The sequence below is a fragment of the Spermophilus citellus genome (genome assembly GCF_964194105.1).
Source record: "Spermophilus citellus genome assembly, chromosome: 15".
Taxonomy (NCBI): domain Eukaryota; kingdom Metazoa; phylum Chordata; class Mammalia; order Rodentia; family Sciuridae; genus Spermophilus; species Spermophilus citellus.
The window spans coordinates 1,921,661-1,993,749 of NC_138195.1; positions in this window are offsets into that span (position 1 = coordinate 1,921,661).

Genomic DNA, 72,089 nt, shown 5'->3' on the forward strand with positions numbered 1-72,089 from the left:
ATGGTTTGAACTTCCATCCATGTTTGATTGTTTATCCTTTTTTTTAAAAAAAATATTTAGTTTGTTTCTCTGTGATTATCTTTCCCCTTGCCCTCTGTCTTTACTGAGGCACTTCCCACTGATGGTTTTGGTTATTGTTTTTCATTTCTTCCTCGTGTAGTGTTTTGCTCAAAATGCTTTGCAATGCAGGTTTTCTGGCTGCAAATTCTTTTAACTTTTGTTTATCATGACAGATCTTTATTTCGTTGTCATACCTGAAGCTTAATTTTGCTGGATACAGAATTCTTGGTTGGCATCCATTTTCTTTCAGTGTTTGAAATACATTGTTCCATGACCTTCTTGCTTTCAGTGTCTGTGATGAAAAGTCCGTTGTTAACCGTATTGGTTTACCCCTAAATGTAATCTGTCTCCTTTCTCTTGTAGCTTTTAATATTTTCTCTTTGTTCTGTATATTGGATATCTTCATAACAATGTGTCTTGGCATTGGTCTACTGTGATTTTGTGTGCTCGGTGTCCTGTATGCATCTTCAATTTGTATATCTGTTTCCTTTTTTATTTCTGGAAAGTTTTCTGTAATTATTTCATTCAGCAGGTTTCTCATTCCCTTGGTTTGAATCTCTGTACCTTCTTCTATCCCGATGACTCGTAAGTTTGGTTTCCTCATGTTATCCCATATCTCTTGGATGTTTTTCTCGTGATTTTTTACCAGCCTTTCTGAGTTGGCTAGACTCTTTTCAAGATGGTATATTTTGTCTTCATTATCTGACGTTCTGGTTTCTACTTGTTCCACTCTGTTAGTGATACTCTCAATTGAGTTTTTAATCTGGTTTATCGTTTCCTTCATTTCTAGAATTATTGTTTGATTATTCTTTATAATCTCTATCTCCTGATAAAGATGCTTAACTTCTTCTTTTAGGTGTTTATGTAACTCATTCTCAATGTGTTCTTTCGCTACTTGAATTTGCTGTCTTGTATCCTCTTTGATGTTCCATTCCATCTGTCTAAGGTGTTCCTTGAGGTCTTTATATGACCATTTTTCTGATGACTCTAGGTCCTCCTGAATATTTAGGCTGTCCTGCATTGTTTGTACTCCTTTTCTTCCTTGTTTCTTGAAGCTGCTCATGTTGCTTCTTGTTCTGATTGACTGCTGAGTTACTGTTTATTCCTATAAATTTATTTAATGCAGATCCCGGCAGGACCCCTCTTCATGGAATTTTGCTAGAAGTTCCTCAGTGTGAAGACTGCCGCTGTTCCAAAGGGTCTTTTTGATCTCGTTAATGTGGAGACATTAGAGTCACTGCTTCCTCATCGGCGGCCATGTTCCCTCCATCATCACAGGACAACTCTTGATCAGTGAAAATGCCATTGGTCTGGTGATTAATGTGCCTTTAATCCGTCTCTCAGGGGTCCATCTGTGCCATCTTCTATAGAGGTCCTCATGGATTCTACTAGAATTGTCCTCTAGTTTCCTTTCAGGTTATCAGTACAATAATTAGGTTTTTCCATGTAGCCAGTTCCTTACTTTTCTTTCTCAATATGACTTTCCCAGATATACTACTTGCATATACTTTTTCATGATTCATGATGTAATTGTGTGTCAAACTCTAGGGATTTCTTTCCTTCCTTCCTTTTTTCCTTCCTTCCTTTCTTTCTACCTCCCTTCCTTCTTTCCTTCCTTCCTTCCTTCCTTTATTTCTTCCTTCCTTTTTTCCTTCCTTCTTTATCTTCTGGGAAAGAATATTTATACCAAACAGATACAATTTATTAGTTAATATATGCTGGGATAGGTAAGCCTCAGACTGTCACAATTTTGGCTTTCCCTGTTCAACCCTATTTAGAAGAACAAGCTTATACTTTATTTTATGGGTTCTTATGTATCAAAACCAATTAGGTAGATATGGCTAGTGAACAAACACAAAATTAAAATACTCTAAATGTACTGATAAGAAAAGCAGTAGGACAGCAATATCCTAGTTTCTATTACATATACCTACATTTGAAAACATATATCTCTACCTCTATTTACTACCTCCTTGGTCTAGCTTTCAGTTCCACAGTTTTCTACCAGTATCCACATGGGTGGCCTATTTGACCTCATAGATTGTTCCAGAATTACATATCCACCTATTTGTACTTCACAAGACTTTATAATATAGGAGCAGATTGGTGGTGAAAATTACATAAAATTTGGAGTGTGTTACAGGAGTTATCACTGATGCCAGGAATATTTTAGCTCTTAAATATTCTGGTCTCTTTATTGTATATTCTGGCCTTATGGGTAGGTGGGAGAAGAGCAGAGCATAAAATCAGTACTGTTGGTTGTTTGTCATATGCGAGTCAAGCATTTATTTGCATGAGCAAGTCCTTCCCACTTTCTGTTTCACAGGGCACAGTAACTACTAGCTATGCTTTCAGCAGACTTCAGATCTGAGTGACCAAGAAGAACAGGGCTCCCTACAGATCTGAACATCTGTGGTAGACATTTAGACTAGCTGGGAGATGGATATCCATTGTTTAAAACTACTGAGAGCTTTCTCTTCCTGTGGCCTAAGATGTTTGCCAGAAGCAAAAATATGGCCAAGGGAAGAAAGTAGCCTCCTCCTCTGCAGCAATGAAGAAGCAGGAGGCGAAGGAGGTGGTAAATCCCTGGTGGCTAATATGACTAAGAATTTTAGCCTTAGTTGGGACATCCAGTCAAAAGGATCCTCACCCACTCACTTTGCCAAATGGCCCTCCTTGTCCTGGAGCAGCATCAAAGGGCTCTCTTCTCCAGGTGACTGACAGTGCCTTCTGGGATTCACTAGTTCTCCCAGGCCTTGGATCACCAAGCAGCTGTGCAGCTGCTGGCTCACAGCTGCAGACCAAAGGCAAAGCAGAAGCAGCAGCAGCTATGGGCCTGGGCTGAGAAAATCATCCCTGGCAAAGGGGATGCCCCTTCTAAGAGTCTTCAAGTCCTTCCAGCAGGGCCATTACTGCTACCACCTGGGTAAAGAACAAGAAGACTCTGCCAGTGGCAACTTGACATGGCATACATCCCACTGAGCTTTTGTATCCCCACTCCCCTATGAGGCAAATGGGATCCCTTACTGCATAAGCAAAGAGGAAGCCAGGCTGGGACTTGTGGTCTGCAGAGACTTACACCACAGACAGCTGTCTTCACACGTGGAAAGAGAAAGGAGCTCGCTTTGGTGGAAGCCATCAGAACCAACTACAATGAGAGGTGATAATGTGATCACAGAATTATCATTAATGGTTTCTCACATATTAAATAAATATAAAGTCTAAGGAAAAAGAACATCAAAGTTAATTTTCTCTAGAAATATTTTGTTACTTTTTCTTCATTGTTTCAAAATAATTGGTATTTACAAGATGTTCCAATAAAATACTCTTGGAATTTTTGAGCATAATGTAACAATGTAGGCAGAATCCTCATTATTTTACTTTGTATGATTTTCAAAATGAAACTTAGAACACATTGTTAGCTAATTTCCTGATGGTAGCCATCAATAAAAATTAGCATTAGGTCTCTATAAGCTGATCCTACTGATTTGGGGAATCAGTGTAAAGGGATTTGGGGAATTTTTAATATAAATTGATGGTGCCTCTTCTGTGCATCTCGTTAGAGTCATAAAGTGAGTTGAAACTTAAATCAAGGGTAAATAACACATTAAATCAGAATATGCAAAGTTTACTAATGCAGAAAGTTTAACAGTTACTTAAAAGAATACACTATTTGGTATCTTAAAGAATAGCATTTTGTCACAATTTTAATTGTCAAAAATAAAAATAGAAGGCTTTTATTTGCCTATAGATAAAATATATTATTTTCAAGCTTGAACTGTATGCTGTACACTACTTTTAATATACACATGCATTGTATGAAGAATGACAGGTCTCTCTGGATAGATAATATCTCTGACAAAGACTGGATGAATGAATCACATTTTTTTGAAGTATAAAAATATATTGCTTCAGCTAATTACAGTCCCCTTGTAGTTGTTACCTGCTATGTGACTTGTTCCAAGGACTGTAGACAGAGAAGATTTTGCACACTCAGACTTGGCTGGTATGTATCCTTCACTCTCTATTATAAGTTATCTGAATTCTTCTTATAGGGGAATACCACTGAATATGCAGCCAAATAGTGCAGAATTACAATATACGTGAGAAATAAACTCATTGCTTTAATCCACAAAAAGTTTAGGGCTATTCTTTTATTTTTTATTTCAGTTTTAGACATACTGGATATTCATCGAAACTAGGGTTTCATGCAGGCTAGGAAAGCACTCTGTCAATAAACTACTCCTATCCATGTGATAGTTCTTAATACCAGCTCAGCATTAATTATCTTCATTAATAAAATATGCAGCCATATAGGAAGATTTTCTGTTTAGCTATGTTCAAAGTAACAACTCCAGATCTTTGATAATACTATTGATTTTAATCTGTTCCTTTTTGATTGATCACCTGATAGGAAAAGTAGTATTAATTTACCTGATTTTTATCTTTTAGATTTATATGCTTAAAGCAGTGCCTAAAGTATTAAAAATATATTTTTTTCTACCAGTTACAGCTAAAATCAAAAAGAAGTAGAATATAGAATCAGTATATTTTCATTATTTTGATTTTAGTGTTATTACATTCTTGCCCTGCATTTGCCTGTACAAAATGAACTTTTAATAGCACAAAAATGTGACCATCATTAATACAATTTGAAAATCCATGCAGAGTGATTAAAGCAACCCATATTGCCCTTGATCATGTTTCTGACCACTTATCAGAAGTGTCTTTATACTGTCATTAGCTGAGCATCTCCTTTATGGTTTTATATGTCCTTTTCAAGTAATTGCTTCAGAAACCAATCAATGAGAATCTATAAAAAGAATTAAGATCAAACTTAACTCAAATATCATTTTCAACGTGGAACTGTCCCCTCTGACATTAGCATACAACAATTAATATACATAGTGTTCACCTCAGTACTCAAAATGAAATTCCCTCTACTGGGAAAAAAATAGCAAGGTTCAGATTTCCTTACAGATTTCAACACATCTTTCAGACAAAGAAACATGCCATTAGGGCATCCAGAGTTTTACCAATGCATTTCCTCAGAGAGATTAAAAGTATTTTATGGTTGATGTACCTAAAGAAAATGTTCTGCATGGTGGGAAAGAAGTAATTAAACCTAGTAACAAATCCTTTTGTAGGTTGTCAAGGTAAAAGGCTCGAACTTGCCTTTTGATCAGTGAACAAGAGCTGATCAAATCTCAACTTAAAATTATTCAGAATAGTCATCAATAGTCAACTGTATTTTTAATGTTTTTTTTTTTTAAAGAGAGAGTAAGAGAGGAGAGAGAGAGAGAGAGAGAGAATTTTTTTTAATATTTGTTTTTTAGTTCTCGGCGGACACAACATCTTTGTTGGTATGTGGTGCTGAGGATCGAACCCGGGCCGCACGCATGACAGGCGAGCGCGCTACCGCTTGAGCCACATCCCCAGCCCCTTTTAATGTTAATTAATGGTTGAGAACACGATGTAAACAGGTCAACCATGGAGGTTGTGCTGTTGATATGCCTAGTGAGTTTATGTTCTATTACATACAGCCTATAATAGTCCACAAATAAGTAAAATGAATAATAAAATTTAAAAAAATTGTTCCGATTTGCATGTGAGGTGTTCCCCAAAAGCTCAGGTGTGAGACAATGCAAGAAGGTTCAGAGGAGAATGATTGGGTTATGAGAGCTCTAACACAGTGAATGAATTCCCTGATAGGAATTTACTGGGTGGTAATTTGTAGGTAGGGTATGGCTGGAGGAGGTGGTTCCCTGTGGGCGTGCCCTTGGGGTATATTTTGTTCTTGGGAAGTGAAGTGTTTGCTTCCTGATCATCTTATGAGCCACTTCACTTTCCCATACTCTTCCACAAGGATCTTCTGCTTCACTTTGAGCCCCAAGGTATGGAGATGGCTATCTAAAAACAGAGAATTATGAAATCATGAGCCTCCAAATAAACTTTTCCTCCTTTAAAATTTTCTTTGTTAGGTCTTTTCATCACAGCAACAAATAAACCAACTAAAGTAGATGTTCAAATCTGTAGTATGAACAATTAATTGAAGAATGTCAACAACTCATGAAAAAATATTCCATTGTAGATTTTTAAGCTTAGTTTTTGCCCCCAAATGTTTCTAAGTTACAAAAGAAATTATGTGGTGTATTGTTATGGATTGATTAAAACAAACTCTTTTTCATTCTTCACATTTAGAGGCTTTTTCACCTTTATTTATACAACAGTCTCACTTCTTTGAATACATTGCTGTGCATAAGTAAGCCTGCTAAAGCCACAATCAAATCTTCCACACTAGGAGGCAAAGTTTTCATGAGACATCTGTAATCCATCCCATTGACTCAGGCAGAACATAGAATATTTCAGGAGGCTGAAAATATACTGTACTCTGAAAAGTACAGATATTTGGCCGACCAATTGTCTAAATTTTGTAAGAATGTAGACCAATTGTCTAATTTTTTTGTTAAGAATGTATTTTTTACTAGTGCATATACATAGTTTTTAAAATATTAAAAGTTACTCTAATGCACCATGATTTTATTTGAGAGAAAAGAACCCATTGGCATACTTTTATCAAACTTTTGAATTAATTTCCTTTGGATATACACCTAGTAGTGAAATTGCTAGATCATATGGTAGCCAGCTCTTAGTTTCTTGAGGTGATTCCATATTGCTTTTCATAATGACTACACAAATTTACATTTTGGTGACAGTACACAGGATTTTTTTCTCCATATCCATATCAACACATTTGTTTTTTTTTCTTTTGGATAAAAGCTTTTTAACTGGAATAAGATAATAATATCTCATTGTTGTTTTAGTTTGCATTTTCCTTATGATCAGTAAAGCTAGGAATTTTTTCATGTATTTTATGGACTTTTGATTGTTTTTTTTTTTTTTTTTTTTTTGCAAAATGGCTACTCATTGCTTTTGCCCATTTTTCATCAGGATATTTATTGTCTCTCAGATGAAATGAGTTAAATATTCCTAATGTTACTCCTTATAATATGTACAGTTTGCAGATATCTTTCCCATTCTGTGGGCCCTCTTAATTCTGCTGATTGTTTCCATTGCTGTACTTGTGGAAATTCTTTGGTCCTTTTATTTTGCTTCAGTTGAACATGGCTTTAAGGTCATATTTAAATAGTATTTGTTCAAATTGTGTCATGAAGCTTCCTTGTATATTTTCTTCTAAGTAGCTTTACAGTTGGAGAACCTATGTTTAATATTTAATCCAGTTTTAGTACATGTTTGTATTTGGACCATATAAAGGTCAAAGTTCATTTATTTGAATGCAAGTATCTAGTAAAAATCATTTTACTTCTTATCATAGGTAGTTTATTTCCTCTTCTAGAGCTTCATTAATGCCATGTCTTATTCTAAAACTGCAACTTCCTATGATTCAACTTTTGAACAACATCAGATATGTCATACTTACTCTGTGAGATCTTCTTGATGGTCCCCTTTCCCATGTAAAACAAAATGTGCCATCCTTTTGTACAGTCCTCAATATTTAAAACTACAATCATTGCTCTCATGTATTTTTCCCCACAACACAATAAAATCCCTGGAGATGGGTGTGACTCAGCACATAAAATACTGTTCCAGACTTCTAGAAGAAATCAATACAAATTTCATATAAATTCATAAATTGTTAAACAAAATCCAATACCAATATATTATTCAACGTGACTTTGCATAGTTAAATAATTGATTAATTGATTGATTCATTAATTTAATAAATGTTTTTGAAATACCTGCTACATGAAAGAGACTGTTTTAGGAACAAATGATTAAAAAAAAAAAAGAAGAAAAACCCTGACTCATGGAAGGCTCATATTTAAGAAGAGATAGTGTATCCTCAGAGAATAAATGATCACATGTACACTATTTTGGATAAGTTCTAAGAGTAAAATAATGTAGAAAAGGTACTGAGTGGTGTTCTTCGTGGATTAGGATAATTGATATGTTTCTAGCAAGGATAAACATGTAGATAACCAAGAGTTTTCTGAACATATGTTCTTGTCCATAACTACATATTTCTTCCCATTAATTTCTGAAAACACTAAGGAACTTTTCTGAGTCTCATTTAGGATGGTGTCAGGTCACCCCTTTGATTATAACTGAATATTTATAATTTCTTTTTAGCATTGAGGGCTAAATAAAAAGAAGTAAGAGATAATCTAATGTAACATGATGCTTGTCACTACCTTAAGGACACATAAATAAACTCAATTTAAGGAAAATAATAGTAAGGCATCTCTAGTTATTAATTCTGATCATACATAAAATATTAACAATAAGAATTATTTCTTTGAAGATTTATTTTAGCTTATATGGGTTAAGTTAGGATTATAAACTTTATTTCTATATATGAGTATCCACTTCTTTTGATCTTCTATTAACAGTTATTTTAAATTGCAAATATGTGTCTATCACTTTCATTAAACTGAGAGATACTTGAAGATAAAAACAATTTCATGTTTTATTCCACCACAGAAATTTTCACATAATAAGTTCCAAGTAAGAATATGATGAATAAATTAATTTAACATTTTGTATTAAATTTAGTGAACTACAAATTACTTGAAATTTCCCCTAGGAAACACTGAAAGATTTCATGAATTTGTCATCTTTGAGGATATTTCAATATTTACCAGATTTAAGTTATTCTTTAAAGCAGTCCAATGATTAGGCAATACATATCTGATTTTTTAAAATGTCATTATAATCCAAGATGGTACTTTTGAGAACAAAGATAATCTTTAAAGATTTACTGGAACACCAATGTTTTATTATCTTGAATTTGAAATTCAGTTTCCAGGCAAATGCATATATTTAATCAATATTTCATTGCCATTGTATTTTTCAAGAATCTGTGAAATTTCATACCTAGTCACTTGATCCTAAAATCATTAACTTTACTCTGAAACCATGGAAACTACTTAGCTCTTATAATCTTGTCTTCTTGATCTGTTTTTATAAAACTCTGTTAAGCATAAAATGTGAAAATACATTGGTCTGATTTATAAATTTTGAAGTCTTTGTACTATGTAAGAATTAAGTAGCACAATGTTACTTTAAAATAGAGCCATTTCATATCTGTGTATGAATGCTATTATAAGTTTTCCCTATGATTTTTATACTTGTGTATCTTGTGTCTAGAAGGCTTCTTTCCCTTCATTAATAGAAAGTTTATATTGACCATCTGAAATCATCACCCTAGAATCAAGACCGACTCCATGCATTCTTGCAAGTGGGGAAGACTGAGTAGACATTTTTCCATGTAGGTTAACTTTTATTAATATAAAACTATGTATCTATTGAAGTAATGCTCAAGACTCAAGATGGTAAAATATTTCTCAAGGAAAGTGATTGAGATTGAGACAAATACTATCTGACTGACTATATTAAAATACAGCATTCTTATTGATTTGATTATCTCATTCTGTGAGCACAATAGAACTATGTATTATACAACCACTCCTTCACCCTGTGCTCCATCACGAGACTCACTAGAATGTCTCAGTCTCTGGGTTCTGATTGGCTCATGCCAGATCTTCTGGGTGCAATATTTATCCTCATTTTTTTTAAGAGACAGAGAGAATTTTTTAATATTTATTTTTTTAGTTTTCGGTGGACACAACATCTTTATTTTTATGTGGTGCTGAGGGTTGAACCCAGCACCCCTCACGTGCCAGGCGAGCACGCTACTGCTTGAGCCACATCCCCAGCCCCAACCCCTCATTTTTTAAGCTCACAAAACATTTTGTTATGATTAAGCCTGACAAGACAGCAGCCAAATATTTGGACAGTGGACGAATGCTTGAGCTTAAGTCCAAGTTCTGCTACTAATTCTTTATGTGGTGTTGAGAAAGATGCCCAATCTCTATGGCACAGTTTCCTCAGATATTGTATTGAGGTACACCAAGGTAACATAACCGATAGGGGAACATATACACAATTTATAATAAGGTATTGACTCATGAGATCTTGGAGACAGAGAAGTTGCACAATCTACTTTCTGCAAAATGGAAATTCAGGAAAGCCCATGGTGCAATTCAAATTCCTGGGAGCTGAATATATATATATCTGAGGATGGTGGAGGGAAGCAGGTCATATCACAGTGATCAGAAAGCAGAGAGAGTGAAAGTCTCCACTTGCCAGAAACAAATATTCACCCCAAAGCCACACCCCCAATTCCCACCTCCTCCAGCCACACCATACCACTTCAGTTATCACTCAGTTAATCCCAATTAGGGGATTAAATTACTGATTGGGTTAGGACTCTTACAATGAAGCCAATCCTATCTCCTCCAAATCATAACAGAAAGTCTGTTTGTTTAGAGTCTCCTCTTTGCCCCCGTGTCTATAGACAGTCCTTTCTTGCAGAGATAGTGTGAGCAGCTATCACAATAGGTTTCTGTGATCCACTTCAGGAGAAGATCAGAAAATCCATTCCTAGGTCTTATGGCTGGTTTCTGGAGAGAAAGACATGAGTCAGTTGGAGGGAGACCTTCCTGTCTCAGTGGTTTTCTCAAATATCAATGTGCCATAATTTGGGGTAATGTGTCCTGAAGCCCATCATTTCTGATATGATTTTCTAAGTTCCTATTGGACACAACCTCCTGCAGATAATAATTGTGAGTTTTAGACAAACATATAAAAACAATAAAACACAAACACCTTAAAATCTTGGAGAGTGACCAAAAGCACAGATACTTAGAATAAGGAAGTGAGTTGGGGTGAGTCTTCATGCCTGCTAATGTGAGGGAAGGTCCTAGTCTGCAAAGCAGGGTGGACTAGATGCCTGATATACCAACTGCCTTCATGCCATAAAGAACTATATTCCAAAAAAGTGCGCCTATGGACACTGCAACGTGTGGTGGGCCTCAAAGGGCAGATTTTAACAAGGAAATAGACTCTGTGTTCTACAAATAGCCACTTCCCAAATCTCTAAGTGACAAATTATGCATACATAGGTCATACTTCAACTTCAACTAGTGCAGCTAACAGTAAGAGTTGAGTTCAGGATTGACCTGCACTAAAAATATAATGATGTTTGAGCCAAACAAGTTAACTGTCTCATCAAACAACTCAGGAAAAAAAAATAGAAAAATAAATAGAAAAATTACATTCTTTATAAGACTCTAACAAAATATAAATTTTCTATGTATAGCATCCTAAGGTCCTAAATGCAATCCAGAATTATTAACATATGAAGTGACAGGAACATGTAAACCATTTTTAAGAGAATAAACAAAGATGAGCAGATATCAATATTAAGATGACATAGTATTTGGAATCAGCAGATGAAAAGATTACGATTTTATAGTTATACTCAATGTTAAAAACAAATTTATTTGAATGACTATTTAGAGAAAATCAGTAGGAAATAGAACTACAAAATAAAAAGGATCAATGGCATCAGAGGGTAATATTTACCTAAGCACCTTTTAGTAAAACATAACTTGAAATAAAAAACTGATGTTTACATGATTTTCGTACTTGATTAAGGAGTAGACTATGAAAAGAAAATCTCCTTGGAAACAATGATCCCAAAAGATAAATGTCCCACTGCTTCCTAACATTGAGCTGAAAAAATAGAACCATAATTGTGTGCCCTAAGCATTTAAATAATAGACTAAGATCATTTGAATATTCAAATTTTTAAAGGCTTGTCATTGGAAATCATCACTACTTAAAAAAAATGGGGTTCAAGATTGGCACCACTTCGTGCTCTTAAATCAAGTACAAATCCTTTCTAGATGATGGGTCAAGAATATTTCAGGGGATTATGAAAGATAGGCACATCCTATCAAATAGTAAATATTATTAAAAGGTTGTAATACATGATAGCTTGAGTATTTGCAGTGAAAAACAGAATAACAAAGGGAGCCAGATAGTGATCCAAAGAAAGGATACTTTTCCTTTACCAACTCCTGATGTATTCTAGAAGTAACAATGCAAATCAATAGCTAAAGAATTGATTAACTTATAAATACTATGAAAAGGTTTTATTATCCATGGAAAAATGTGAACTTCAATGCCATGTAAGAAATCAAGTACTAATAAAGAACTAAGTATGAGAATTAAATCTTTCAAATTCTAAAGAAAATATAGGAGAATGTTATATCATTAAAATAGACTGAAAATGTTTGTGTTTTCCCAGTGTCACAATTCACTGACTACAAACTCACAACCTACATCAGTTTCATTGATCATTTTTTGGGGATGGGTAGGTACTGGGAATTGAACTCAAGAGCACTTTACTATTGAGCCAGATCCCTAGCCCTATTTTGTATTTTATTTAGAGATAGGGTCTCACTAAGTTGCTTAGCATCTTGCTGTTTCTGAGGCTGGTTTTGAAGTAGGGATCCTCCTGCATCAGCCTTCCAAGCCAATGGGGTTACAGGCCTGAGCCACTGGGCCTGGCTCAGTGACACACTGAGCACTTGTGGGTCACCTGATAGCCTTAGACTGGGTAATCATAAGTTGTTAGTTCCATTGTGATCTTAAATTCTAATATCTATAGCACTCAACTTATGTATCATATTTCACATAATGATATATAGAGGCTATAGAAAAACTAGGAAAGGGTTAAGGAAACCAAAGAGATACAGTATTCTGTGCCGAGAACTCTGGCAGAGAGCACACAGGAATGCAAAACATCATGTAGGTGATCAGATAAGTGTTTTAGCAACCTGTCCTACAGAGTTGTCAAGGGCAGGATTTGGCCACAGTAGTTTCACAGTCTCAGTTGGACTGTCACAGTGTCAGCTTACAGTGGCCCAATGTCATCCTTACAGTCAGGAGAAACCATGCCAAGCACAAGCATGGGAATAGAGGATTGGAGCTTAGCTGCTCTGGTGATTTTCCTGGGCAAGTTTCTTGACAAGTAACTGATATTGGGATCAGAGTGCTACCATGTTGAGGTGCAGGTGAGGGATTCTTCTTCTTTGGATCTTAGGTAAGGAGGCTGTATCTGGTGAGGTTGACAAGCTCTAGAGTCCTGTGTTTCTTGTATGATTAGGGATGAACACATATCCAGGTGTTGCTGATTTAATTTGGTAAGTTGGCATGAACCCATTTGTTTTTATCAATTTGTGCCATAGCTTTGTATTGGGCAGGTGGTTGTTTACTTGTACAAACAAGGTATAGAGCCATTATACCTTGTTATGTGGACTTAGAGTAGAGCAATGGAAAACTATTGCTTTATAAAATGGAACAACTTTAGAGTTAAGCACAGTCTGAAAACTACTCTTCAATATACCATAGAGTTACTCAGAGAACAGTACAGCCTGCAATCCACAGAGAAGAGTATTATGACCTGAGGTATAATATTTTTAACTTTTATGAAAATAGAGAACATAATTATCACCACAGGATAGGTTGAACTTTAACAAAGCACAATTTATTAAAAAAATATAGATTGTTCTCTCATCACATGAAATTTTAAAATACAAAGATTCCATGAATTAAATTAGGCTTATGATGCATAGAACATAAAAAGAAGTAAGTAGAAGATATTTACCTTGTACTCAATTTTGGATTTCTAGGGTTTTTTTTTAATTCTGTTTAAAACAAATAACACATTTTTTCCCTAATTGTATAAGATTCAGGCTTCCCAAAATCTCATTGTTTATCCTGGGTAGTGGGATATTAGGGTTTCTAGTTTTTCACTATTATTTACATTTTATTCATTTTGAAGTGTGAAAGTATGTGTATTTGTGTTTATGTGTTTGTGTTTTTGTGTGTATGTGTGTGTGTTTTTAGGAGTGGTTTGTAAGTAGAAATGCAGTGACAAATTATTTTCTTGGGATATGAGATTTCTCAACTAAGAAGAGTTTGAATTCTCATAAATACAGGAACAGTTGTTCTCAGATGTTACAAATGACAAAATGGTTATTTGTACTCTAAAGTTGAATTTATGATATTCATTTATTACATCTTTGAGAAATTGTACATTTTCTGGTTGAGTACTGCAGCATATCACCAGTGTTGGCATTTCTATGGCATAACAGCTCAGCAGTACATTAACTCTAATCTACCCATGAGAGGTAACAGGAAAATGTAACATGAGCTGCTATTTTTCTCTGTTAAAAACAAAATTTCACCCCAAACAAAACAAATTACAACAAATCTAGACCTCAAAGTTGTTACCCTGAGTTACATTTGGATCTCAAACTAGTTTTGATGCCAGAACATCATCAAAAGTTGAAAGCATCCTAGCTTCGGGACCAAAGTATCACCCTTTCACAATTAGAATTATGAAAATATATCTAATAAGGAGCCCTTTGAAATTTTTTGCTTGTTTCCCTAAGACATAATTTCAAGTTGTCAACTTATGATCATACTGAGGTAATCCTATATTGAAGGCTTTGCAAATTGATTTTAGTAGAGACATTTAATCTTATAGTCTTATTTGTAGGTGTTAATGTCAATAATGAGCACATTATAGGCAATCAAAATATTCTCTCTACTGTCTCTTCCTCTCTCTCACTCTCTCTTTTTCCTCATGGCCACTGAGCATTTAGCATAGATAAAAAGAACAAAATACAAATAATTTGTATGTTGTAAATTTCAACATAATTATTTCCTAACTTACTACCTAAATATTTTATTTTCTCTGTTTTCTTCTTTTCTTAATGAATAAATAGCAATTTAAGAGTATTCAGTTGGATGATTTTGAATGGGAGGTTATAAAAGAGAATAGCTTAAGTTATAAATAGGAAAATTGAATAGCTAGAAATAAGCTTTCATTACCATCTACTGTAATGCCTACTACTTTAAGTTAAAAGAATATTGACATCCAAAGTTTTAATTATCAAAACTTAAAGGTGTTTATGCTTGGGAAATAGGTGTTTCTCTACAGCAGTACAATTAATGAGATTTTGAGCTGTGACTAATAAACATTTAATAATGATTATATTAGACTTTATTTTCCTTTGAGTGTTCTCTTGAAGTGTACAATATAAAACAGGTGCTATATTATTCTACAGATACCAGAGTTTAATAATTTTTACTGAGCTTGACATTATTCTTCTAGAATCAAGTCACTTGCATTTCTATTGCTTTGGAAAACTTAATTAGGAGTTAGGGAATTTAAAGCAAAAGTAATATCATTTGGTGCACACATGATGAGAAATTATTTAGATTCATTATGTTGAAATATGAATATTATACCTTTAGTGTTTTGTGATTTAAAAATAATTTATTAGAGGAGGGAGAGACAGATTGGAGAAAAACAAGTACAAAAACAAACTCTAGGGACATATACCTTCAGCAATTTTACTACTTAACTCATTCTTCTTTTTTCTATTAAAATCATTATAATAGCAACTCTATGTGTTACACTATCAATAAAATACTCTCTAAAACCATAAAAGCTTGAGTTCTCATAGCATATTTTGCTTTTTTCCCTTTCTTGTCTTGAATAAATTATCCTTTCTCTAAAAATTCTCTTGTGAATATGAGAAATGCCCATAATATTTAGATTTTTATTTTTGTTGTAACTGGTAGAGTTTCTGATACTGAAATCATGTTTTTGCCTGTTCCTCATCCAGGCTCCTTATCATTCCCAGAGTACACCTCTGGCTGAGTATGAAGCAAGGAATTTTTCGCTGATGAAAAAATCAATTCTGAAAGAAAGTTAACTTTTACTTTGTGACTTAGGTGCTCTATTACTTCACTCTAATGTTTTACTTCCTTCCTGGAATCTGTGGTTGTGATAATTATTGGTGATCTCTGCAAAACATTTCTCTGAGCCATTTCCAGGCTTGTGTCAGTTACATGCAAATTGAATTTTCTGAGACTCACTGGTCCATATGATGCCCCAGTCAGTTTACTTAAGTATTCTTGTTTTGCTTATTTGTTTTAGTTTTTAAAGTTTGCAATTATATCAGTATGTGTTTTTTTTCCAATAAAACAGTAGTAGATAACTTAATCCACTCAGCCACAGGTGGCCATCATTCTATTTTCTTTTCTAAGTTCTTACAGTATTCAGAGCAGTATCATCTGTACCATCAAATCCTCTGTCCCAGGATTAGTCCTCCCAATTCCTTTCCACCATTTGATATGTTCAACTTCATTCTTTGAAAATAAAGCAGAAGAAATCATTTTCTGTAAAAAGTGGTTGCAACTCTTGTTTTTGGAAGAAGGAATTTAAGTGTGTGTGTGAGTGTGTGTGTGTGTGTGTGTGTGTGTGTGTGTGTGTGTGTGTGTGAGTTCTACTTACTTTCACATACTCTAATAATATTCAGGCTGAAAAGATCAGTGCTAAGTCTCTAAGATTCCCCAAATCATATCTAAAAGAATGGGTCATGAAATTGAAGAAGGCACAGCAGGTCCAGGAAGCAATCTTTGACCCCTCCACAGTCAAAGAAAAGCTGACCAGAGAGGTGGGTGGCAGAGTAAGCACTCTATAAAGCTCAATATTGGACAGCTTAAGACTTGGAACTTTGGTTATCAGAGCAGATTGTAAGCAGAATTCTTTGACCTTGAACCCTGACTAGGGTGGGATCAGGGGAGCAGTACCAGTAAAAGAGGGAGAGAAAAAGCCTAAGAGCTTAACTTTATATCCACTTAGCCATCTCAAAGAAGGAACTATATTTAAAAAAAGACAAACAAATAAAACCTAAATAACTCATCCTGAAACTTCTGTCCAACCAAACTCAATTGCACATGGAGAGGGTATAGGGCACTGCATGGAATCTTGCTTGTAGATCTCATTACCTTCATATTGAGAAAGTTGATGAAGAAATTGAATCTGACAGAGGCAAAGTCATGGCCTTAAAGATTGTCAGGCAAACAATATAGTTATGGCTCAAATGTATGTTTGTCTGATTCTAACTAATAGGCCTTTTCCAATTTGTATACAAAGTAGATTTTTTAAAAATTGTTTGAGATTTGACATCTTAGGACCAAACTTTCTTCTAATTTACTCAATTCAGAGTATTGAAATAGAGAGAATTTTAAATTCTTGAAATGTCTGGGCAAATATATTTGTGGTTTGATATAGAAAAAGACTTCTGGATTATGTAAAACTTGAGGCAAGATGCTAAGTCTATCGGTTTATGAAACATCAAGAAACTATTTAGAGATCAGATTGAGTGGGTTATGGTTAAAAATACCATATCTGTAAATCCAGAAATAGAATATATATATAAATGTGTATGCATATTTCAAATTATGAAAAAATTTGGTTGTATGTGAATAAGAATTTGAACAAAAGATAGTACTCTTGCACAATTCTGAAACTAAAAATTATTTCAGAATGAGTCTTTTTATGTGTACTTTGAATTATATAAGAAATACTTTTTTTACAAGAAACAACAGTTACATATTTGCATTAAATAAAATATTGATTACTTTGCTAGCATGTGGATTTATGGAAAGAAAATAAAGATGAGAATATGGGAGTTTCCAAGTTACTTTTTCTACTCCAAAAGGTACCTAACCAGGGAAATACCTGTTTGAAACATTTTACTGGACTCTACATATCTTATAGAAAGAGTTTGATAATTATACAGGATAAGCCATTGTAAAATAACAGTTTCAACTTAAGTGCATTAGAGATTTAATTAGATTTAACTAAGCAAACTATTTCCTAAGTTTCCCTTGGTGAATATAATATATCTTGGACTACCAAAGAATTGTTGAAAAAATTTGAACATGAATTGAAGCAACACAAGTTGCCTGTTTACTAAAGGATAAATTCAACAAGAGTAGATTAGGGTTACAACACTAAAATATAGATGACATAAATAAAATGACCAGATTTATATGAATACATTTGTGTAAGTAAATTAAGAAATATATTGTTTCTTGTTACTAGCTCTAATTCCTTCAAAGATACATTAGCATCTCAAAGAATAATTTATAAAAAATTTTTTCTCTTACTTTTTTATGAGAAACTATTCTAGAAATGAAAGAGTTTCTCTTATCAAAAAGGTTTTCTTGAAAAGGCAAAATTTATTTTCTTAATATTATTAGTGCCTGTGAGCTAAAGGAGACATTAAATCATGTTCATGAAAATGTACTTACTTATGTCTTCATTAAGTCATTGTATTCAATATATGGGATGCTTACCTGATACATATATGTTTATTTGAATCATAGTTTTAAAAATAGTTTAATAAGTCAACATAGGACAATTACATAACAAAGTACCATGCTTCTTCTTTACTTTTTTTATGCTTCAAGAGGTGATATGATTAATATTTCTATAAAATGAAAGAGGTAGTCACAGGACATTGATGAAATGTATCAATTTGAAAGACACATTTGAATTTCATCTTCTGAGTGACATTGAATTAGTGTCCAATTTTGAGTTTTAAATATCCAACAACACATATTTTTTATCTTTGTCTCTATAATTATTTTTGAACTTCAGATCATGCTAAAAATAATTGATTGAGTGCCATGGTAATCTAAAAGAAACAATGAGTCAAATGTTCAGCAGACCAAACTATCATAATTAAGTCTGTTTTTTTTTCCTGTTAGACTAAAGTGCTGATTCTGCTAAATAACTACTTTGAGCAAAAATTTGATGTTGTATTATTGAACATTTGCACTTTTCATAGAGTGCATTTGTTCAGTTAATAGAATTATTTTCAATGTATTATCATATAAGTTAGAGAAGATCAAAACCAGACATATTGTCAATCAATATAGGTAGTAATTTGTATTTTACTTTTGAACAAATTCCCATTCTTATTGATTGAAAGGTATAATTTGCATAGTTCAGTACAAAGTCATAGAAAGCCAAATTGAAATTTGCTTAAAAGTATTTTATGTCTAAATCTGCTGAGACATAAATAACCTTTACAGCAAAACTTGGTGGATTTTGATAACACTTGGCATTATTTCTGTTCTTTTAAAATAAGGTAATAGCAACAGAGGATTATGTGCAGATTAAATTGATATATCAAGGATAACTGAAGACTAGTAATGTTTCTAAGGTGATTGTGACTTTAAAAGTTAACAGTATACTTCTTAAAGAGTGGACAATCTTGTGACAAGTCCCCCAAATTTGCTATTAGCAACTTGGGTCTTGAGTAATCTAGAGAAAGGAATATCCTATTTCCATGATTCTCTCAGGACATTGCAATGCTTCATAAAATTGGGTGACCAAACTATTTAGTAAATATAGCCACTGGTAAGCCAGAAGCAGCACCTTATTGGCTAGAGGATTTCTGTTTCTTATTGAGCTCTTGGTGCAATGTCATCCTACTGTGTTTTCTCAGTTTAGCACATACCTTGTGTTCCTTTTCATGTCAACTACAGAAAAAAGAAAGATCTTGTTCAATTCAACAATGAGATGATAAACCAGAATTCCTAAATCAAGTAGTTACTCTGCCTTAGATTATGAACATAATTGGAAATTTGAGTGCACAGCGCCATTTCAGGCTGAAGATAACAACTCAGAGAAGGTAAAACATAGTCAAATAAACAAACCAATGGAATAAACACAATCCAATATGTCACTTCCAGCAAGAGCTTATACAGTTCCATCAGTAGTTTGTTTGAAAAACATCTTTGTGTTTGTATGTGTTCTTTCTTTCACATTTTTACTGATGCATTGTAGGTATATATAACATTTGGGTTCATGTTGACCTAATTATACAAGAATGAAATATAATTTGTTCTAATTCAGCCACCAGTACTTCTCCTTTCCTTCCCATCCTTTCTCCTCCTGTTCCCTTTCTTCTACTGTATTGATCTTCCTTCTATTTACAGCTACACATACAGGTGAAATTCACTGTGGTTTAGTCATACGTGTACATAGAATAGTTTGGTCAATTTCATTCCACTATTTCTCCCTTTTCCCAACCCTCATCCTTCCCCTCAATCAAACTCCTTACTCTATTCCACTGATCTCTGCTCTATTTTCATGGAATGCCCCCACCCCCCCCCCCGACACACACGTCTTTTCCTTTCTTTTCTTCTTTTATTTGGTTTAGGCTCCACATATGAGAGAAAATGCAAATATTCAACCCTTGACTTTCTCAATATGGCTTATTTCATTTATCATGGTTGTCTCTATTTCTACACATTTACCAGCAAATGCCATAATTACATTCTTCTTCATGACTGAGTAGAACTTCATTGTGTACATAGACCACATTTTGTTATCAATTCATCTGCTGATGGGCATCTGGGCAGGTTTCAGAACTTGACTCCTGTGAATTGTAATGCTATAAGCATTGACATTGTGGGTCCATACAATATGCTGATTTAGATCTTTTCAAACATATTTTGAAGGATAGTTTTGTTTTATAGGTGATAGCTGATTAACCTTCTATGTGAATGCTGCTGTTTAAAAAGCTAATTATAATCGGAAGTTTATCCATGTTGTCTTAGGTGTGGGGATCTAGATCTGACACCTTTGAAGAGCCCAGATTTCATCCACGAGCTTTATCTATTCATTTTTAAACAAAAACACTGTTTGTCTACTCAGTGTAAGACATTGGGGGTAATAACAAAAATTGAAATAATCAATTTTGAAAGACATATATTTGTAAGATTTTCACAAAACTTTGATGGGGTAAAGAAGGTAATAACAGTCACACATGTACTTGGCTAACATAGGCACCACAAATGAGATAAAAATCATCATTGAAAGCAAAAATACAATGTTTCTGAATCAAATTAAAACTAGAAAATGGAGATATATAACATTTGAAAATGATGAGAATCGTAACATTACATAATGGATCAAGAAATTGGAGATCCTTTAGCCTAATCGTCCAATTTTTCAGGAGATGGTAAGACTGTGGTTTCGGAGTGAATTATGCAAATTCAAATCACCTTTAGTGTTTAATGAACTGAAAATATTTTTCAAACTTTATCTTAATCACATTAATCACAACACACACCACACACACACACACACACACACACACACACACACACACCACACACACACACACACACACACACACACATATATATATATATATATATATATATATATATATATATATATATATATAAAATTGGTTAATTACGTTTGATCTTCTCTAACACTAATTTTGATGGCTGAAAAAGCAATATTCTCAATATTTGGTAAATACAAGAGGACTCCCTGCTTGATACATTCCCTGTCAATGGACTAGGACTATATCTGTATGGAATTGTAACATTAAAGTGTTACATATGTATACAGCTGCTGAACTTGTCAGGTCAGATCCAATAGACAATAAAAACACCCTTATCATACGTAACACTGTTTATTTTAGTAATAGTATAGATGCAAGAGCAAAGGCAAAATTGATATATGAGAGAGAAAGAGAAAAAAAATACAACACCAGATCACAAGAAAGACCAACACCTGAAGTCATGGTGCTGGGGAGCCCTGGGGTAGCTTTTCAGGGTCCCTACTGGGAAGTCCCGGGAGAGCATCCTCTCCACAGGTGAGACTCCAGTGTTATTTCCAGTGGGGTTCCTAAAATTCAAGTTATAACAAAGAAAGCTCCATTTTAACAGCCTGCATGACCCAGTGGTCCCCTCAAGGACACTTCATCCCCCCAAGGACTGACCAGATTCCCACTGGAAAGGAGCGATGGCCTTGAGAGAAGCGGGTGACTCAGTTCTGAGTGAGCCACACCCTCAGAGGAGGAGTCAGCATTCTTCAGGTATGTCATGGAGGGTGTGTGAAAGTCATGGCGGCCACATGGACAGGGCAGTGCCCTTTAGGAACTTATATGGGAAGCCTAGGCAATGGGACACAGAGTCCTACAGCAAATGAGCTGTGTCTGTTGGAAATGTCTTTGCTCTAGGATGGGAGTGTTGGAATTATGGTAGAATTTTTGTTCTGTTTTGCTTACTGAAATATTCCAAATTCTCAGAAGAGTTTCTGACACTTACTTGGTTTTTAATAAATTGGGAGTCACTAAATGAATCTCATAGCCAAGAATTTTTCTCACTCATGAACAAGGCAAATATCTTCATTTACTTGGGAAAATTTTGCCTGTAATTATACTTATATAAATATAGCTTAAAAAAAAACCTTAGTATCTAGGTAACTTAAAATTGTTATTGCTACCATAATTGCATCTTTTCAAATTTCATTATATATTACTGCTGGTGTATAAGGTCCTAACTGATAAACTCTCTTATTTGTGGCATTTATAGATATTCAATCATTTCCCATGAAGAAATTTTATTATGAGTAAAAAATGATGAACCTGTTTTGTTCTTTACAACTCTTAGTTCATTCATACTACTGTGACAAAATACAGCACACTGGGTAATTCATAAGGAACACTTCCAGTTCTAGAGACTAACAAGTTCAAGATCAAGTTATTAGGCAATTCAGCATCTAGTGAGGGCCCAGTCTCTGATTCCAAGATGGGACCTTGTTAAAATATCCTTTGGAAGGGAGGAATGCTATGTCCTATATAGGGGAGGGAAAGATTTTCAATGCAGTAGTTTCATATGTTTTCCTGTAGCTCAGAAGGAGTGCTTCAGCTAGAGGAACAGAACATTACCTATTGCTGTAAAATTTGAGATGTAACTATGGATAAGATTGCTTGGGAACGGAATACAAAGTGAGAAAAAAGGAGAAGAAAACTGAATACCAAAATTCATGTTGCTCTAATGTAGAATATAGTAGTAGGCATAAGGACAATGAGCCTCCAAAAGCTTCATTAAAGAATCTGGCCTGAGACAGCAGTATGGAGTCCATTTTCTCAGGGTGAAAAGCATCCTCAATAAAGCAGAGAAGTGGGATCTGTTAAGTCTACTGAGATCTCAGGTTAGATGGAAAACAAAAATATGTTCCTATGATTCAGCAACTAGAAAGTTGTGTCTGGCCGTAGCAAGGGCTGCTTTGGTAGAGTGATTTGAGAAAAACTAGACCCAGCTGGAAAAGAGAGAGAAAACTTGGAGACAGATTTGGAGACATTTTTCCCACAAGTCTTCATGTGAAAGAGGAGAAAAAAAGGATTGTGAGTAGATATCAGGAAGGTGATATTCAGTCAAGAAAGGTGTGTGTGTGTGTGTGTGTGTGTGTGTGTGTGTGTGTGTGTGTGTGTGTATTTTTCCCCCTTTCCTATTTCAGAAGGCACAATTCCTTGTTATGTGTTTTCAAGGGTGCCCAGCTAATCAAATCATCTTAATCCATGTCCACATTAATACAGTCAGAACTTTTTGTGGAGTCTCATATATGTGCATTTTGAGGAGATGTTTCCTATTTGGGGGGGTTATTAAAATAGAAAAATATAAACCTGGCTGAATGCACACCATTGGTTGCAAAAAGGCACAAATGATTGGGTGATTAGGAGAATTAGGAGAATAAATTCAGCTTAATGTGCTTGCAAGGCCTGTGTCCTGACATAGGCCTGCTTCCCCAGGAGAGAGGGGCATGCATTTCAAATAGGTCATAACCCAGGTCAGATGGCTGGTTCTACTTTTTTTTAGTGTATTATAGTTATACATAATAGGGAGGTTCATTCTGGCATTCACACATGTGATGAATAGCATAATTATCTTCATTTCAATCCTTATTCTTCCTCTTTCCTTCAACCCTCCCTCTCCCTGATCCTGTTCCTTGACTCCCTTGGTCTTCCTTTTAGCTATGTATCTATTTATTCTTAACTGGTGTATTATAGTTATATATAAAATTGTAATGCACTGCATTACAATTACACTGCATTACTAGAATTTATTCCCAGTTCTTTCCCTTTCCCTCCCCTCCCTTAATCCCCTGCTTCTACTCTACTGATCTCCCCTTATTTTTACATGGTTCCCTTTTTTAATTCCTCTTTACTCTGTCATTTCTGCATTTGAGAGAAAGAATTTGACCCTTGACATTCTGAGTCTGGCTTATTTAACTTACCATGATGTTCTCCAGTTCCATCTCTTTGCGACTCATTCTATTTTAAATGGAGTCTACAGTGATAATTTTTACCCAAATGGATACATTTCCAATTTCATACAAAAATTCCATTTGGCTAGTCAAAGATGGGCTTTTATGGAGTTATCTCAGGCCATTTCTCTGAATGTATTGTATAGAGAAACATCGATAAAAGATCATACTATACAGAGTGAGAAGAAAATATGTGTGAGTACATAGAAACAAGACATATGACAAGGGGCCTGGGCTTTCTGCCAAATGGGAAGGAGATAAAAGGGTTGCATGCATGTGCACACACACAGACACACACACACAGATGCACACACACACACACACTCACACCTATACACATTCTCCTATCTTGACTGACCAACATTCTCCACATAAAGATAGGTAGATAGAGAGATCTGAACTTAAACTCTGTGTTTCTCTCAGTTGTGACACCCATACCACACACATCTGGACTTCCCATTGACCAAAATTAATTTGACTTCAAAATTTGCTCATGTTAGATCCCAAGTTGAATGTCCAGTGTGAGTTATGGTTTTTCCATTTTCAACTAAAATCTTCTGATTTATATACTATAAATCTTTTTAAAATATGTTTAAAATATCTACATATATATTAAAATTATTATATCCTCCTTGATATATGAAAATTCCTTCCTGAACAGTTTGAGATAAAATGTAGAATCAAATCAAAATCATCTTTTTGTTTATGTCACAACTAGAAACAAGATTCATAATTTCTGTAGTATTTTAAGTTTCTCTCTATCCTATTTAAGTATAGGTGTCTTCCTATATTCTCCAGGGAGAAAGAAAGGCTTCTGTTATGTGTTTGCTATAGCACCTTCTGATCTGTGTCCATAAACTATTGCATGACCCAATTTCCTTCGATTCATAGTTTGAGTCAATTCACGTATTCTTGTAAGTCATATCCTTCTCGGTCTCCGAGGTCAATCATGTCACTACTAACAGTGAAGTTTATGAACTTTTGGTCAAGAGCTGTGTCACTTAGGTGTTCTGAAAAATAGATCTACTCTGGCTAGTATGCCAATCCTGTTGGCTCCGGTCTTTCTTCATTGTTTGGTATGGAAATCCTACCATTCCTGGGATTAAATGGACAAGATGCTCTAATTATGGGTTTTACTATTAAGATCCCCTACAAAAAAATCTAGCTTTTGTCAGTGACATAGTAATGACCTAAACCCTTTTTCTGTCCATTGTCTCACTTTATACTGAACATATTCATATAAAAGAATGTTATATGGGAACATCCAAATAACTTATTATTATATTGCCTAAGTCTAAACTTGACTCTCATGCTTATATTCTGCCCCTGCTTTGAAATTGTTAAGCATTTATTTTCCTACCCCTTGTCTGAATCCTGGTACCATCCTAGCGTTTCTGAAGCTTTCACAAAGTCTACTCTTTGCAATTCTGCACATGCTTTGACACCATGCTTTACCTTTATAAAAATATTTGACTATAAATTACTCTTTTTCTTAGAGGTTCTCCTGCCTCTCTGAACTGTTTTCCCTTGACCTATGTGACTCCATATTCCCTGATCCTCTAGGAAATCTTCCCCAGTCTCCTTGTTTCCTTGTCTAGATCATTTTCTTTTTCATTCAATTTCTCAATATTGGAGTTTCTTGTTACTCTTTTTCAATTTTTTCTCTTGACTCTCTGCATTCTCTTCTGAAATTATTTATTTAAGTATCTTTAAAAGATTAAATACTAGTGTGTTCTGCCAGAGTAGACTACTTTTTGAAGTTCTAGTCTCATAAATCCATCTTTATAATTTACATCTAGAGTGGAACGTCTTTCAATAATTTTAAGCATGTTTCAAAACTAAACTTGAGATTTTACTCAAATGTCATTACCGTTCACCTGTGTCTGCTCAAAGACCATTTCCAGTCACATTAAAAGAAACTTTGGAGGTCATTTTTTGGCAATTCCTTCTCCTTGCTCTCCTAATTACATTCATCTCTCAATCTCACTATTTGTCTCATCTAATTTCTCATATTCGGTTACTTGTCGCCAGTGTTACCACCACTGCCTTAGAGACCAGGGAATCCTTCTCTCACTGGAAGACTAAAAGAACCTTCAAACTGGTTTGCACCTGTCAACATGTTTTTGAAACAACATTAAGAGTTTCTCATTGCAATTATAATATTGAGACTTTTAAATGTGATCTTCAAGTTACTGCATAATGTCTCACCTCTAATTTTTATTTTGAAAAAAAAAAAAAACTTCTACTCTCAGTATACTTATAACACATTGTTTTCCTTTCAGCTTTCAAAATAAATAAGTCAGGTTCTGAGTCGGGTCTTCATTATGTGCATTTCACTCTTCCTGGAAATATTTCCCTCGAATAGTTGCACACTGACTTCTTCTTATCTTCTGGTGTCATCTACAACAGCAACTCTCAAACACATTTTCCCATGCTATTTGTTTGAAAAAGATACCGCATAGTGTTTTGTCATGAGGACCTTTTTTTTTTTGTAATATTATCTTTACATTTCTAATGACTTAGTTTTCCTTTTGTTTGTTCGTTTCTCTGTTCACTGGTTAGACATTCTTAAACAGCAATTTCACATTATTTCTGCCTTACTGATTTCGGTATATACAGGGACAGCAGAGTGTCTGACAGAAAGTAGGTTCTCAGAAGATTTTTTTCCTTGAAATACAGAACAAATGTATTCAGGAATGAATATGTTTAAATATGTATGTCTATTTAAATAGACATACATTTAAATCATGAAATAAAATCCTAATTCCATATAAAAAAGAGAGAAAAATTACCTGTTCTAAAAGGCAATTATATTCAACAGTTTCAAGAGGATTTTTTTTTTGCCTTACAAAGAACCAGACATTTTTTCACTTATTTAAATACATTTTATTTATATAAAATTTATATCTATTTATACAAAAATTGATACTGTTTGATAAAGATGTGTGTAGCTGTGAATAAATAAGACTGGACAAATGTATATAATATTATGGTAATAAATGGGAGGAACTGTGTCCCTGTCTTCAGAGAAAAGTGTATTCCTTAACTCCAGGGAGAAAAGGGTACCTCTCCCATAAGGGTTCAAGACTTCTCAGGGGGAGAGGACAGGAAAGGACAGAGCATCCTTCCAACCTCTGTGGTTTTCTCAAATGCCATGGCGCCATACCTAGGGGAGCTTGTCCCTGCCCCTGTCAGGGGAAAAATAAAAATAGAGAAAGCACTGTGAAGTGAGTCTGAGAAACAGGAACACCTGGCTTCCCCTCCACATCTGTCTGTGCTTTCTTGTCAGTTGCTGTGTCTCCTTATTTTATGATGATGCTGATATTTTTCTTCTGTATATGTATGAAGAGAAAGTTTATTGATTACAAAAAAATATACTTATCATGATTACATTCCTAAAATACAGTCCCTTATTTATGAAAGTTTGATTTCCAAAAGTACCCTTAAAAGTGTTTTTATTTTTAATAATAGAATCAAAGGAAGACTTTTCTCAAAAATTAATTTAAATTTGTTTTTCAAGCTTCCTTTTAAATTAATGAGGAAAAACCCTTGTGATTTGAATGTTGAAATCCCTCATGATTTTTTTTTTAATATTTATTTTTTAGTTCTTGGCGGACACAACATCTTTGTTGGTATGTGGTGCTGAGGATCGAACCCGGGCCGCACGCATGCCAGGCGAGCGCGCTACCGCTTGAGCCACATCCCCGGCCCCATGATTTTTTTTTTAATAAGGCCATTTGATTCAACAGGACTTCAAAGATGAGTGGGTAAAGATGCAAATTAATTTAATAGATAAGCCACCAAAGGGCTGATTAGGAGCCATTTATTGACTCTTTAACTGATTGCAAGATACATCCAATAACCAGGGGTTAACTGGAAACGTTGAAACAACAGGTTTACTTTGCAAGACTCTTGAGAATGAAAAGACAGTGTAAATGGTCACATTTATCTTGATAGTCATTTGGAATAGTGCATTAATAATTAAACCTTTGTGTCCTAAATATACAAGCATAATACCAGTGCTAAGACACTATTAATCAAATATGCATCCCAGAAACCAGCAGCAATTCTTTTGATTAACTATTGCTGTTTTTTTATAAGGGAAAAACATCCTCTTGACATTGTTGAATTTAATTGCCTTTTACAAAAGGTAATTGTTCTCTGTTCTTTTGCATAAAATTAGGACTTAATTTCATGATTTAAATTTATTAAATCTGTGGATTATATATTTATTAAGAAAAAACACATAAAATGAATGCACACATTAAAACCATTTAAAAAATATATGAGATCTCTTAATAATTACAAAATGCTTAAGAGTCTTAAGTATTTAGTCTCAAATACCTGTAAGCCAAACCAATCAATTAGCTATTTGATTAATATTGGAGAATTTAACAGCAATGTGTTCTTGAGTTATTATGAATTATGATAAGCATCATGTTAGTATTTAATGCTAATACATTTGCATCTTTCTATTAATTATGAAGCGACTTTAAATAGAAAAAAATCATTTTTATGTTCTTAAGCCAGTCTTATCAATCTTTCATTCAATTGTTTCAAAGTATTATTAAATTACTCTTCAGCTTTTAGCAATATGTCAGGAGCAGACGAATTTGTGAGCTTGTAGACATAGTTTTTCATGATGTTCCCTGAACCTGTTTATGTCTCTGTTTACCTTCCCTTACTGAGGTGGTCAATTTTTCTCATGTTTTTATGCTAATTTTACAAGGGTAGTAATCTTTTTAATGTTTACGTGGGTAATGAGAATAAAAATTACCCAGTGTGTCTTGCAGGGCATAGAAACGAATGAGTGGCCAGGGGAAATTTGAGTATGACAGTTCAGCCCTGCTGTTGACCTTGTCTTTCATTCCACCCCCTCCTATAGGGAGCAACATGATTAAACACCCTTCTCATTATGTACTTCCTTGATTTACAGTTTTTAAAGCTAAGTAGATTAAAATTCACTCTTTTGTAAACAAATATAAATAGTATGTGTATATATAGTATACATAGTCTATGTGTAGTATACATATTGAACCAGAAAATCCTGTTTATACAATTTAGGGAAACAAATAAAAAATAAGAATAAATGAAAATTTATACACTAACTCCTGCAATAAAACCTCCCACAAAACTTCACCAATATCCAAGAATTCTCTCTGCTTCCTTCCCTTATGTCACTTGTACTTCCCCTAGAATTAAAAACTGAACCAAAGTGATAAACAATTCCTTGATACTCTGTTCCTATATCATCTATGTGTGATTTCTTAGGATACATCATTTGATTTTGCTTGTTTTTATTTGCGTGTTTTATTATATATACATTTAAATGTGAGGGGAATACTCTGTGATTTGCTTCCTCACTCATCATTTTATAATACAACAGTGTCTGTGCATATAGATATGAGTGATTTCCTTTCACTGGGGCTGTGTTTAATGATTGACCCCAATTCTTCAATGCTCCATGCACACGTGCTCTTGCTAAGGACATGTATACTTTCTCATTTCATAAATTGGAGCTTGACTACGGTATTTCTGGCTTTGCATTTAATAGAAACTTAAATATGTGGCACTGGCTTGGTAGAACTATTTGAGGACTGTAAAGTGGTGATCTGTGCTAGGTCATGAAGGAACACTTGGTAAAACTATTTAATCATAAAGCAGAAGGCTCCTTCCTTCTTAGCTTGTAAAATTGGACAAAATTATGTTTAACCCATATTGCCCCAAGATTTTAATTCTTCAAATAGATCAATGAAATTGATTAAGGTGTATTAAGGTAGGTTGAAAATAATAATCTATGGCTTATATTTTATTTTAGTTAAGGTTAATATTAATTAATATTTTTACTTTATGATTTTATATTATAAAATAATTGTATTTTATGTCATTGTTATGTGCTATCTTTAATTTTTATAGGCATTCAACACTGGGGACGAAGAACAAAAATGGGTTAAATGGAATGTTTCAAGTTTGGGGTATATCTCTTTAGCTATATTTGACAAGGTAAATCAAGAAAATAATGAGTATAGAAATGAACAGGCATCTTCACAATAAAAAAAACAGATGTATTTAGGGAGAATAGAGTATGTTGGTTTGAAAAATAACATTTAAGCCTTTTAGTAAAAGTCTCAAATTTTAGTTGAGTTGGCAAACAGAAATCAAATGATGAACATGAGGAATCTACCCGGAAGCAAAGACCAGTCATGGCTATTGACACTACCACTCTTTTTGTTAAGAACTCAAAAATAATTAGAGAGACCACCTCCTACCCCTTCAGCTGGACTAATGGACTCTCCGAAGGACTGAGAGCCTAGTTTCACAAACCCTAGGAATTCAAAGAACTTCCAGTTGAGTCTGAATAGAAAAAAGACGTATTTTAAAATTGTGCATGTGACTTTGTGTACATTAGCTTAATTAGGACCTAATATTTAGAAATCCTGTGAAGTTTGTAAGATAGAACCTATTGCCAAAAGCACTGATAGCCTGAATTAAAGGAGAATGAGACTGCCATGCAAGACACCTAACCTCCAAACCTGTGCAAGTGTGACGCTGGCTGCAATTCATTTTGCACTCATATCCCCTTCACAAGTGAAAAAAGAGAAAAACAGAAAGGGGAAAAAACAGAAGAAAGTCTTCCAGAAAACAGAGTTAACAGTATCAGAGAAAAATGATGGAGGAAGACATCTACAGAGAGAAGAATGAAAGCCTGGAGGAGGTGCTCTTCCTTCTGCCGTGTAAGGTACACACAAAGTACAGCACTTCCCCGGGGGACAGGTACCAAAGACGATGACCACGTGTCTCATGTCACATTCATCCTTTAGGGTTTGGACTGTTCACTGTGGTTTTACCGTCACTGTCACTACTTGCTAGAGTTTGCACCTGACGTGGTCTTTAAAGGTCCATGTGACAAAAACTTGGCACTCTGTGGGGGTGGTGGAAACGTTCAGAGGAGGGGCAGATGGGGTCTTCAGGTCATGGAGGGAATGTCTTCAAAGGAGATACTGGGATCCCATCCTCCTCTTCACTTTTCATTCTTGGCCAGAAGGTGAGCAGTTTTCCTCCATGGCATGATCCCCATCATGCTGTACTGCCTTGCCACGGGCCAGAAAGCACAGACCAGGAGGGTCAGGCAGGCAGTGACTAAAACCCACAGTCCTGGTTCCAAAATTATGAACCCAAATAAACATTTTTTAAGTTGGTTATGTCAGGTATTTCTCACGTGACAAAAAGCTAACACAATGTAAGTCTTTAGATCACAAGTGTGAAGACCAAGGTCAACTTCATTCAGACCACAGGAGCTATGCAGATAATGAGACCTTGATATCAGAATTACAGCTCCTCCGAAATGGGGAATGTGGGAAGGACTTGGACAGCTAGACTTCAACCTTGAAGAAGGACCATCATAGCTAAGCTCAACTTTGTTAAGTCAGGAACTGGTCCACAAGGATAAAGAACTAACCAGTGGAAAATAAAGGTTTTTTTTTCCTTGTGTTCCACTAAGGAAAGATGTTTTGTAGAACAGAGAATTGATTCAAAGGTATAATATATTACATAACTAGCATAGTATAACTTTGTATAATTTATACGATGATGAACATTTAGGTTATTTTTAGTTTGAGCAATTAACAGAGCACTGATTCTTACCTTCACACCTGTAATTTTATTCCTGGCTTTGTAATTCTTAACAGAAATTCTGAAAACATTTTTTAAATGATTTTTTTAGTTATAGATGGACAAAATACCTTTATATTATTTATTTATTAATTTTTATGTGGTACTGAGGATAGAAGCCTGTGCCTCACACATACTAGGTAAGTGCTCTACCACTGAGCGACCACTCCCACCCCTGAAAACAACATTTCTACTTTACCAAATGATTCCAGACAGGTTGCGTTAGAATGGTGTTTTACAAGACTTAGGGTTATAGGAGAAACAGACTTGCTTTTTCTCCTTTCTGTTGCTCCTGTGATCTTCCTTTGAGAATCATCCAGGTAAACACCTCTTCCTCAGAAATAGAGATTTCTTCCAACAGCAGTAGTTGGACCCACTAGGTAGTATTAGAAAAACTCTGAAAGCTCACCTTATTGTGTCTCCTCAAAAACACCAGCCCAGGATAGCTGGTGGCTTTGCTCAGAGGTCTAGACCCAAGCCAAGCCACTCCTTCTTCAGAGGGCTTAGCCAGACGCCAAGTGTGGGAGACCTCCATGTCTGCTTTCATTTCAGCATTTCAATCTCTTCCTTTCTTCCTCTCCTTAGTTCAACAGGTGTGAGCTGCTTAGTACAGGTTTTACTTTTGCGAATACTTCCTGACTTCTTTTTGCCTATTCTGATGCTTAGTTAACAAAACTATATCTACTCAACATGGTTTTATGTTGAATTTTCTCTGCTAAAATAACTGGAGTGATTTCCAATACCCTGATGGAACTCCCATGACCCTGATTGAATTAAATTACCATGAGTTTAGTTAAAGATTGCTATCAGGAATTGAGATCATGAAATGGATACACTTTGGTTCAGATCCCTAAAATAAAGCTGAAGGGACACTGAAGAAGTAGGGCCCATTCATGTTGTAGACGGAACATTTTGAACTGGGTCAAACCACAGCTTGCACCTCACTCACTCTTACTGCACCTGTAGCCACTAAACAACAACACCCACTTTGGACCCTGAAACTCACCATTGGCCTTCTCCAATCATAATTTGTGCAAAACAGCTTTCACAGGTGCAGTTTTTACATTCACAGACTTTTCTTTTCTTCCCTATGTCAGGACTCAGTTTAGTTGCCACTGGCCCTATGTCTTCTCATTTTGTCCTTCCTCAAATGACCCCAAATACATGGCCTTTGTTCAAACCTGATGATTGATTTTATTTCAGATTTGTTGACACTAATAGCAATTTTGACTACCAAGGCAGATACTTTAAGAGTTTCTCTGGTGCTTATCCCTGAGAGTGGAACCAGATCACAGACCACTCATGTGTTTAATTTCAGGGTAATGCCAATCATCTCTACAATGTTATTATGTAAATTTATATTTCCAACAATAGTAAATGAGAGTCTCACTATACAGATTTCCCCTAGCATTAACTTGTTTTTCTAGTAGCTATGTAATTGTATCTCAATATCCCTTTAATATGAGTTCTTTAGATTTTTTAATAAGTTTGACATGTTTATATATGTGTAAATCATTTTATGCTGATAGTAAGTAATGGCACATCATTGCTCAAATAATCCTCTCCTTGAGTTTGACACTGCAGCTGAAGCACCATTATAGAGGGTGAGTGATTTTCCTAGACTTTTACACAATGCAGCAAATGTTGTAGGTTGAAGGCTATTCTAAAAAGGGTTGGTAGGATAAGAGAGACAATTGTAGAAAAGAAGTTTCTAATATGGATCGAGTAAGAACTAAAAAAAAATATTCTACACTTATTTTCCTTAAAGGTAAGAGTACAAGCAGATTTTTGAAAACCAGCAAACAGTCCTGGCTAATGACAATTTTAATGCACTTCACATTTTTAGTTGATGGTCAGTACCTCCAGAGTCCATGTTTATAGGACATAGAGCCAAGTTGCTTTTTTCTGGAGTAACTAGGCTTCTGCCCCTTATCTGATATTTCTTAGAGAAAATAATGTATGCTTCAGATGTCCATATGATCATTGCTAAAGGAAATTCATGAATGGGTTGGCAGTAAAACTAAATTCTATAAACATGGGATAATATAGACAGGATCGTGACATTAGTATTTTGCCATCCAGTTTACACAATTAGATTTTGTCCTAAATCCAAAAGAGTCTAGCATTTTATCACTATTCAAATTAGTGAAAAGTAAGCAGTAATTACATATAGTCATCATCAGTACTGGGAATATGGAAACCACCCACTAATAAAATCTCCAAATGTAGGTCCTTTATCCTAAAAAACCTTTGAGTTCACAGTACAACACATAATAAAATGCTGTATCTGAGCCTGAGATCAAGATCTTCCTGTGCATAAAAATAATTTGTTACTTCTTTCATAATTTCTAAAAGAGCACTAGAAACAAATACAGAGACCCTTTGGGGATTTGCTACATGTTCAGACTCCAACATTTTAGAAACTATTCATAAATGTTTCTTTTAAAATGAAAGCTATGTTTTAGGAACTAAAAACAAAACTCAACCAAACTAAATAAAAAACATACACATTTATTTTGGGGTAGATGATTAATCTACCTAACACAGATGTTAACCCTTCACAAGGACAAGAAAACTTATAATGAAAAAAAAAAAACTATTTCCCAATCTGAGAAATATATATTTTATAGAGAAAGTAAAATTAAATTGGGCAATTATCATTTTGATAATTATGATGTCACTTCTCAGTTATCCAGGCTTACATTCTCCAAACAATGCTAATATTAAGGCAGTAACCATCTAACCCAAGAGTGATTTGAGCTCCAGGATGTACTGTCCTGGATGGCAGGGTGACCAGGTGTTTCCATCCACTCACTCAACCTTTCTCCAGCTCACCCTCTTTCCTGCTACCCTGGGATTGACCATGGCTCCCCTTCCTTCTAACTGCCAAATATGAAGATAACTGCCTTGTTATCTTCTTTGGCAAATTCTTTGACAAAAACTGTGCAGTTGAGCAGAAACTGTAGAGTAGTTTTTGCCAAGTTGTTTTTTTCTTTTGTTTCTTTTTTTAAATACATTTATTTACGGGGCTCGGGAAGATGGTGGCGAAGGGAGTGCATCACCCCCGTGCGCCAAGTCACTGTGCGGGAGAAAGACAAGGTGAAACAGCTGAAGGCTGTCATTTTTTTTTAAAGAGAGAGTGAGAGAGGAGAGAGAGAGAGAGAGAGAGAGAGAGAGAGAGAGAGAGAGAGAGAATTTTTTTAATATTTATTTATTTTTTAGTTCTCGGCGGACACAACATCTTTGTTGGTATGTGGTGCTGAGGATCGAACCCGGGCCGCATGCATGCCAGGAAAGCGCGCTACTGCTTGAGCCACACATCCCCAGCCCTGAAGGCTGTCTTGTTGGGAATTTCCAGCGAAATTGAGGTGCTCCAGAATCTAGTGGAGGGATTTCCATCGCGTGAGGTTCGGACTCGGGCGATTTCTCCGCACGGAGGGTCGCATTGCCTGATCGGCGGATCGCCCCGCAGCTGGACTCTGCGGCGCGTGCTGGGAAGCGGCGAGGTGCCGGAGCGGGGGTACAGCGATGCGGATTCTGGGGGCTCCTGCAAGTGGTGCAATGGCCATGCTTAGTGCTGAGTTCTGGCTTTGAGAAGGAGGAGAGAAGCGGTCCAGTTTGGTTCTCGACACCGGTCAGACCACGGAGGAGGACAGCGGCCGCCATCTTGGAGAGCTGATGTAATCATCCCTGTTTTCTACTGATCTCAGCTCATTCAGCTACGGAACAGGTGATTTCAGGCTGGTATTTGCCTGCATCTCGCAGACAGATCGCTCAAGCTCAGGGCTAGAGAACCTGTGGAGACTACTCCTTGGGGCTCACTCCTAGTAAAGCGTGCACCGAGCTCTGAGTGGCCGGGTTCTGGTTCCCGGAGCTGCTTTGGCCCAGGGCTGGGGAACCCGTGGAGACTGCGTATTGGAGCCAGTTCCTAGTGGAGCGTGCACCGAGCTCGAAGCGGCTGGATTCTGACTCCCGAAACACTTTTGGCCCAGGGCTGGGGAACCCGCGGAGACTGCATCTTTGAGCCTGCTCTCAGCAGAGGGTGCACCGAGCTCGGAGAGCTTGGAGTGGCCAGGCTCTGGCTCCCGGAGCTGCTTTGTCCCAGGGCTGGGGAACCTGTGGAGAACACTCCTTGGAGCCTGCTCCTAGCGGAGCGTGCACCGGGCTCGGAGAGGCCGGATTCTGGCTCCCGGAGCTGCTTTGGCCCAGGGCTGGGGAACCCGTGGAGACTGATCCTTGGAGCCTGCTCCTAGCAGAGAGTGCACGGAGTTCTGAGCAGCCGGGTTCTGGCTCCCGGAGCTGTGTTGGCCCAGGGCTGGGGTACCCGCGGAGACTGACTCTTGGAGCCTACTCCTAGCAGAGCGTGCACCGAGCTCGGGGTGACCAAGTTCTGGCTCCCGGTGCCGCTTTGGCTCAGAGGTGGGGAACACACAGAGACTGCTTCTGGGAACCTGCTCCTAGCAGAGCGTGCACTGAGCTTGGAGCAGCCGGGTTCAGGCTCCCAGAGCTGCTTTGGCCCAGGGCTGGGGAACCCGCGGTAACTGCATCTTGGTCCGGGTCCTGCTGGGTGCTGTGGGGGCCAGAGGGGCAGAGTGGAGCTGCCACCTGCACCCAGAACAGGCCAAGCGACCCGCCGGCGTGGTATCATGACACCCCAACTGCAGCTGAGGCCGAAGAGAGTAGCCGCCCACGCTTGGAACAGGACCAGCGACCTGACGGCGCGGTAGCCAAGACACCCCATTTGGAGTAGGGGCTGTGCAGAGCCGCCGTCTGAGCCTGCAAGGTAGGCAGACCTGCGACCCACTGGCAGGACAGGCCCGGTAGCCTGCCAGCATGGTGGACACGTAGCACCGAGGCAGTCACGTCACACTGGTTGGAGTGGGGGTGGAGCAGAGCCGCCGCCTGTGTCCGGATAAGTCCCAGCAACCCGTTGGAGAGGCAGTCAGGTAGCCCCATTTGGAGTGGGGGCTTAGCAGAACTGCTGCCCAAGCCCGCAAGGTAGGCAGACCTGCGACCCACCAGCGGAACAGGCCTAGAGGCCTGCCAGCGTGGTAGACACGTCACACCAGTTGGAGTAGGGGCCAAGCAGAGCCGCCGCCCACATCAGGATCAGGACCAACGACCCAAGGGCATGGTAGTCACGTCACCACAATTGGAGTGGGGGCAGAGCAGAGCCGCTACCCGCGCCCGCAGGGTGGGCAGACCTGTGACCGACCAGTGTAGTAGACAGATCACCCTAATTAGAGGAGGAGCACAGCCACTACCCGCCCTGCAAGGGAGATTTTCCAAGTATATAAGAGCAATATAAATAAATAGGGGGAAAATTTCAAAAACACAACAGTTTCACCAAGCAGAAAGAAACGTGAGCAGTATGAAAAGACAAGGAAAGAAAGGACCACAAGCAATGCAGGTCAACTCAACTTTAGAAGAGATAATAGCTGCAACAGATGGAATGTCAAATAAAGAGTTCAGGATATACACGCTTCAGATGATCTGGAGTCTCAAGGAAGACATGAGACAGCAAAATCAGACAATGAAAGATCACTTTGACAAGGAATTGCATAAACAAATCCAGGAAGCAAAAGGTCAATTACACAGGGAGATAGAGGTAATAAAAAACAAACAAATAGAAATCCTAGAAATGCAGGAAGCAATAAACCAACTTAAAAACTCAATTGAGAATACTACCAGCAGAGTAGATCACTTAGAAGATAGAACATCAGACAATGAAGACAAAGTATTTCAACTTGAAAAGAACATAGACAGCTCAGCAAGACTGCTAAGAAACCATGAGCAGAACATCCAAGAGATATGGGATAACATTAAAAGACCAAACTTAAGAGTCATTGGGATACAGGAAGGCACAGAGCTCCAAACCAAAGGAATAAACAATCTATTCAATGAAATAATACGAGAAAACTTCCCAGACTTGAAGAATGAGACAGAATCCCAAATCCTAGAAGCCTACAGGACGCCAAATGTGCAAAATCATAAGAGATCCACACCTAAACACACTATAATGAAGATGCCCAACATACAGAATAAGGAGAGAATTTTAAAAGCTACAAGAGAAAGGAAGCAGATTACATTTAGGGGTAAACCAATCAGGATAACAGCTGATATCTCAACACAGACTCTGAAAGCTAGAAGATCCTAGAATACCATATTTCAAACACTGAAAGAAAATGGGTTCCAACCAAGAATCGTGTATCCGGCGAAATTAAGCTTCAGGATAGATGATGAAATTAAAACCTTCCACGATAAACAAAAGTTAAAAGAATTTGCAGCTAGAAAACCATCTCTTCAAAAAAATCCTTGGCAAAACATTACAGGGAGAGGAAATGGAAAATAACAATGAAAACCAACAGTGGGAGGTAGGACAGTAAAGGGGAGAAAGTAATCAAAGAGGAAAACAAATCAGGTTTAGTAACATTAATAAACAAATATGGCTGGAAGAACAAACCATATCTCAATAATAACCCTAAATGTTAATGGCTTAAACTCACCAATTAAGAGACACAGGCTAGTTGAATGGATCATAAAACAAGACCCAACAATATGGTGCCTACAGGAGACGCATTTGATAGGAAAAGATATACATAGACTGAAGGTGAAAGGTTGGGAAAAATCATATCACTCATATGGACTGCAGAAACAAGCAGGAGTGTCCATACTCATATCTAATAAAATGGATTTCAAGCCAAAGTTAATCAAAAGGGATAAAGAAGGACACTACATACTGCTCAAGGGAACCATACACCAACAAGACATAACAATCATAAATATATATGCCCCAAACAATGGTGCAGCTATGTTCATCAAGCAAACTCTTCTCAAGTTCAAGAGTCTAATAGACCACCATACAATAATCATGGGAGACTTCAACACACCTTTCTCACCACTGGACAGATCTTCCAAACACAAGTTAAATAAGGAAACTATAGAACTCAATAACACAATTAATAACCTAGACTTAATTGACATATATAGAATATACCACCCAACATCAAGCAGTTACACTTTTTTCTCAGCAGCACATGGATCCTTCTCAAAAATAGATCATATATTATGTCACAGGGAAACTCTTAGACAATATAAAGGAGTAGAGATAATACCATGCATCTTATCTGATCATAATGGAATGAAACTGAAAATCAATGATAAAAGAAGGAAGGAAAAATCATGCATCACTTGGAGAATGAACAATAGGTTACTGAATGATCAATGGGTTTTAGAAGACATCAAAGAGGAAATTAAAAACTTCTTAGAGTTAAATGAAAACACAGACACAACATATCGGAATCTATGGGACACATTGAAAGCAGTTCTAAGAGGAAAATTCATTGCTTGGAGTTCATTCCTTAAAAAAAGAAAAAACCAAGAAATAAATGATCTCATACTTCATCTCAAAATCCTAGAAAAAGAAGAGCAAAACAACAGCAAGAGAAGTAGAAGGCAAGAAATAATTAAAACCAGAGCTGAAATTAATGAAATCGAAACAAAAGAAACTATTGAAAAAATTGACAAAACTAAAAGTTGGTTCTTTGAAAAAATAAATAAGATCGACAGACCCTTAGCCATGCTAATGAAGAGAAGAAGAGAGAGAACTCAAATTACTAGCATACAGGATGAAAAAGGCAATATCACAACAGACACTTCAGAAATACAGAAGATAATCAGAAATTATTTTGAATACTTATACTCCAATAAAATAGAAGATAGTGAAGGCATAGATAAATTTCTTAAGTCATATGACCTGCCCAGATTGAGTCAGGAGGATATAGACAACCTAAACAGACCAATATCAATTGAGGAAATAGAAGAAACCATCAAAAGATTACCAACTAAGAAAAGCCCAGAACCGGATGGGTATACAGCAGAGTTTTACAAAACCTTTAAAGAGGAACTAATACCAATACTTTTCAAGCTATTTCAGGAAATAGAAAAAGAGGGAGAACTTCCAAATTCATTCTACGAGGCCAACATCACCCTGATTCCTAAACCAGACAAAGATACTTCAAAGAAAGAAAACTACAGACCTATATCTCTAATGAACCTAGACGCAAAAGTCCTCAATAAAATTCTGGCGAATTGGATACAAAATCATATCAAAAAAATTGTACACCATGATCAAGTAGGATTCATCCCTGGGATGCAAGGCTGGTTCAATATATGGAAATCAATAAATGTTATCCACCACATCAATAGACTTAAAAATAAGAACCATATGATCATCTCGATAGATGCAGAAAAAGCATTCGACAAAGTACAGCATCCCTTTATGTTCAAAACTCTAGAAAAATTAGGGATAACAGGATCATACCTCAACATTGTAAAAGCAATCTATGATAAGCCACAGGCCAGCATCATTCTGAATGGAGAAAAATTGAAGGCATTCCCTCTAAAATCTGGAACAAGACAGGGATGCCCTCTCTCACCACTTCTGTTCAACATAGTCCTTGAAACACTGGCCAGAGCAATTTGACAGACGAAAGAAATTAAAGGCATAAAAATAGGAAAAGAAGAACTTAAATTATCACTATTTGCAGATGACATGATTCTATACCTAGCAGACCCAAAAAGGTCTACAAAGAAACTATTAGAGCTAATAAATGAATTCAGCAAAGTGGCAGGATATAAAATCAACACGCATAAATCAAATGCATTCCTGTATATCAGCGACAAATCCTCTGAAACGGAAATGAGGACAACTACTCCATTCACAATATCCCCCCCAAAAATAAAACACTTGGGAATCAACCTAACAAAAGAGGTGAAAGACTTATACAATGAAAACTACAGAACCTTAAAGAGAGATATAGAAGAAGATCTTAGAAGATGGAAAAATATACCCTGTTCATGGATAGGCAGAACTAACATCATCAAAATGGCGATATTACCAAAAGTTCTCTATAAGTTCAATGCAATGCCAGTCAAAATCCCAACAGCATTTCTTGTAGAAATAGATAAAACAATCATGAAATTCATATGGAAAAATAAAAGACCCAGAATAGCAAAAACAATGCTAAGCAGGAAGTGTGAATCAGGGGGTATAGCAATACCAGACTTCAAACTATACTACAGAGCAATAGTAACAAAAACAGCATGGTACTGGTACCAAAACAGGTGGGTGGACCAATGGTACAGAATAGAGGACACAGTAACCAATCCACAAAACTACAACTATCTTATATTTGATAAAGGTGCTAAAAGCATGCAATGGAGGAAGGATAGCATCTTCAACAAATGGTGCTGGGAAAACTGGAAATCCATTTGCATCAAAATGAAACTGAATCCCTTTCTCTCGCCATGCACAAAATTAACTCAAAATGGATCAAGGAGCTGGATATTAAATCAGAGACATGGCGTCTGATAGAAGAAAAAGTGGGCCATGATCTACATACTGTGGGGTCGGGCTCCAAATTCCTCAATAGGACACCCATAGCACAAGAGTTAACAACTAGAATCAACAAATGGGACTTACTCAAACTAAAAAGTTTTTTCTCAGCAAAAGAAACAATAAGAGAGGTAAACAGGGAGCCTACATCCTGGGAACAAATCTTTACTCCTCACACTTCAGATAGAGCCCTAATATCCAGAGTATACAAAGAACTCAAAAAATTAGACAATAAGATAACAAATAACCCAATCAACAAATGGGCCAAGGACCTGAACAGACACTTCTCAGAGGAGGATATACAATCAATCAATAAGTACATGAAAAAATGCTCACCATCTCTAGCAGTCAGAGAAATGCAAATCAAAACCACCTTAAGATACCATCTCACTCCAGTAAGATTGGCAGCCACTATGAAGTCAAACAACAACAAGTGCTGGCGAGGATGTGGAGAAAAGGGTACACTTGTACATTGCTGGTGGGACTGCAAATTGGTGCGGCCAATTTGCAGTCACACCAACAATTTATGAGTGTTCCTTTTTCCCCACATCCTCTTCAACATTTATTGTTGTTTGTTTTCTTAATGGCTGCCATTCTGACTGGAGTGATGAAATCTTAGAGTAGTTTTGATTTGGATTTCTCTAATTGCTAGAGAGTTTCTACAAATGATGTCAACTTTTCTCTCTACTAGGAACTCCAGTGTTGAGTGACCTCAGGATTTCTCATTGTTTACTTGAGCCTGAGCTATAAGGCACTCTCCCTTGCAGCTTTGGAATTTTGAGCTCAATGAAAATCAATAAACAGAATTCAGAAATTTCTAATGATTATACTTAGATTTTTAAAACAACAAAATAAGAAGCCAAGGCTAAAGAGTATATTAGTTTGTTTATTTTCTTTTGGTTGGTTTACCATTATGATGACCACATTATTTTTTTTTAATTTCCTTTTTGATAGCTAAAATGTGCCAAAGGTAGTTTCTCATCTTTTTCTGTTGTATCTATAGGATCAAGTTTAGATATAATGGTGTCAGAGCTTTGATTGAAAAAAGAATAAAAAATTGACATAGTATGTCATGAAATCAGCTGATAATTCTTCTATTGGGTTTATTTCAGATAAATGTGTAACATAAAAACAGAATTTTATTTATTTTTTTGTTTTCATGTTTGTTTTGTTACAAGGGATTAAACCTAAGGACATTGAATACTGATCCACATCCCCAGCCCCAATCCCCTGCCTTTTTTTGAGACTTGATTTGCTACAGTGCTTAGGGCCTTGCAACTTTTAAGTTGCTAAAACTAGTTATGAACTTGCAATGCTCCTGCCTCAGCATCCCAAGCCCCTGGGATTACAGGCATACACCACCACACCCAGCAAGACATAATTTTAATATGGGTATGACATAGCTTTATTATATGTGCATAGACACTGTGCAAAAAAATAAATCGATGAATCTATGATCTATGTCCCTAATATTTGTTTAATGTCTGTGATCCATATATACACGTATATATTGATATATACATATATATATATAATATATATCATATAATGTGTGTATATAAGAATACTGTATGCATATTATCTAAAGGAATATATGCAGTGACCTTTTATTTTACAAATGTTTTATATTTTATAAAGTGCTACTGTACATTTAATGTAAGAAGTGTCCAAGTAGGTGTGGTGTTTCATAATATTCACTTTGTAAAAGATAAAATAGAGGTATAAATAATTGAAGTAACTTTTAAGAAATCTTTTAATGTGAAACTTCTAGCTTGTATAATTCTCTAAAATATTATGACCTTTTAAGAAAGATATTAATTATCTACAGAAAGTTATTCCTTGACATAGAAAAACAGAGAATATGAGAAAATTGTTACACTCTATACTGTTCATAATTCTGTGTGAAAGCTAAGGGCTAAAATTATTACTCATAGTTTGGTGAGAGAGATAGCATCTCTTTAAAAAGAGATTAGATGCTGTGATTATGATAACAGAAAGGAATGCATTTTGAAGTAATTTCTCATCATATTCAGAAATATCTTCACAGAAAACAAGAATGTATGTATTTTAATACTTTTTTATTTTCATTAGCATTCAGATAAACATAGGTTTATATGTTAGAAGTTATCTTCAAGTATATCTTTATTAGATATAATTTTTACTAAAAATTTACTGGAATTACCTGTCAAAATCTAGGTTTATTATCTTTGAGATTAGATTTGTGAAATATAGAATATTGTCAAGTGTTCACTATGAACTGAAGAAATTCTTTTTAATAAAATATTATGACATTGCATGATTCAATTATAATTATATGATTGCTTTAATAAAAACTCTGGCTATCTATATGTCCAATGAGTTTGGAGGCGAATGCACATTTACTATATGGCTAGAACAGTATTTGAATACACAGTAAAAATAACACTCATTGTCCATTCAGTTTGTAATTCCTACAATATGAACACACAAGTATGTGTAAACTAGTATTATTTGATAGATTAGGTAACAAAATAGGCTATTTTCTGGAAAATCATGTTTTTCTCTATTATAAATTATTTTGCATAAAAATCATAATTGTTTGAAACTCACTTAATACATGACAACTTAAATTCCTTATGTTCAAATAAAGTGCAGAAAAGTGGTCATTTCAATGCAAAGATGATATTACATATTACTGAATATCAAAATAAACCAAATCAATACATTTTCACTTTGTCTATTATGGTATTTATTTTGATTACTGATTTAATTTTAAAAAGCTTGAACTTAGAATTTCATGTAGCAATTGGTGAGGTGTAGATGCAAACGATTTTAACATTTTATGTGAACTCAGTGTTACATAAATGATAAAACAATGTCTATAGTCAGCCCTGTTTATCCACAGGTTCCATAGACACAAATTAAAATAATTGTGGACCAAAAATATAAAAAGTCTGCATCTCTACTGAACATATCTAGATTTCTTCATGTCTTTGTTTCTTAAACAATACAATATATAATGTTAACCTACCATTCACAATTCATTAGGTACAAGTAATAAATATATGCAAGAAGATGTATGTCAGTTCTATCAAATACTGTCGTTTTATGTAAGGGATTTAATATCCATGGATTGTGGAATCCATAGACGCCCTAAGACCAACTAATTGCCTGAAGATATCAAGGAATAACTGTTTTCTGTATATTGATTTTCTGCATATTTGAAGAATATGAGATTCAACTCTCTTCTAACCTAAAACTCCTCTGGTAGCCTGCTTGTGAGTGGGACATTAAGTTAGTGATGGTTATTGGTAAAATTGAGTGCAACATATTTAAACATCCTCAAAATTCTCTCTCAAATCGTTCTAAATTAAACGGAAAATTATTTTCAACATATATGCTGTTTAATTCAAATACAATGGTGGTATTTGAGATTCCACATATTCATTACACTTATTGTTCCATAAATTTTTTATATGTAAAAGTGGCCCAGAAAAATTTGTGCTACAGACATGATGTGGTGTCCTTAATAACTCCACCTTCAAATTAAAGCAATAAAATTGCAAAGGCACAGAAGTCATGATTTAAACAAAAAACAACGGGTAGAACCAACATTAGGGATCCTGATACAATAAATATCAAAACAAATTCAACTATTTTATCATCAGAGGGGAAAAAAAGAGAAAAGGGAAAAACTAGGATTAAAAGGCATTATCCTTATTTTTACCTTTCTTTTGAGGAAAATAATTATGACTTCAATGTAGAAATTCTCTGAAAACTTCATTTCAGCAAAGTGATACCCCTGGTGTGCACATGCTGCCAAAGTTCGTCACATGTGCTACAAGAACACACACATGTACAAGGAACTGCACTGCCTACTTAGCAAGATCTGCCCTTGACTTCTCTTGATTCTCTAATTCTAATGTTCTACATTCTGTGTTGCATACTTACTTCAATTATATTAAAATAATCTCTAAATTTTGTATTTTTGTTGATTAAATATAAGCAAGATATTTTTCTTAATTTGTTATTATCATTAAATAAACTATTTTATTACTTTGGGTTATATTTAAAAGTTTTTCAAACAATATATAATTTTACCCAAGTTCCAGCAAGTATTAATTAGGAATTATTTTATACCAAACGACAGTAACAAAATCTGATTATGAATGAAGAAAAATAGAGAACAAAGAAAAATAGAGAACATTTTAGACCACCTGAAAGTTCACACAGTCATTATAATCACAGATGGTGGAGGAAAATGACAAAAAAATTCGATTATTTCAGTGTCAATTCTGGTGCAAAAATTTACTTTGTTTTCCCACTCTTGCTTTATTATATTCAAAATTTAAAACCCCTTGAAAAGGAGTCTAGCTGGCTGAATCTAACCTCCATATTTTCATCTTGACTCCTCTGGGTAGGCCATTATGCAAGACCCTCAAAACTTCTAGATGTTCCTTTCATAATGATCACCAAGACTAGCTATTTATCTATGTATATGAATGATTCTAATTGTTTTATCATACTTTGTTGTGAATATGTATAATACAAATTGGATATACTATACATCTTCAGTCTTCAGGTATACTTAAAATCAACATTTTACTAATATATAATTTCAGCTTTTTAATAATATATAATATTTTCTGCATTAAAATGAGAAACAGAAAATTGTGCAAAAAATATGGTGCTAATAAAAGGGAGGACATATGGAAACCTTTAGTTTTTCGACTATCTTTTTTATTTTATTCATCACTAATATTCAAGTATTGCTGTGTATTATTGGATATTCTTATAAGCACAGTTTAACAATTATGTAATTGTACCACACAGGAGTATATGTAGCTCTGCATTATTGCTTTTTAGTTTGTCTACTGATTTTTAAAGTACCCTACATCAGTATCAAAAACTCAAACATGAAACAGAAAATTGTGTATTTGTTTTCCTTTATCTTGAGTCAGAAGACGCCTGAGTTTATGTTATTATTGCAAATGGTATGTATCAAGTTGATGTATACTTCTCTCCCGTTGAATTCTAGTTCCAATTATCTTGTAATCAATGATATATTAGAAGTGATAAAATATAGTCTAAAACCAATGTACATTATGTATTTATGTAATTTCTGAATCAAAACAAACAGCTATCAGAGCTATTTTACCCTAAAGTAAGTTACTAATGTAAATGCCAAAAATCACACCCATTCAACAAGTCAAAGAACAATAGATATACTTTCTTCTTTTCATGAATGTCGAAAAATATATTATACCATGAATCAATACTGCTTTTTCTCATAAATGCTTATTTAAGTAACTTGATGATAGAAACTTTGCTATCAGGATCATGCTAAGCATGTGCTCCCCATCTCTTCCTCTAAATGGAACTAACAACTCCAGAAATTATTGATGAATCACACATGAGAATATTGCAGATAGAAGAAGGTATGCTAACTAGAGAACTTAGAGTCCAAGCAACGATATAGTGGTCCAGACTCCGGTTTTCCTTTTTCATCATATATTTTGAATCTGGAATTTGCAAAGTTGTCAAGCCAGTAACACTAATCAGAACTGACCAAAAACTTCCCCAGATCTTGTTCTTGCTAGCCAAAATATTGTGAAAGGGCAATCTATCAATGCAAAGAAATTAACAAAAAAACTATTAGAAAATGACCACTCTACTTCAAACAAATAGCAAAGAAATGTGGGTCCAACTCGGCCCTCATTGTCATAGGCAGAATGGGCAGCCTAGGCTTCCATGCTGGTTAATCTGCAATAAAGCACCCTGACTCTTCCTTTAGGACCTTATCAGAGAGGACAGTGTAGGGAGCCTGAGCTTCCACTCTCACCAGTTATGATCAAGACCTCATCACAATGCCAGTGGAGATCAGATGGAGAGTGTGGACTGTAGCCTACACCTTACAGTCTTGAGAATGTCTGCCTAGTCCCTAGTCTTGAGAATGTCAGATTAGTCCTGCTAATTAACAAGGACTGCATAGGCCAATAATTAAGAGATGACTCAACACTCCCCCTGTAGTGCCAGATGGGGAGTAATATCAAGGTATTCCTTGATTTCCCAATCAGAGAGGTGTATCACTGCAAACTTTGTGATAAACCAGAACTGCAAATTCATCAACATGAATGAGGACTGGTTATCACTTGTTGGGTGTTAAAGAAAGGTGAAGTGGGGAATCAAAATTCTACTGCAAAGAGTACTTCTCAGGATTCTACCTAAAGCAGAAGATTTCAATAAGATCCAGAGTCTTATAATATTTTGAAGACGCTAAACTCAATGTCACTCTTTGTATGAAAACTAGGAAAAGCTCAAATGGAATGAGAAAAGAGAATAAATAGATGGTAACAAATAGTGACAATAGAATCACGTTTTAGAGATTTCATAGTAGTCATTATAAATATGCTACAATGAGCAATTACAAAACTGTTTGAAATAAGCTAAGAGCAGAAAGTCTCAGCCAAGGAGGAGCCAGTAATGAAATACAAAAAAATATGAAAATTTGAAAACTGGAAAATATAATGACATGATTGAGATTTTAAAATTTTCAATTCACATGCTCAGCAGCAGAAAGATTAACAAAGACAGAAGAAAGATCAGTGAACTGGTGGTACATGGAACCGTAGAAACTACTCAATCTGAGCAGCAAAAATAAATAAATAAATAAATAAAAACTAATAACAGAGCCTTAGAGATCTGCAGGAATAAAATGAATGAATGATATTTGTGTAATCATATTCCCCCAAAAATAAGATAAGAAAAGACGAAGCTGAATCCCAGCTCAAAGAAATAATGACCAAACATTGGCAAGAGTTACCTAATGATTAAATAAACTAAGTACAGAAAAAGAAACACAATTTAAGGCACACCACAATAACATCTCTGACAGCTAAAAACACAGAAAAAAATCTCAAAAGCAGCAACAGAGAAACAGCACCATGGGTTTTGGGGTAAAACAATTTGAATGACTATAGAATGTTCATCAGAAACCATAAATGAAATAGCACAACATTTTTAAAAACAGGATTGTTGATCCAGAATCTTACATCCAGTGAAAAATAACCTTCAGGAATAAAAGGGAAAACAAAACATTCTAAGATGAAAGGAAATTAAAAGAATTTGTCAACCATATGCCTAATTTAAAAGAATGGCTAAGTGAAGTTTAGTGTCCAACAAAATTGAGAGAAGACACACTCTTAGAACAGTAGGAGAGAAGATGATAAAGCAAAAATTGTATAGGCAAATGCTGTCAATTCCATCATCCTGAGTTTTCTGAACTATAATTGATGGTGAAAGCCAAGGTTGTACTGATGACGTAGTTCCAAATATGTGCAAAGAAAATAGTTAGGCTGATTATATTATATCAAGTGGAGGGAAAGACATGTCAAGAAGTAAATTTTATAAACTTTCTACATGAAGACACAGAAGAGAACAGTGAGAAGCGAAGAACAGGAGAATGAACAAAAATCATTAGCAAGTAGCATCCTTAAGCCCTCATGTGTCCAAAATTTTATTACAGGTAAAAGTTTAAATACAGTACTTAGAAGCAGAGATTCAGAATAGGTTCAAAAATCCCAAGCTACATGATAACTATAAAAAATTAAAAAAACCTGAAACATCAACTATAACAACATAGACAGATTGAAAGTTAACAAATGAAAATGTTTATCTTGCAAACATTAATCAAATGCAACCAGGATTAGCTATATTAATACCAAATTGAATAGATTTCACACAATAAAACTGCTAGCAATGTGATGTGTAATAATACTAAAAGTGTCACTTCACTGAGAGGACTCAGCTGTTCTGGATGCATATATACCAACTTCAGCACTGAGAAATAGGTGTAAGGAATACCTGAAAAAATCAACAGTCTCACTAGAGAATTTCTACAATGTATTGAAAAGGTTAGACAGAACATCTGCAAGCATAGAGAAAAACCAATAATGGGATTTGTAGTTACATTGTCTACATGCACACAATGTAACAATATAATTTGGCCACTATCACTCCCCAGATCTTCCTCCACCCTCTCCTCTCCTTCACCCCTTTTCTCTACTGATATCCTTTGATCTTCATGAGATCTCCTGACCTTTCTTTTGCTTTTTCCTCTCTAACTTCTACATATGAGAGAAAATATCCTGTCTTGGCCTTCTGAATTTGAATTCTTTCTCCTTAACATAATGGTCTTTAGTTCCATCCATTTTCCTGCAAATGACATAATTTCATTTTTGTTTATGGCTGAATAAAACTCCATTGCATATGTATGCCACATTTTCTTTATCCTTTCATTTATTTTGATGGATATCTAGGCTGGTTCTATAGTTCAGCAATTGGGAGTTGTATTTCTAAAAACATGGGTATGCATGTATCACTGTTGCAGGACAACTTTAATTCTTCAAGTAGAATAGTGAGGAGTGGTTTACCTGGGTCATTTGGTGTATTCATTCATAGTCTTTTGAGGAATTTCCATACTGATATCCATAGTGGTTTTACTACTTTACAATCCTACCAACAGTTAGAAGTGTTTCTCTTTCTCCATATAATTGCCAGAATTTATTATTGTTTGTATTCCTGATGCCTGCCATTCTGACTAGTACAAGATGAAATCTCAGTGTGATTTTTAACTCGAATTTCCCAAATTGGCAATAATGTTGAACTTTTTTTCCCATTCATTTGTTAGCCATTTGTGTTTTTTGTTTTGAGAGGTTTTTGTTTAAATAATTTGCCCATTTACTTAATGGTTTATTTTTTTTTTCTAGTGTAAAGTTGTTTTGGGTTCTTTATATATTTTGGACATTAATCCTCTATCAGAACAGTAGCTAGCAAAGATTTTTCACCCATTCTTTAGATTTTTTCTTCAGATTTCTAATTTTCCCTTTGCTATGCAGAAGCTTTTTAATTTGATGCCAACCATGTATTAACTATTGGCACTATGTTCTGAGCTTTAGGAATCGCATTGAGAAAATTGTTGCCTCTGCCTACATATATGTTGGAGTGCTGATTATTTTTCTTTAGGAGTCGCATAATTTATGTTCTAATTCCTAGGTTTTTGATTCATTTTAAGTTGATTTTTGTGTGGGGTAAGAGATAAGGGTCTAGTTTCATTCCTCTACATAGGGATGGCAAGTTTTTCCAGTATCATTTTTTTTAAAAGGACATCTTTTCTCCAATATCTGGTTTTGACACCTTTGTCAAGGAGCAGATGACTGTAAATGTGTAGGTTTTTCTTCATGTATTCTATCCTGTGGGTTGGTCAATGTGTCTGTTTTTATGCCAGTACCATGTGGTTTTTGTTACTATAATCTGTAGTATAATTTGAAGTCAGGTATTGTGATGCCTTCAGCATCATTTTTTTTGGCTTAGAAGCTCTTTGGCTACTTTGGGTCTTTTATTCTTTCAAATGAATTTTAGGGCAGCTTTTTATTGTGAAGAATGTCTTTGGTATTTTGATGTGGATTGCACTGAATCTCTTTATTGTCTTTGGTAGTATGACCATTTTAACAATATTAATTCTGCCTATCCATGAACATGGGTGGTATTTCCATATTCTGAGGTCTTCTTTAATGTTTTCTCTTTAATTTTCTATAGTTTTCATTGTAGAGATCTTTTATCTCCTTAATTAAATTTATTTCTAAGTGTTTTATTTGTTTATTTTTAGGATATTGTGAATGGAGTAGTTTTCCTGATTTCTTTCACAGTAGATTCAATATTGGTATAAAGGAAAGTTATTAATTTTATGTTTATTTTGCAACCTGCTGCTTTGCTGAATTTGTTCATTAGCTCCAAATGTCTTCTGATGGAGCTTTTTGGATCTTCTAGGCATAATATCCTATCATCTATAAATAGTGATAATTCGACTTCTTCTTTTCCTATATTTTACCTTTTTCTTTTCTTCTCTCTTCTTGTTTAATTGCTCTGGCTATAATTTCTAGCACTACTAGATAAGAGGGGTGAGAGTTGACATCCTTGTCTTTCATTGAACAAACCTTTTTAAACAAGAACTAACACTTAGACACAGTCTTTTCCAGAAAATAGGAGACATTCCTCAATGGATTTCATAAAGTATTTCCCTGATATCGAATAAGACTATTTTAAATTAAAAAATGAAATATAAGCCAATATCTAGTAGGTATACAGATGCAAAAATCCTTAAAAAATTAGAAAATAAAAAATTCAAATATATATATAAGAATACATTGTGACCAATTGGATTTATTTGAGTTGCAAGGTTATTTCAACATTTAAAAATCATTCAATATAATTTGTCACATTTGTGTTATAAAAAATACTCCTATTATTAGATCAACTTGTAAATAAAAAGTTTAATAGCTGCTGTCATAAAACTCTTAAAAAGCAGGAATGCAAGAGAATTTCGTCAACATTATGAAATCTAAAAACCTGCATCATTAATAATATTTAAGGATGAAAAATTGCGTTCTTTATCCTGTAATCTGGAACAATGCAAGAATGGACTTTCTTGTAGCACTTATTTAATATAGCACTGGAAGATCTATCCTGCACATATGGTAAGGAAGGAAATGAAAGTGATAAAATAGGAATGGTAGAAATAAAATTTGCAGATGATATGATGGTCTATGCAGAAAGAATGCTTCAAAGAAAACTCTTAAAACTGATAAGAATTCAGTAAATTCTCAAGATGTGGAATAAACTTAAAGAAACCTCTCCATATTCCACATAAAGTCATGAACATCTGGCCTCCAATTTTAAAAATACACCACTTACTTTCACTCAAATGATAAAATATTTGTATGAACCTAGCAAAACATAGGCAGTATTTGCATGATGTAAATTATATATTATTGAAAGAAATAAAAGAGGTAGAAATAAATTAATAATATCTTAATTTCTTGAAGTGGAAGGCTTAATATAACAAAGATGTGAAGTTTCCAAAAATCATATAAAGGTTTGACAATATTTCAATCAATATCTTGTCAAAATTTTAAAAATGCTTACACAAGATTATCCTAAGATTTATATAAGAAGGCAAAGGGACCAAAATGGCTAAAACAATCTCAGTGTGGGTCATGTGCGGAAAAGAAAAATCTTATGGAGAATATAGTCTGTATTCTATAATATATACAATAGAGAGTTCGCCATCCATTCAGCCAAGTTGCAAAACTGAGATTTCTGTTTACCCTTCTTAAGCATACTGCACCCCACCTTTCAGAACAGACTTTGGACAATTGATAGTTACTTGCTCTCTCTTCCTCCCCTTCATTCACCCCCATGCTTGTCTCCTAATGTCTCTATTCCATTCTTTCCTTTTCGCCCTTCTCAGTATTTTCTCCCCTGGATTTTTTTTGTTTGTTTGTTTTCAGATGAGTTATTGAATCTGAAACATATTCTCCAGATAATTCTTTTGGCTGATTCTTTATTTAATTAAAGTAAATGATATTAATTTATAGGTTTGTAGTTTTAGAGGTTATGCATAATAAAATACTGTGCCATCATTTTTTTGGATTCACCTTCCTGGGGATTGCAGATATAGACTGAGTGCAGAAATTTAAAGGAAAAAATCACTTCCAAAATAATATCAGAAGCAAGTATTTATATCTGAGTTCTGGATTCCAAATCCTTTTATGCCCTTTCTCCCTCTATGAGACCCAAAATCAGGCCATGTAAACTAGATTAAAGACTTCTATTGGCGCCTCTTCAATTTTTCTCCAATTATGTTCACTGAGTTCCTTTTATCCCCAGGTGTTTTCCAATGGAGGCTGAAGAATAAAATTCATTATTCCAGCAACTCTCTTTTAAATGAACTTTAAGCATTTATTTTCCATCCTCTATGAAAATTTAACAGATATAAAATAAAAATATGTAAATTTAACAGATATAAAATAAAAATATGTAATGAAGAACAAAAAGATTACTAAAGACAGTGTTTTTGATGTTTTCATACTTTCTAAATAGCAAAAGTCAAAATACAAACTTAGGGTCTGGTTCTGAGATAAAGATTACAGAGAAAAAAGTCATATTTTTATTAATTTTGCGGATTCATTTCCAATTTGAAGTTATTATGTAATTAGATACTTACCATTTTCAAAAATTTTTGAATGATAGTTTTGATCTCATATTATTAGTAGTGTCCTAAATTTCAGGGTTTTTGACTAAAAGATTTTAGGCCATTTATCCATTTGGGACTTGTAACTAAGCCTAGGTAACATAGTTTGTGCATGCCTTGCTGGTCACACATTAGTGTCTAATTGAGATTCTTCACCAAGAGAGAAGGAAAAGCGAACATGACACAGGTCCCTTTCCTAGGCTGCAGAACTTCCTCCCTCTCTCAAGATATTTTACTTCATACACACCATTCTTGAACTCTGTAGATACAGAGTTCTCCCTATCTTGGACCCTGGCAATACTCAGGGTTATGACACACATTTAATGACAAGAAAAAGACGAATACAGACTGTTGTCTTGATTGTGTGTTATATGTACTTATCAGATTATTATATCAATCAAGTTATTTCTCATTTTTATTGAAAAACTCTTGGGCACAATCCCAGTTCTTCACAGAATATAAAGTCAAGGTCACCTATTTTATATACATAGACAAGTTAGAGTCTGTGTCTTGGCCTGTGTCTTGGGATGTCTTATGCCAGCTTCCAATCAGAACTCTGGTGTGTCTTAATTCGTTATTGGTGTCTGGTAGCTCCCTGAAAGAGGTGTTCCTCATTTCTCCTTTTGATTGGTTAGTTTGTTTTATTTACCTTCATTTCTTTTCTCAGCACCACACTGAATACATCTTACATGTCAGGTATTGTGTCTCTTTTACACCTTTACAATACACTAACAAATCACATTCAAAAGTGGGTATACAGAGCTAAAGGTGTAGCTCAATGGTAGAACCCTTGCTTAACATGTGGGCAGTACTAAGTTCAATCACTAATACTACAAATCAAACAAACAACAATGAATTTTGGATCAACTACAACTGCTTACTTATCATTTATTTACTTGTTAACACCATTGTGTCTTCACTACTCTGTAACCTACTTAAGTTATAATCACTCTTTTTTGTGCTTTTAATTTTAGTGACCTAGTGAATCACACAGTAGAAAAGGAATTAGCAGTAAAATATTACAATGTATATGAATATGTTATTTGCTACGGTATTGTTAAGTACCTCTGTTTCTGACTATTCAATTATTTTTTCATAACATTCAACAAAACATTGCATTGTGCTAACCACATTATTTTCACATTAGGTTAAAGGAGGGATTCCTACCTTGAGGTCATAGCATGGCCAGACATATGATGTACAACACTGGACAGAGTGTTCTGTGACAGGATTAATAGCAGATTGTTAGTCACATATGTTCACAGCCTGGGGTAGGAAGGCAACACATCTCATGAACCTGGATGGGTTCCTCGGATCTGAGTGAACCAGGGCAGGTGGGAGGAGGCAGGCTTTGCTATATTAAAAACCTGACATGCTTTGTCTCCAGTTGAAGGGAGTGATTAGCATGTTTGAACTTCTCTGTATACTGGGGGAGAACTGAGAGGCAGGAGCTATGTCTGGTCCCCTGGATAGGATATTTGTTTGATTGGGAATTTAATCCACAGGAGCAGAGCAGAGTAGGAGAGCTGAGATTAGCCAGTGAAACCTTCCTGATTTTGCCCGACATTAAGGCAGCACTAATATCAAACCACTCTTCTAGTCCTGAGACCACACATATCTATATATGCAAACTGACTTTATTGTCATTAATATTATTTCCCTGCAGAGATAAGCAGCATATTAGGTCTTTTTATTTGTTAGACTTCTCAGTGACCATTATCTAGAAATATTTTGTATAATTGTATTGACATTTTTCTCATGTAATATGAGTTTATTTCCACATGATAAAATTATTCACAAATAGTTTCTTACTCTTGATCTTTACAAATGTGAATCAAGCATTCTTCAGTATACCCAAAACTGCAGTCTGACATCTGTTGAAAGCTGCCTATCAAGGGGAACAATATAGAGAAGTCAGAAAAACAAAAAACAGAAGCCTCAGATGCACATTAGTTATCCAAATGAATTCTGAACAAGCACTGAAGAAGTTCCCCATATTCACTAAAGTTCTCTAAATACCATTCAATGAATAAAAGTACCTGTGAAATTGTAGAATCTCTAGAGATATTTAATATAAATAAAAGATTTATATTATTTTCAGTATACTACAGAAATAAAGTAGAAAGAAAAGTTTGCATAATTCAAATTTGGATGATATAATGAAGAGTCAGGAAAAAATAAGCAAGAAGCGTGTATACCTGTAAATTGATAAAACAATGTAATAACAATAAAATGGGTATTGGAAAAATGCTAATAAAATTTAGTAGGAATAGAAAGAAACATTTAGCTCATATTTATTTTTATCATACTCAGAAAGCAAGTATTATTCAAACTAAATTGATTGCTATTTTGATGGATTAAATCTTACAAAGTTAACTAATATGCAAAATGAACAACAAAAATGCATTATATTTAATGTGGAAATTACTGCATGGATATAGAGTAATATAATGAACTTTATGTTATACGTAAAAATACAAAATACATATGAAATCATTAACTCTGTATTTTAAATGGAGGAAGTTTATATAACAAGAGCATATTCCAAATCAGACATTGAAAAACTTATCTTCCATAGAAATACTGGGTAAGTATTTACTTTTAAGTCTTTCATTTTGGTTTTTCATTTATTAGTCTTTCCTTTTACCACTAATTCATGAGTGGTCTACTATGCATATTCATTCCACTAGAAGAAAATATTCTATGAACATAACAGAGAAAGTTTCTCTTGGCATGACATGTACAATATAATGTGGGGTTTTTGACTAAACTTCTTCACACACATATCCTGTGGTTGAAGACTGAGTTTGAGTGCATGATCATCTCTTAAAATAGTATCAGTAAACTTTCTGTAATAATAGGTATATTTTATACCTATTTTGTCTACTAATATTGATTACATGATATATGACTAGTGAGACTGAAATTTAAATTTCATTAATTGCATTTAAACCTAAAAACCACATATGGTTAATGAACTCAAGGAGCAAAACTATTGTAAATATCAAATGTATGTAAAGCAGGAAATGTGAAGCACAATACAGTTAGTGATAAATACATAATACCAAGTACATATTACTAACATCTTTGAGGATGATAATGCATACTTTTGGGAAAGCGATCAAGCCATTTAAAAATTGTTTTTTCACACAACTAAGTATTACTAAATTTTAGAGGTGAACTAATTTCTGAGTAATTATGAGATAAACATCACTTTGATGCTTATAATCATGGTACTAATATTTAACATAGATACAATCAACATTTAAAAAAGACTCACTACTAAATATAATCCTCATATGGTTTCAATTTATCACAAAATTATTTCAGATAAATAATATTTGAAGGCAGGGGCCAATACTTATGACCACAGATGAGACACATGAAGATTTTTTTTCTCTACTTGAAATCAAGATATTTACAGAAATATCTCCCAGGAAATAGTTAGTTATTAATAATAACTAATAATAGTTATTCTTTTTTTCAGCTTTAGCAATACAGACTCACGTGGTACATGGTGCAATGCTTTAAAATCTAATGTCATTTTAAGAAGATATTCAATAAATATTTGAAGTTTTTTACAGTGTGGAACAACTTTTGACGTGCTTGATTTGGAATGTTTGAAATTCGATCATAGCAATGAAATTCTTTATTGGAGTATTAATGTTCCAGAAGTAAACAAAAAGAGTATGATTGATGTCCACCTTGGCTAGTAGTCTAACTAGAGATCCTTCTTTGCAAGAAGGTACACAACTGGAAAGGATTAGCAATCCACTTCCATATATGTTTTCAAAAGAAAGATAGCAGGGGATTTAAATAGAACTCTGCTGAAAACCGCCAACATCCCTCCAGCCCATATACCTGCTCTTCTCCACCAAGCTCTGCACTCTAGACCTGTCCTGCTTGACTCCATCCAGGAATCTCTTACCTGCCCTCTGAATCATGTTTGTGTTCTGGAAAATGTGATACTCCAACAGACAGAGAGCATGGGAAAAATAAATCCCTATTCTATCTTTTCAGTTCAAAGGAAAGAAAAACTCTATTTATTTAGTGCTGAAATATCTTATTTGTAGCTTTTATGCTCAACTAGTAATTTTTTAAAGTTCCTTTTTTAACCTTGTGTCAATTAACTTTAAAAATACAATTTGTTGGCTGCTAGGCCCCTCACTGATAGAAGAACTGATTTTAATAGGAAATTGTGATTCTAACTAATTGAGAAACCTGCACAAAATATTGAATTAATTAATACATGAGCAGGCTTTTGAAAAGCTCTTCCATGACAGTGCTATTGGGATTATAAATTTTAACTGAAGAAGGACCGTATTTTTAGATGAAACAATTTGCCAGAGAGCTAAATCATTGAAAATAAAGAAAATAAAGAAAAAAAATCTGGACAAAGAAAATGAAAACGAGACTAGGTCAGTCTGTTTTTCATTGCTATTGATGAATAGATCAGCTTCTATGGATAAAAGGGTATTTTTTGGCTCATATTTTTAGGAACATGGATCCATGGTCAGTTGTCCCCTTTGTTTCTGTGACTCTGGTAAGACCATAGGCAGGGGAAAGCTGTTCATCCCATGGCCAGAAAGTGAAAGAGAAAAAAGGGGAGGGGCTCAGGGACCCACCATTAGGTCCCACCACTTTCTAATTGTGTCATACGGAGAACCAAGTCTTTAACAAATTGGCTCAGGAGCTCTGTTTGATTCAAATTATAGCAGAGACATTAAAAAAAAAAAACAACAAACATTCAAGTAGAGATGAATATTGTGGCAAAACCAATATCTCCATGGGTCTACAGCAGAAATACTATTAAGACACTGATAATGAGAGGAGTAAAGTTTGTCTAAAGAAGATAAGTAATTGTATTATTAAGTTTATAATTACCAACATAAATACAATGCAGATGAGAAAGAACCATAATGAAAACAAAGCTTGGTCCTTTTTTTTTTTAAAAAAAGCTTGGTCCTTGATAATTGTGTATTTTGTCTATTATTATTTGTTCATATGTACAGAGGTGGTGTGTACAGAAAGACAAGGAGTGTGGCATTACATGCTCTTTGGAAGTTGTAGGAATAATGACACACTTTTTATGCCCATTGCCTTATCTCATAAACCCTAGAGTACATAGAAATTAATTTTAGTTCCAAATTCAGCTTAAATACAAACTATATAATGACATATTTATTCAGTTTATCCTGTGAACTAGAACAATATTAATCTATCTCATAATTCTAACATGGTAACCCCTTTATCCAAAATCCTCACCTGTAACAGCTGCAAAAAGAAATCAGGCCAAGGTTAAGTGCCACAGATACCTCCAAGCATTATATTCCCAGAAGTTTTTCTTTCTTCTTACAAAAATTATAAAACATTTCAACAAAAATATGATATAATGCTGTGAGCATACATGTTGGAGCTAGAATTTTTGGTTTGTATCTCATCTCCTTAATTTCTATGTAACATTGATCCAGTTACTAAGATCTGCATTTCCGTATTTTAAAATGGATACTGTAGTAGCTCTAAAGTTTACAGCTGTTATGGATGTAAGAAAAAGTATCTGATATAAAACCACAATAAACATTAGTTATGTTGACACTATCACAAAGGGCTGAATTTCCAGATTTAGATGATATATAACTCTTATTCAGCTCTGAGATTTACTAGTAATTAATCAAATACTCTGAAAAGTAGTCACACCAATGCCACACCAATAATTGTGGGGCCCTGAATTTTTTTATGGGCAACTTTCTAAAATCATTTTTTTCTGCAAAGAATATATTTTGAGTTTAAAATAAAACATATTTTGGGTCTACAGTGCCCATTGTTGTGGGATAATTTATCATGTGGAGTCAATCAGTCCTGGAACTTATATTTTCACAAATGACATTTTTAATACACTGGCATTTCTATGTACCATGAATAAAGAACAAAAACAATTATTCGGAGTAATTAGTTAACATCTCTGGCAAGACCTGCTTCCCCCTTTCATTTATATATCCAACAGAAATCTTTGCACATTTTAACTGAAACATTAAAATATATGAAAAACAACATTATTCATAATATATACAAACTGGCCATAATTGAAATATCCAATAATAATCAAATGGTCAAGTAAGATATGGTATGTTCTTTGAATGGAAAACTATGCGGCATGGAATATGGATTAACTGTGATGAGTCTTCTGTAGGTAAATCTCATGAACACATAAGTTAAAGAAGAAAGGGACTAAAGCAAACTTCATGTATTTAATTTGTAAACGATTTGTAAACCATGAAGCTCTAGAATGTGAAGATACAGAGTCTCTGGTGTGTTTTTTGTTTTTATTTAAGAAAATGACATAATTATGTTTGTTGGGAGGAAGTAGTATGCTTATGGGGTTATGAAAATGTGAATTTCTTAGATGATGATGACATAGACAGGATTTTAGGGGAGTGAGGTCTTCTTCTTATTTTTTAAAAATAATTTGTTATGTTGCACTCCCATTTTACCTGATTTTCTCTATGTAGATTCTACTTCTCAATAAAAGTCACAGGAATAATAGGCTAAATTTAGAAAAAAAAAGGAACAAGAAAGCAGAGTGTTCTTTGTTCTTCACAAAGCTTGATATGTACTCACATTCAACTAGATATACTATATATCTGCTGTGGATGTGGCTTTTGAATTAATATTGGACTAGATGGGGTGAATTTTTGTACTGGGGAGAATGCATCATTCATTTTATTTCTACATTTGTGATATTTGTTCTTTTTGGGTTATTTATTGTGTCTATAAAAAAATATTTCCGAAATTTAAATAATCTACAATGAAGTATTTCTAGGGGTCTTGACTGGTCATTATTACAGATTTTTTACAACATATAACATGTCCATATGAAGGAAATGCAACGACCATTGTTGCTGATGCTTCCTGCTCATCCCTTCTCACCTCACTGTTTTGCAGACTTGCAGTGTGCGGGGTTTCAGTTACAGCTCAGCCTCCAAGAAAGGGTTGGTTGTTAGGCCCTTCTCTTGCAGGTTCTACTTCAAATCTGACCTGACATTTTTCTCAATAGAATCAAGCCTAGAATGTTGGGGAATGTTCCAAGGAAGTGGGTTTTTGTCCTCTTGACAGTGAGGGAAAGGAATGCAAACTGTTATACTGCACCATTGATTTTACTACTGAAGGAAAAGTCTGCCACTTCTGGGATGAAGTGACAGAACTGACAGAATTTCACTGGTTTTGAGTGGTCACTGGGTCTGATTTAACCTAGGCTGTTTACTTAGTTGTGGGCTGGAGAAGACCATCTCTGTGGACCCAGTTCTTCCTGTGGATATGAGGCAAGAACCTAGTCTCCTTTGCTCATTTATCAGTGTGAGTTTGTTCCTCTTGTTTGCAATTGATCACATTTCACGTGTTATAATGAAGACATGGATGGTGAACAAAGAAGTGCTTGTTGTGCTTTGTTCTGTTTTACTTTTTAGATGTGTGAATCTTTAAATGGTTTGGAGGATAATGAAATTTTCAATAAACAAACATTAGCTTTTATTCACGTCTGAACAAAACCACAAAGATGCAGAATAAAAAAAGATAAGTAAACAAATGCTAATCTGAAAACTGCTGCAAGGGAAATTCAATTCCATAACTGGCAGATTTTGACTTATTTTGTCTTTAAGCTACATCACAATTTTGAAAAGAGAAAATATCTCTCAAAAGTAAATACAAAATCCCTGAGATTCCAAATGATTATAAACAGTTTTCTATGCAACTCAAAAATTTTTGACATGTGCACAGTTGTTTATCACAGTTTTATAAAGTGGCATTTGTATTATGTGGAGCAGAAATGCAGTTATTTACTTTTACCAGCCCTGGCATCTCAGCTACTACCATTTAAAAAATGTAACTGTGTATTTTAGCCCCCAGATCCGTTCCCTCATTCACTCATAATTTCACCATCACTCTTGATTTAACAGGAGACTACTTTGAGCTCACAATGATATTCCTGCAATGAATCTGACTGTTCAGCAAAGATCAGACATTATCTTCAGACAGAGCTTAAGGGATGTTTTGTAATTCTGGTCATTAAAGCCTTGTTCTTAAAACTGGACATTGAAGAAAGAAAGTATGCAACAAAGTAACTATAAGCATAACCTTGATCGAAAATGTAGGTAAATATTGGAACTGAAGCTGCTTAAAATATACTAATATATTATAGCAGAAATACATGCCTCAATCTGAACTGAAAAATTAATCCTAGGATTTGTTAGATGTGTTAATTGGTTCAAATCAAAATTAACATATGAAAAGGGAAGGAAAGATGCTGAAAATAGACTGTGAATTAAAGCAGCATAGAAGTAATAGAAATAAACCTTACATGTGACAGCTTGTCACCTCAATAAAATAGGGTTGTATGGCAAAAAGTCAACCACTGCAAAGAACCGTGACAATGATATTCAGGAGCAGCACGAGCCTTGGTCACATAGACATTTTCTTTACAAATACTCATGTCACTAAGCTTTAAAAAATTGCTGAGGTATAAGAATAAGCCAGATTTGCATTAACAAAGAATACACACACAAAAAAATGTCAGTGTCCTATACTCTCTGTTGCTTGTGTTGTCTGTTTACACATAACAAGCCACAGGAGACAGAAGCCAGATGTTCCAATTGCTTGGTTTACTTGCTAAATGAGTAGAGCTCAGGATGTGTCTTAAGAAATTTAGGAAGTCAAGTTTTCTGAATGTATTATATCTTTCCTTTTGCAAAGTCTTTCCTCGAATGAGGATAAAATGAAATTTACATGATAGTAATCCTTTTTATATATCTATAGTTGCTGTTTAAGAAAGTGAATATTGCTTATGTAAACACATATAATATTTATGTATAGAATTTCTTTATATATGTTTTAGAATCATAGCATATGATAGAACATGCAATAAATACCCACTCTATATCTATATATCCAAAGGACTGTGGAGAGTAAAAAAGGAAAATACATCTGCACAGAGATATATCCCAACAAAGAGCAGCAATGAAATGCAATCTTACATTGCTCTTGTTAAGGATAAGAAGACCATTATGTAGGTGAGGAGACAGGAATCTCTCTTAAGGAAAGGTAAAATTCTCTGTGGATATTCTGGGAGAAGGAAGTTGAGTACAGTCCAGGAGGAGGAAGCAGTATATGAAGTAGATCACTTGTGCAGGCCGCTGAAAGCAGCTTACTCTGGCTATGGTTTGATTTGCTTAAGCAAAATGTGGTAAAATGATTTTCAATGGAATTGATGGACTCCATCATGGGTTTTTATGTCCCTTGCAAAGTCTGAAAGATCAAAGCAGAGTGAGCCGAGACTGAAAGTGCTCACTAACTTTCACTCTATCAGCAAGGCTGACAGATAAAGGACGTGGTGCAAGAGGTGATAGGGAAGCCACTAGGCTATCAAGGATATGAAGGCTGTTGTAAGTGAAATTTGGTGGGACGTTCAATAAACCAGTGGTAGAGGGAATGAAATAGACAGAAACATTTGGAAATGGTGTTTAGAGCTTAGTCCTCACAGGATTTCAATGAATTACTTTCTGTAGTAAAGGCCACTTGGGATTATCAAAGATCTCAATGCAGGGCCATGGGATGATGGTAAGAAACTGGGTTAGATGTACTTTTGGGGAATAATTCAAAAGATGTTCAACTTTGGGTATGATTGTTACAAGTCAGGTGATTGTTTCCAGTTTGTAGTTAATTACTAACTAATAATGTTTAACATTTGAGGAGCAAATTTGGGTATAATATAAAACTGTTGATGTTTTAGCTATATAAAAAAGGAAGACTGTCAAATGAAATAAAAATTAAGAGCTATAAATGATGAAAATTTTTATGATTATAAAATTAAATTTGGAGTGTATATAAAAATAGAGAACCAATTATATTATATTGACATCTCTTAGAAATAAACAGTATCCAACCAAAGAAGGGGAGAATGATACAGGTCATGAGTTAAATAAATACAGTATCATTTCATACTTTCATTACTACTAGGTAACATTTGGTGAGGTAGTCGACATTGTCTTATTACCATTTTTAGAGATAACAACTTTTCTTAGCATGTTAATGTCCAAATCTGCTTTCCGTTTTTTGTTTTATTAAGTACTTCCACAAGCTAAGAGCATTGAGAAGCCATGTACCAACACTGGGAAGACCTTGTCCTACACATCTTAAAGAGCAGTTCTTAGAGGGACACTTGCCCTAAGGTGCGTGCCTGTAATCCTCCCTTTCAGGAGGTTAAATCAGGAAAATCACAAGTTCAAAGCCAGCCTCAGCAACTTAGCAAGGACCTATGCAACTTCAAAAGACCCTGTCGCTAAATAAAATATAAAACAACAACTGGGGATGTCATTTAGTGTCTAAATGCTCAAGGGTTTGATCCCCAGAACCCCTCACCCCCCAAAAAATGTATTAGAATGTAAACATTTTATCCTTATGTCAAATACCAAATAGTCTATTGGACTTTTTTTTATGAATTTAGTGGTTATTGCTTCAAGAATTTTTAAAATTAAATTTATTTTTAACTGATACATGAAAACATTAAAATTATACATATTAGTAGAGTACCAGTCTTTATTTATCATGCCAAATTCTGCATTTGAGATGTTGCAACACAATGCAATATACACAGGTACTTTATATATTGTATCATATTATTGTCAGATTAACCCATTGAAATGAAGATTACATGTTATTTTCTCTTTTTGAAATGATAATTAATGCAGAATTAAAGAAATGAGGCATGGATGCTTGAAAATTAAGATCAGGTCAATGTTAAGACCAACTATTTTAATCTCCACGATTAGATTCCTGACAACCCAACGTGTTGCTTATATAACACTCTAAACATACAAGTAACCTTGTTTTTACTCTTAAATAAGGAAACTATATGATGAAAAAAAACATTTCAGAGAGGGAATGTAATAATTTACTTCTCTTGAAATTATTTTAAGTGATAGGCACCATTTATATTCTTACATAAACTAAAATATTACTACTCTACTCCTTTTTTTTAGAGAGAGAGAGAGAATTCTTTTTAATATATATTTTTTTAAGTTATCAGCGGACACAACATCTTTGTTTGTATGTGGTGCTGAGGATCGAACCCGGGCCGCACGCATGAAAGGTGAGCGCGCTACCGCTTGAGCCACATTCCCAGCCCTCTACTCCTTTAAAAAAAATTATCAGAAAGTATATTGAACAAATAACAATGATAGTTTAATTACCATAATAGTTGATAAGAAACAAGACATTGAGAGTGTGGTTGAAAATTCTTTTGCAAACTTCTCCAACCCCATCATCCTCTCTTCCAAAAAGTAACGTGAATTCCAAAAATTGGTATTTATACAGGTTTTGCATATTACTCCAGTAATAGCTGTAGTGTTTGCTTTCTTTACAATAAAAATCTTATTAGTGGGGCTGGGGTTGTGGCTCAGCAGTAGAGCACTTGCCTAGTATGTGCAAGACACTAGGTTCAATCCTCAGCACCACATATAAATAAATACATAAAATAAAGGTATTGTGTCCAACATACAACTAAAAAATAAAAATCTTATTAGATATGAAATAAATATCAATATACTATACATAAGAGCATAAAACTTTATGAGTTATCAAATGATGAATTGAGTATATATATATATATATATATATATATATATATATAAAAGCTGTTGTAATTTTTAAAAATTCTTTTAAAATATATGAAAGAAGATCATGAATAAATGGATAGATTTGTCATGTAGTTAATATGCTATACCTGAATCATGATGACCAGTGCTTTTCAGTTTGGTTTAGATTCAAAAAAATCATACAGAGGTATGCATGTCTGTGTTTGTGGGTGTCTGAAATTTGGAAATTTAATTTTGAAATTTATAAGAAAGTATAAAGAAAAAATCCAACCCAAAATAAAAGAAAAATAATAAGAAAAATATACTGAGTAAATTTCTCCAAGAAATAGATAAAGTGCAATTTACATAGTATAATGTCATGAGGACTAAAGTAAACCAAAGGAATATATATGTAGAGACAGATGTCAATAACAATAACATTAAATTTAAGCAACTATTTTCTTATAAAGAAAATTAAATAGAGATATATACTTTCTTACTTTACATCTAAATATACATTATGTGAATTATTGCTATAAACACGAAAGTTAAAACCATAAAACATGGCAAAAACTACTTTTCTTATAAAACAGGGACAAAAAATATTCTATAGCTCAAACATAGGCACATTATAAAGAAATACCAATTTGAACCTAGATTGTACTTTTCATAGTCCACTGAAGTTATACATGACTATGTGACTAAATTTTCTTCAGTAAATTGTAAACAAAAGGCATGCTTTCAAATTCCAGGGTAACACATTTAAGCCATCTGTTTGTATTTTTATTCCCCCTTTTATTGGCCAGATAGACATGACAGAGAGGCAGAGGGGAAAGTGGATCACAGTAGATGGAATTGGATACTGAGTAACTTTATAGGTGACACCACCTCTCTGATTTGGACAACTGCTACATGAATGAGAAACAAATTCATATTATTTGTGTCCATTATAAACATTTGGGAAAGATAGCAGAATACAACAGTCACTAGTATGGCAATATGTAAAAATGTGGATGTGTAACCGATGTGATTCTGCAATCTGTATATGGGATAAAAATGGGAGTTCATAACCCACTTGAATCAAATGTATGAAATATGATATGTAAAGAGCTTTGTAATGTTTTGAACAACCAATAAAAAAAGAAAAACAAACAAACAAACAAAAATAAATAAACAAACATTTATGCTTGTGTTATATGAGCTGAGCCTGCCTCTGTTAACACATGCAGTTGATAAAAGAAAATGGAGACCCTGTTGGTGATCCTAGGATAAGAGAGAAATACTTAAAGCATATTTAAAATATAAACCTTAAAGCATATATTGGAGAATGTTATAAAAATTGTGAAAAATTCATGTTCAGTATTTTGTAAAACTATTGAAAGACATTTTTAAAAACATAAAACCTGGGCAATGTTCAATGGTTTTAGGTGGAAGATCTTCTTATTACAAGGAAATCAGTCTCTCCCGTTATTTTATGATTGAGTCAATACAATCAAAATCAACAGCTCATTTTGGCTTTTATGGGCACTTATGAAGATAATTCCTCCTCAGGAGCTATTGTAATTGTGCAAGAGCCATGAGACTGTGGATTGTGGGTAGTACCATGATTCCAAACTGAATCTTTACATATCTTACAGGACCTTCATGGCCATAGTTTTAGTTCAGTAGTAATCATGAAGGATATATGTTCAGTTACATCTGCCCCCAAAATGGATGATTTCAGGGTATCTAAGATATTACATAAAAGAGCTGTATTGAAAGAGTTATCAGTCTCAAGCTTTATATGAGAAAGAATGTTTCATCCTTCATTGTAGCAAGTCACCAAGACACAGAGAGCTTGCTAATACATCATAACCTAATTCAATGAGGCTTGCCAAGTTGATCCTAAAATTATTTGAAAGAACAAAAAGCTAGGGAAATTTTTGGTTTGATGACCTAGATTATGGAGGGGTTACTTGTTTATTTGTTACTGAAATTTATTATGAAACCATGGTCACTTATATTGCATAATGTTGGCATAGCTATAGAAAAAGCAGACCCATGGACAGAATGGGGAAAACATAAGAAGTAGAAAATGTAAAGACATTGCTTGAGAATTCATATAACATGAACTCATACATAATATATGCTAACAAATCAAAAATAAAAACGTAGTAAACAGAATTTCGAAATTCATCAAAATGCTTTAAGTGACATAGAGTGGAAAAAGAGATACCACATTTCAAATGTAAAAAATACAGAAAAAGCAAAGAAACTTGAAAATGGAACAAACAACGGCTAACTAAATACCCAAGCATAATATTGAGGAGAAAGTGTCCACATGCATAATAGCCATGGTTATAAATAAATATTGATATTGTTTAAAAAAACGGAAATTAGTGATGAATTACTAATGCAGAGTGTCCTGGTTAAGATCTGCACATGGTAAGCATTCCTTAGATTTCTTACATTTCCCAATCCCCAGTAAGCTCCCAAATGTGTTTTTCTTCATTTGTGTGTGCGTGCGTGTGTTGTGTGTGTGTGTGTTTTCTTTTTAAAAACAAGATTTGCAAGAACAGGATAATAAAAGATAAATGAGTTTCTGAGAGAGATAACTTTAACCTTAAAAGTGTAAATCTAGGAAACAAATTTACATTCCTTGAAAATCCTTAGAAGATGCAAGAAAATAACTCAATAGCTTCAACTGGGGGTCAAAGGATAAAAGATACCAGAACACTGGAATGAGAACTCTCAAGTAAAACATTTATGAATCCCTCTCACTTGCATGCTTCTGCCAATCCCCACCCTTGTGTAAATGCAAAGTCATATCCTGAAAAATGACTAGCTTTCTGGATTCAAAGGTTCAGGAAATGGTAGAGGGTCTGAGTGCAATTCTCAAAGCAAGAGTTAGATGTTCTCCTGATACTGTGAAGACCTGAACTGTCTGTCTCCTTCAAAACTTGACTTTCAGAAACCTGAGAGCTATAATTTTAGATTCAAATCAGATTTACTGAACTATTTTCTGGGGTAGTTGGCCAAGCCAATAGGAAAGATTGGAATAAGCTGAACTTCCTCTTCAATGGCACAGTGACCTAAGGGCTTCACCTCCCAAAGGCACATAATACTTCCCAGTAGCTCCACCCTGGGGATCACTGCTTCTGGGGATTCTCAATCATACCACCATCTGACACTCTGTGTCCCACTGCAAAGTGGAAAGTCCTTCAAACTTTGTTACAAAATAATAAAAAAAGAAATGTGAAATGTGGAACCATATGCTTAATGTGCCTCTATTTGGGTAAATATTGAAACAATCCAGATTTGTTTGTGCACACAATAAGTTATTTTAATATAATTTTCCAAGAGCTAATTGTATTGTCTTCCTTCTGGGGAGAAGTAGGAGCCTGAAGGAAATAGCTATAACAAGGACTTAAACTTTTAAAATGTTTTAAATATCCACTGTTATCAACATCTATTAAAGAAGTATTCAGTGGGGTAGGAAAGAGATGGAAGGCAATAAAACCAGACTTCAGAAAGACAATTGAAAGTATATATTCTACATTTAGCAATGCCTTTCAGTGTATATATACCTTTGGGAAAAATAGTCACAGGTCTCTAATGAAAAAAGCAGGAAGATGAGCTATAAAGAATATATATTGCAGAATGTTCTGCATGTAGAGAGAAACAATACTAGATTCACATTCAGAAAAAAAAGGTAGGTCTTTAAAACATGTCATGATAAAAGAGACAGGATGGCATCTATACTACAGTGACTTTTTTTATAAATCAAAAACATGTACAGAAAGCAACACTGTATACCTTTTAAGGTTATTTACTTCCCCCCCAAAAAAAATAGATGCCAGATACCATTTTCTTTGCTATGACATAACTCCTGACATTGTTTTCTTTATAAGAAAATAGGTTCATCTAGTTCACAGTGTTTTTTTTTTCCAGAGGTTGAAAGTCAAAGATCAGCAGTACCATGTGTTCAGCCTCTGGTGAGAAGTCCCCTGACTGCATTCTCCACACTGCACAAGAAAAAATAAAATAAAGTAAAATAAAGGAGGATGGGGAGGAAGGGATTAGCACTATGCAGAAAGCCTACATGTATGAGGGAGGCCTTTCTTTATTTATTTAGTAATTTTTAAAAATATTTTTGTAATTGTTGATAGACCTTTATTTTGTATTTATTCATACGTGGTGCTAAGAATCAAACCCAGTGCCTCACACATGTCAGGCAAGGGTGCTACTGCTGAGCTACAGCCCCAGCCCCAGAGGCCTTGATTTATAACAACCCACTCTCCTAAGAATTGATTCATCTCTCTAAACAAACATTAATCCTTTCAAAGTTCTCTTGATACTGTGACCTGATACCTTCTACTAGGTACCACCTGTTAAAGTTTCCACCATATGAACATTGCCATCATGGCATTCATACTCCCAGGACAAGAGAGAGTATTCACAAACCATGCATAAATATTATTATTTTACAAAACAAAATATCACATGTGCAAAGGCTTTAGTGAAATGAATAAGTAAAATATATATAAATATTTATGTATATACATATATATGAAATAGATATATGGATAAGTGGAAATGCCAATTTTGTGCCCATATCTTCAAGTATCAGTTATTGCTACTAAATTAACTGGGGTTGAATTTTTTACCTGTGTGGCCATATTGATGTGTGTTTCAACCAGCAGTAGAGGAGAGTTTCCAAGTTTACTATCTTTATTAAATTATGGTATGTCACAATTCTCATTTTTTGGTAAATATGATGGCTATGAAATAAAATATTGTCGTTTCAAAATAGTTATTACCTAATTATTAATGATTATTAAGCAACAGTTCACATTAATTTTTGTCATCCCATATTTCCCTTCTCCAAATGGACTTTTGAAGGCTTTTCCTATTAGTTTATTGTGACTATGCATCCTTTAGGGATTCTTTTTGTAAGCTAATTGCAAATCATTGATTTGCCTTACAAATTATGTCCTGACTATGGCATATTGTTTGGCACATTTTGCTGTTTAGGGTATATTTTGACAAATATAAATTTTTACTGGTTTTTCTTTATGACTTGTATTTTTGGCATTTTTTTAATGCATTCTACCTAACCTGAGATTATAAAAGTTTTTCTCTTTCTTTATTTTATTTATTTATTTTGGTACCAGAGATTGAACCCAAGGATGCTTAACCACTGAGCTGCATGTCCAGACTTTTTATTATTATTATTTTTAATTCTGAAATAAGATATCTCCCTAAGTTGCTTAGGGTCCTTCTAAGTTGCTGCAGCTGACTTTAAACTTGTTATCCTCTTGCCTCAGCCTCCAAAATTGCTGGAATTATAGGTGTGTGCCACTGTGCATAGCTTCTACTCTGAAATTTTAATGCAAGATTTATAATATATTTTAAATCTGGTCTTTAATGTGTCTGAAATTTAACTATCTTGTTATTTTTTTAACCAATGAGTTACATCCCCAGCCTCATCAAACATTGAATTTAATTGGTTTTTCTTTTGAGACAGGATCTCACTAAATTGCCCAGTTTGCTGAGACTGACCTCAAACTGGTGATCCTCCTGCCTGTGCCTCCAGAGTAGGTGCAATTACAGATGAGCAGCACTACACCTTGCTAGTAGGTTGTTATAGTAGTTGCTACAGTTTATATCTGGACTGTTCCCCAAGGTTCATGTGTGAGTCTCCAGCTAGGAACTATTAGGAGATAGTGGAGATTTAAAGAGGTGGAGCCCTAGTAGGAGGTCTCTGGAGAGTGCACTTGAAGAGATGATGGGCTCCTAATTTCTTCATGACCATAAGGTGAATGGCATTCTCTGCCTCCAGCTCCTGCCATGATTTGTTGCCCCAACCCACCACAGGACTTAAAATAATGTTTCCGTCCCTTCATGGACTGAAACTTCCAACACTGTGAGCCAAAATAAATCTTTATAAATATATATATTTTTGAGAGAGAGAGAGAGAGAGAGAGAGAGAGAGAGAGAGAGAGAGAGAGAGAGAATTTTTTTAATATTTATTTTTCAGCGGACACAACATCTTTGGTTGTATGTGGTGCTGAGGATCGAACCCGGGCCGCACGCATGCCAGGCGAGCTTACAACCGCTTGAGCCACATCCCCAGCCCTAAATAATTTTTTTTAATTGAGTTCCCTGTAATTTAGAGATTCCAGGAAAATACAAGGAACAAAGATTCAGGTAGCCTGCAAGGCCTGCCCAAGAGAGAAGTCATGTGGTCAGCAACCAGCGAAACCACTGGGGTTTGGGGCTGCCCAAATTCTTGGGAGCTCACATCCTGACTCCATGTGCCCTAATACTGCTGCCCAGGGAGCAGCGGGGTTTAATATTTGGCCCACTTTGCCTCAGTCTAGCTTTGGTCTGATTGCTTCTTTCTCTTCGCCTGTACTTCCCTTTTGGAATGGGAATGTTTGTCCTGTCATTGTATCTTGGAAGTATGTAACTTTATTTTTGATGTTTACAGGGCCTCACAGCCAAGTTTACCTTGAGCATCAGAGGATTCTTTGGACTAGGACTTTTCAGCAATAGTGGAAGAGTTTAGACCTTGGGAACTGTTTGGTTGGACTCAATGCTTTTTGCATTGTGAGATGAGACTTATCACTTTGTAGGTCGATTTATCTCAGGTGTTCATTGCAGTAAAGGATATCTGAGGAGTATAATTCAATACAATTGTAATTTTCTTTCTACAGTGATAGTCAATCAGCTTACAATGGTTCTGCAGTTTCCCTACTGTTAAACATGTTATCTTACATGTTAAGTTTCAATATATACATATTTCCTTCTCAGCTGTCTATATTCTTTTGGTATATTTGTCTATAAAATTATATTGGTAGCTGATTGTCCAATTCCTGACTTTGTTATTACTCTTTATAACTTGTTTCACCTTACATTTTGATATTATTTTTTATTTTTCTGATTACCCGGCTATTTTCTCTTTTATCAACTTGTTGAGTTCAAATTATAATTTTTATTTTTAACTAAAATTTCTCTAAATTATAAGCTTTAGGGTAGCATCTATAAAATACAGAGGACTTTGGTCTATGGAACAGATAGGTTTTCTGGTTTGTTAGGTATTTTTCTACTTCAGTAATTTTTTTTTATAAATGTCTTAAGCATCTTTTATTAAGTTTACTACTGGGTAACTTACAATTCTTGCTGTTATTGCAGAATAGTATATTTTTATTATTACATTTTAGAATTGGTTGTTGCTTGTGTATAGAACAGTATTGATTTCTGGATCTTGTGCTTGTATTTCATAACCTGGCTGAAATTTCTGATTAATTCTTATTGCTTCTAGATTTCATTAGATTATATATGTTGGCAATCATATCATCTTTAAATGAGTAACAGTACAATTTCTATATTTCATTATTTTTATTGGTT